The sequence below is a fragment of the Bidens hawaiensis genome, unplaced genomic scaffold (assembly GCF_021521415.1).
Source record: "Bidens hawaiensis isolate Kalapana, Puna unplaced genomic scaffold, B.hawaiensis_p1.1 tig00066618_1, whole genome shotgun sequence".
NCBI classification, from domain to species: Eukaryota; Viridiplantae; Streptophyta; class Magnoliopsida; order Asterales; family Asteraceae; genus Bidens; species Bidens hawaiensis.
In genome coordinates, this window is record NW_027506600.1 from 1 (window position 1) to 62,220 (window position 62,220).

The following is a 62,220-nucleotide window of genomic DNA, read 5'->3' on the forward strand; positions in this document are numbered from 1 at the left end:
CTGTTAATAAGTAAAGGATAGAAGCTTAAAGTCAGATTGTCACTTCTTGTGAATATCAAGGGGTTAAGAGTGTAAAATTGGAAAATAGTTTGTTATCGAATATGATGTTTTGTTATAACTAGAAGTTAGGGTTCCATTCAAGTTGGTTCTGAGATTCAATACTCTTTCAATAGTCTACCATTTTCATTGATTGTTAGTTTGTAAGGCCCGATCCCGGTGCCCTACTTTGGTGTTGGACTTACTCATGTACACAGTTCTAAATATCAGAGTTAATTAAAACTTTTGGGGAATATAAAGCTTTCAATAAACATTTCATAAACATGTCTTAAACAAACATATTTTGTCTTTCGTAGTCAAAACATAATTCATAAATACATCATAGGCCTTCGGACGCCAGCCTCTTTATTCTTCTGCCATGTGTCCACCTCAAACTAGCTGCCTCATTCTACTCACCCGCGTGCATACTAAAAGTCAGCTACGCTGAGTGAGTTCTAGTTAATCAGGTAACATACAATACTTGTATATATTACGTACTCAACCTGCTTTGCTTTCTTTAAAACATACATATTTATTCATACCTTTATTAGGGCCCGGTTCCCTCTTGCCTTGAGTATTATTAGGTTCCGGTTCCCTCTTTCCTCGAATATTATTAGGGTTCGGTTCCCTCTTGCCTCTAGTATTATTAGGGTCCGGTTCCCTCTTGTCTCAAATATTATTAGGGTTCGGTTCCCTCTTGCCTCGAGTATTATTAGGACCCCCGGTTCCCTTTTTCTACCATACAACCATACCTTACCTTTATTTGTCATTATCATTATAACATTCATACATACTTTCAATAATATCATACATACATTGCTCATACATACTTTCCTTCACATACTCATTTCATACTTGCTACACAATACCTTCCTTAACAATACATGTAATATCTAAAGATCGTTCACGTACTGTCAAGCATGCATTCATAACATAAACATAACTATCATATCTATCATTATGACATACACTTAACACATAAGGTAAGTGTATTTACATTCACAATGAGTATGCACACAGCCCCGAAAACATATCAAGGAAGTGGGGCTAGAATCTCACCCGAATCCTGTTACGTTCACCATTAACGGTTATTCCTTTCTTAAACTAAGCTCGGCTAACTGTACATTAATTACGTATATCAATACTTGTCTTAATCACATTATTTATGTTTCAGAAAAAATGGCTAAGTCTGATATATTCTAATGGCCTTGTAAGGCATTGTATCCCTATGCATAGTTTTGTATTCGAATACCTTGGTATTCGAATACTCTTGTATTCTATTACAATTGTATTCGAATACAATTGGATTCGAATGTAATAGTATTCTCTTTTTCTTCCCTTTTTCTTTCTTTTCTTCCTTTCATTCGAATCATACTCCTCATTCGTATTCTCTTTTATTCGAATACACTGTATTCAAATTGAGCTTATGTTCGAACACATATAGTATTCGAATAGACAACACTTGTTAAGTCTTTCCCCCTTTCTTTCTGTATTCGAATACATTGTATTCGAATGTACTCAACTGGTCCACCTTGTATTCGTATAGAGAGAGCAAAGATCAGTTCGTTCCCACATGTGCTTCTGTATTCGAATGGTAGCCCATTCGAATACTTTCATTGGGCTATCGCACAATCCTTTATTATCCTTATTATTATTATCGTTACATAAATTAACATTCATTCTCCCATTATAGCATCGTTTCATCCTCTCATCATTTCCATATCATTCTTTTCCTAAGATCTAGTTCGGGTATCATAAAATTTGAACCTTTATTTGTTTTAAATGCATTTAAGCTAGATCTAGGGTTTCTAATTGAACCATACATATCAACAGGTTCATTAAATTCATATTAATCATCAAGTTTACATTTTTATGATACATCTATACCCGATTTTCTCTAGGGTTAAGTCTTAGGGAAACCGTTCATCACGAACCAAACCTTTATGAGTAAAGAACATACCTTTATACGTTTCTAGGCTACGGTTAGCTTTGATGTGTAACAATAGGCTTGTATCTTACTCGTATAGTCAAGATCTATCAAAATCAAAGCTCGATTTGGTCTTGAATCCCCCTCTCGGTCACGGCCGATTATCAAGGGATGTTTGTGTGTGTGTGTTTTAGAGTGTGTAGGGAGGCTAGGATATAAGAAATGATGGTTTTAAGGTTTTAGGGAGGTTTAAGGAGTATTCATACTCTCTTAAGCCCATGGACCTAAGGCCCATCACCATCCCTTATTCCATCTTTCACCAACCAAGTCCATACTCTTTGATTTTATTTAACTTAATTAAATATTAACACCTCGTTACACAAACATAATTTCCTTATTTATTATTATCAAAAGTAGGATGTTACAAGTCTTCCCTCCTTAAAGAGGTTTCGTCCCCGTAACCTAACTATTACTTAAACAATTCCGGATAGAACTTGCGCATTTCTTCTTCAACTTCCCAAGTGGCATATGATCCTTTACGATACTTCCATATCACTTTTACCAACGGGATAACTTTATGACGAAGTTGCTTTTCCTTGCGGTCAACTATATTTATAGGTTGCTCAATGCAGTTCAGCTGTTCATCAACCTCGATGTCTACCAATGGCACATGAGACGTGTCATCAGCTAGACATTTCCTTAGGTGAGAAACGTAAAAGGTTGAATGAATTCTTTCTAACTCTTTGGGCAAATCTAACTTGTAGGCCACTTCGCCCACACTATTCACAATCTTAAACGGCCCAATGTACCTCGTACTCAGCTTTCCCCTCTTTCTAAAACAAATAATTCCCTTCCAAGGCGAGACCTTGAGCATCACATTGTCACCAACGTTAAACTCAATTGGCCGTCGCCGCTTATCAACATATGACTTCTGACGGTCTTGAGCAGCTTTCATCCTTGCCTTGATTTGATCAAACTTTGAAGAGGTTTCTTGCACAACTTCTAGGCTTCCGATCTCTTTCTGACCAATCTCTCCCCAACATACAGTAGTTCTACATCGTCTTCCATACAACATCTCAAACGGCGGCATACCAATACTTGAATGGTAGCTGTTGTTATAGGAGAACTCTGCCAGATGCAGATAATCATCCCGACTTTCTCCAAAGTCTAGGACACAAGCACGTAGCATATCCTCAAGGGATTGGATTGTCCTTTCAGACTTTCCATTTGTTTGAGGATGGTACGCCGTACTAATGTTCAATCTTGTTCCCATGGCTTCATGGAACTTCTTCCAGAATCTTGAAGTAACGCGAGATTCTCTATCAGACACAATTGACAGTGGCACTCCATGCTTAGTCACAACTTCCTTTATAAACACATTTGCTAACGTTTCTAACAAGATGGCTTCTCGTATAGGCAGAAAGTGAGCACTCTTTGTCAAAACGGTTCACAATCACCCAAATGGTATCATGATGTTTAGCTATACGAGGTATCTTAGTTATGAAATCCATGGTGATGTGTTCCCATTTCCATTCGGGTATCTCCAATGGCTGCATCTTACCATAAGGCTTCTAGTGTTCAGTTTTGACTTGTAAACAAGTTAAGCACTTACTAACATAATCTACTACATCATTTTTCATACCCGCCCACCAGTAGTCTCTCTTAAGATCCTGATACAACTTGGTGGATCCCGCATGAATCGAGTATCTTGACTTATGAACTTTGTCTAGGATTCGACCTCTAAGATTTCCATGGCGTGGAATCCACATGCGGTCAAAGCTAGTCTTCACACCATGAGTGTTATCTATCAGCTCGTCTTGATGTCCGAAATTTCTCTCTTTCTTCATTTGCCATTCATCTTCAAATACGTCAGACTATACTTCGATGATCCCTTCAAACAAATCTGAGTTAATCATTAACTTATACGACTTCACTGCTGCAATGACTTCTTCATTCTCACGGATCAGCGCGCCGGCAATCACATTAGCCTTACCAGGATAGTACTTGATATCGCAGTCGTAGTCCTTTATTAACTCTAACCATCTTCTCTGTCTCATGTTCAACTCTTTTTGCTCGAAGAAGTATTTCAAACTCTTATGATCTGTATAAATAGTACACTTAGTACCATACAGATAATGTCTCCATATCTTAAGAGCATGCACTACAGCTGCTAGCTATAAGTCATGCGTCGGATAAGTACACTCGTGGACTTTCAACTGTCTAGACGCGTAAGCTATCACTTTACCCTCGTTGCATCAATACGCAACCTAACCCACGATACGAAGCATCAGTAAAAACGACCAAATCCTCGTCACCATCGGTAAAAGTAAGGATTGGAGCTTGCGTGAGCCTTTTCTTTAATTCCTCGAAAGCTTTTTATTGGAACTTACCTCAACTGAACACTACAGACTTTCGGGTCACACCGGTCAACAGTGAGGCTATCTTGGAGAAGCCTTCGATAAATCTCCTATAATAGCCATCCAACCCTAAGAAGCTTCGTATATCAGTTGGGTTATGCGGAGTCTTCCAATTCGTTATTGCCTCGATCTTAGCTGGGTTCACAGTAATTCCTTCGGGATTGATTACGTGACCTAGAAACTGCACTTCACGTAACCAGAATGTACATTTCGAAAACTTAGCATACAATTTCTCTTTCTTCAGAATCTCCAATACTTCTCTTAGATGGTCTGCAAGGTCAGAATCGCTCTTTGAATAAATAAATATATCGTCGATGAAAACGATAACCGACTTATCCAACATAGGCCGACATACCATATTCATCATGTCCATAAATGTTGCAGGAGCATTCGTTAGACCGAATGACATTACGAGGAACTCGTAGTGTCCATACCGCTCTCGAAACGTTGTTTTAAGGATGTCTGCCTCTTTCACTTTTAGTTGATGATAACCCGATCTAAGATCTATATGTGAGAACCAACTCGAACCTTGCAATTGGTCAAACAAATCATCAATCCATGGAAACGTTTATCTATTCTTCACCGTAAGTTTGTTCAACTCATGATAATCTATGCACATTCTCATTCTCCCATCCTTCTTCTTAACAAACAACACCGGTGCGCCCCACGGGGACACACTTGGTCTTATGAATCCCTTATTGAGGAGTTCTTGTAGTTGGGACATCAATTATTTTATCTCGGACGGCGCTAGACGGTAAGCTGCTTTCGCGACGGGCTGTGCTCCTGGTATTAAATTTATCTGAAATTCTATCTCGCTCCGGTGGCAACCCCAGAAGATCCTCAGGGAATACTTCTGGGTGGTCACACACTATAGGAACATCTTTCACTTCCTTTGTCTCGGACGTAGCTTTGACAACATACGCCAAGTAGGCACCGCACCGTCGCCTTAACAAACCTTCGGCTTTTATCATCGAAATGACATTAAGCCCTGAACTTTCCTTATCACCATAAACCGTCACCATACCACCATCCAAGGACTTTAACCTTATTAACCTACTCTTACACACTATCTGAGCATCAAACTCAGATAGCCAATCCATTCCCAAAACCACATCGAATCCTTCTAAGGTCATAACATACAGCGTAACAGGGAACTCACGTCCCTCTAACTCTATCTTACAATCCTTAACCATTCTCATTATTCTAACCGTAGTTTCACTAGCCGTTTCAACCGTAAAGGTTTCAGGCACTTGGCAACATTTCATTTTAGTTAATTTACTAAATGGTGTAGCTACGAAACTTCTATTTGAACCTAAATCAAACAACACAGAAGCAGTAATACCATTTATTAGGAACATACCTGTGATAACATCTAGGACCTGCTTGGCTTGCTCCTGAGTCAGAATGTAGGCCCTGGTCTTTGGCCTAGAATGCTAAGCATCCTTCTTTCCGCTTCCTCCGGCTCCACCATCGGTGCATTCCCTAGCAAAATGACACGTTTTTCTGCACTTGTAACATGCGGGCTTTGCACTACACTCATGTGCATAATGTCCCACCTTTCCACAGTTGTAACAGACATTTGGCCCCACTCTGCATTCTCTGGCATGGATTTTCCCGCACTTATGACATGTATCAGAACCAATACCCCACCTACACTCACCACCGTGCATCTTGCTGCAAACCTTGCACGTCTTTTTCTCCCACACCTTCTGTTTCTTGTCTTTGGAGTTCCACAACTGAGTACCGGGTCGTTTAGCATGATTGACCCACTTCTTATCCTTCCTTTCTTCCACCACTGCAACATTATCCACAGCCAAGTCATCATAAACCATCTTAGCGAGTTCCACCGCTGAGTCAAACGTAGTAGGTTTATTTGCTCTGATTAACGTGCGGACGTTCTGCGGCAATCCTCTTATATAACACTTGATCCTCTTAGCTTCAGTGTTAACCATATCAGTTACCAACCTAGACATGCGGTTGAATTCAGTAGTGTATTCGCGGTGTGTCATTTTACTCGCCTTCAAGTTCAGAAACTTCATCTCAGACCTTTCAACCTCAGCATCAGCACAAAAACGTTTCATGACCATCTTCTTCAAATCTTCCCATATTAAGGCCTTAATCTCTTCCAGTCTCTTCCTCTGTTCTACCGACTCCCACCAATACATGGATTCGTATCCGAATGATTGGATGGCATAACCCACTGCTTGGTCAGGACGGCATTCGCTAATTCGGATAACCTTGTCCATGGTGGTTGTCCATTGGAGAGTAGCGATTGCATCCCCCAGAACAGTCTTTAGCGGGTCGCAACCGTTGAACGACATATAGTTGCAACGACCTCGGCCTCTCTTTCTATCGTCAACTTTTACAGATCGAACTTCACTTGAGTCACCTTTCTCTCTTTCATCATCTTTCTTACCATTCTCCCCTATCCTCTCAGCAGTTCTTACGTAGCTTCTAGCAGACTTTTCAGGATTCAAGTTCTTCAAGGCAGCGGCTACGGCTTGAGCAATGGCTGCCTGACTGGCAGGGTCAAGTTGATATCCTTCATTGTTGTTCAGATTTCATCCAGCTGCACTACCTTCTTCCCTCGAGTTATTAGCTGATTCCACATAAGGTTCTTGGATAATACGTGGCATGCCACGACATCTAGTGTGACCTCCTAGTCCAGCGACTTTCCTAGCTCCAGCCACTCGTATTCTAAAAAGGGAAATTACAAACGTCATCACTCAAGAAACTATTTAGTACAAGATAGTAAGGCTAACAGGTAATAACATTGACCAGCTGTGATTAGCTGATCACGTTACTCTTCGTGTCCTATACACTTCCCTTTTTTAGTCTATTTGTGATGGATTCTACTTTTAATAGTTAGACAATCAAACATTTCACATAATCAATTACTCATATCTCTATCAATGAAGCTAACTCCTTACACTTTCTTACGTTACACATGAATTTTAATTATGTACTTCACCTTTACTTAGCTTGCTTGAGCGACACATGTCTTTCTTGAACTGGCATCTTCTTTCTTTTCTTACTTAAATCCCATTCTCTGTTCAAGTCTAAGCATGTAGGATGCTTAATTCTCTCGAACTTATGCTCTAATACCAACTTGTAAAGCCCCGATAACGGATCCCTACTTTGGTGTTGGATTTACTCATGTACACAGTTCTAAATATCAGAGTTAATTAAAAGTTTCGCGAAATATAAAGCTTTCAATAAACATTTCATAAACTTTTCATAAACATGTCTTAAACAAGCATCTTTTGTCTTTCGTAGTCAAAACATAATTCATAAATGCATCATAGGTCTTCGGACGCCAGCCTCTTTATTCTACTGCCATGTGTCCACCTCAAGCTAGATGTCTCATTCTACTCACATACTTGCATACCAAAAGTCAGCTACGCTGAGTGAGTTCAAGTTAATCAGGTAACATACAACACTTTTATATATTATGTACTCAACCTGCTTTACTTTCTTTAATACATGCATATGTATTCATACCTTTATTCTTACTTTCTTACCTTCTTACCTTCATTATTTCATATTTTATCTTTCTTTATATACTTTCCCCGAGTATTATTAGGGCCCGATTCCCTCTTGCCTCGAGTATTATTAGGGCCCAGTTCCCTCTTACCTCGAGTATTATTAGGGTTCGGTTCCCTCTTGCCTCGAGTATTTTTAGGGCCCGGTTCCTTCTTGCCTCGAATATTATTAGGGTTCGGTTCCCTCTTGCCTCGAGTTTTATTAGGGCCGGTTCCGTTTTTCTACCATACAACCATACCTTACCTTTCTTTGTCATTATCATTATAACATTCATACGTACTTTCATAATATCATACATACATTGCCCATACATACTTTCCTTCACATAATCATTTCATACTTGCTACACAATACCTTCCTCAACAATACATGCAATATCCGAAGATCGTTCACGTACTGTCAACCATGCATTCATAACATAAACATAACTATCATATCTATCATTATGACAAACACTTACCACTTAAGGTATGTGTATTAACATTCACGTTGAGTATGCACACAACCCTGAAAACATAACAAGTAAGTGGGGCTAGAAACTAACCTGAATCCAGTTACGTTGGTCGTTAACGGTTATTCCTTTCTTTAACTGAGCTTGGCTAACTGTACATTAATTAAGTGTATCAATACTTGTCCTAATCACATTATTTATGTTTCAGCAAAAATGGCTAAGCCTGATATATTCTAATGGCCTTGTAAGGCATTGTATCCCTATGCATAGTTTTGTATTCGAATACATTGTACTTGAATACATTGTATTCGAATACATTCGAATACATTGTATTCGATACATTCGAATACTCGAATACAATGTATTCGAATACACTTGTATTCGATTACAATTGTATTCGAATATAATAGTATTCTCTTATTCTTCCCTTTTTCTTTCATTTCTTCCTTTCATTCGAATCGTCCTCCTCATTCGTATTCTCTTTTATTCAAATACATTGTATTCGAATTGAGCTTATGTTCGAACACATATAGTATTCGAATAGACAATACTTTTTAAGTCTTTCCCCCCCTTTCATTCTGTATTTGAATACATTGTATTCAAATGTACTCAACTGGTCCACCTTGTATTCGTATAGAGAGAGCAAAGATTAGTTTGTTCCCACTTGCGCTTCTGTATTTGAATGGTAACCCATTCGAATAATTTCATTGGGCTATCGCACTGTCCTTTATTATCCTTATTATTATTTTCGTTACATACATTAATATTCATTCTCCCATTATAGTACCATTTCATCCTCTCATCATTTCCATATCATTCTTTTCCTAAGATCTAGTTCGGGTATCATAAAGTTTGAACCTTTATTAGTTTTAAATACATTTAAGCTAGATCTAGGGTTTCTAAATGAACCATACATATCAACGGGTTCATTAAATTCATATTAATCATCAAGTTTACATTTTTATGATACATCTATACCCGATTTTCTTCAGGGTTAAGTCTTAGGGAAAACCATTCATACGAACCAAACCTTTATGAGTAAAGAACATACCTTTATACGTTTCTTGGCTATTGTTAGCTTTGATGTGTAACAATAGTCTGGTATCTTACTCGTATAGTCAAGATCTATCAAAATACAAGCTCGGTTTGGTCTTGAATCCTCCTCTCGGTCACGACTGATTATCAAGGGTGTTTGTGTGTGTGTTTTAGAGTGTGTAGGGAGGCTCTGATAAGAAATGAGGGTTTTAGGGTTTTAGGGAGGTTTAAGGAGTATTTATACTCTCTTAAGCCCATAGACCTAAGGCCCATCACCATCCCTTATTCCATCTTTCACCAACCAAGTCAATACTCTTTTATTTTATTTAACTTAATTAAATATTAACACCTCGTTACAAACAAATATAATTTCCTTTATTTATTATTATCAAAAGTAGGATGTTACATAGTTCTTTAGATTTGTTTCTTTTTGTATTCAGAAAGCCCTAATCTTTGATTAGTTGTGCTCTTGTATATTTTTTAGTAATTCTGTGAATAATAATAGAAGTTGTTCGTAATTGTTCTTGATCTGATTAAAGGGATTGAAAGATGGTAAACATGAAGTTTGATTTAGAGAAATTTGACAGCAAAAATGATTTCAGTTTTTGGAGGGTTAAGATGAGGGCAATACTGGTTCATCAGGGCATCTCTGATGCCTTGTTGGGAGAACCGAATATGCCAGACACACTCACAGAAAAGGCTCATAATGCTATTATCTTGAACCTCGGTGTTAGGGTTCTTTGTGAGGTGTCTAAAGAATTCACTGCTGCTGGTGTTTGGGCACAGCTTAAAGCTCTGTACATGACAAAGTCTCTAGCTAATCGGTTATATCTCAAGAAATGGTTATACACTTTTCAAATGTCATCCGGTAAGTCCTCGAAGATCATACGGATCAATTTAATAAATTGGTTTTGGATTTAGAGCATATAGAGGTTGAGTTAGAATAAGAGGATCAAGCTATTATCTTCTTGACTTCTCTACCAACATCATATGAACACTTTGTTGATACATTGATGTATGGTAGAGAAACTTTGTCAATGGAAGAAGTCTTGGATGCCTTGAATTCGAAGGAATTTAAAAAAAGAGAGGTGAAGTTAGTGATGATGGTAGTGATGAGTTATTTGTCAAAGGAAGGCCCGAACACAGATCTGTAAAAACAAAGAATCATTCAGGGTTAAAATCTAAGTTCAAGAAAAGATGATATATATATATATATATATATATATATATATATATCTAACTCAGATCAACACTTCAAGAAAGAGTGTCCAGAAAAAAAGAAGAAAAAGGATAAGGGGGTACATCAAAAGGTAATAATAATCATTTTGGTGATGATTTTCTAGATGGTTATGAGATTGGTGGTGATGCATACATGGTAGTGTCAAACTCAGAATCTTATTCTGAATGGATAATCTATGCGGTCGATATCGACGATACATCACCGATATATATCAGTGATATATCGGTTATCGGTCCCTTGCCGATATATAAATCAGAATATCGGTTTGGAATATCGGTATCGATAATATCAACGATATTGACCGATATTTGACCGATATTGGACTAATATTTGACCAATATCAGTGTTTTAAGACTTAATTATCAACTTTCTGTGTTCAATGTTAGTGTTTTAAGTATTAATCAATTCTTGCTTTCTACGATTGTTAGTGTTTTGCAATTTGCAAAAGGTTAATTTGTTAATGGTAGGAGACTAGACTGAATTATTAGTGTTAAATTGCTATATATATGAATTTTACATGATATTAAAATTATCGATATCCCACCGATATCTCATTGCGATAACCAATATCTCAGATATCGGTCAATATTTTTCCGAATTAACTACTCAGTGGATAATGGATTCTGGGTGCTCCTATCATATGTAGGGCTGTCACTTTTACCCGAAAACCAACCCGAAAAAACATGTACCTGAACCCGAACCGAACCGAAAACCCGAACCCGGGAAAAGACTAACCCGAACCCGAACCGAAGTAATTCGGGTTGGTCTTCGGGTTTGATTTATAAGTTTCGGATCAACTCGAATAACCCGAATAAACTTTTAGTTACGAAAATAAATATATTTTTAGGTATAATATGCTTAGTGTTAGCCATTAATGTTATCAGTTTATGACCCTAATCAATTGTTGTCATTCCAACTATTATGAATTGATTGTTTATTATTAATTATGTTTTTCGTTTATTACTATAGCAATCGTAATCGAACAACCGAATCACGTCCTTGAAGAAGATTATGGTTTGAGTTAGTTACTTAGTTTTATACTTCTTTTGAACTGTATTATAAAGTTATGTTGATTTATTATTTGATTATTTGCGTTATGAGTAAAGAAGAATATTTTGTTAATTTTAGAATTGAAGTTTTTTAAACATTTTTTGTTTTTTGTTTAGTTTTCTAGGATACTCGAAACCCGATTAACCCATCCCGAAAAAACCCGGACCCGAATTACCCGAACCCGAAAAATCCATGAGAGATTTGGGTCGGGTTTCGGGTTAAGATTTAAAACTTTGAAACCCGAAGAACCCGACTTGAAAAATCCGAAACCCGAAAAACGAACCCGAAGAACAACCCTAATCATATGACTCCTAACAAAGATCATTTCAAGGACATAGAGATGAAAGATTTTGGTGTGGTGCAGTTAGGTGATAATAGGCCATGCAAAATTTTAGGTGTTGGAACTGTGTCTCTCATATTAGAAAATGGAACTAAGTTTGATCTAAAGAAAGTAAGGTACATTCCTGATCTTAAAAGAAACTTAGTGTCATTAGGTACTTTTGAAAGTGAAGGGTATACTCTAAATCTGAGAAATGGTAAAGCTAAGGTGATAAATGGGTCTTTAGTGTTGTTATCTGGTTCTAAAAGAGGAAACAACATTTATGATTTAGATGGAGATGTAGTGCAGGGTTCTGAATCTGTAGTTGAGGGAAAACTGAAAAGATAACTGAATTATGGCATAATAGGTTGGGCCATATAAGTAACCAATGTTTGGCTGAATTAAAGAAACAGAAGGTCATAGATAATTTGGGTAGTTGTGATCTAAAACAATGTGAACATTGTGTTCTTGGGAAGGCAAGAAGGGTTAGTTTCACAAAAGGCATTCATGGTACTAAGGGCATATTATACTATGTACATGCTGATCTATGGGCCCTGCTAAGTATGCATCTTTAGGTGGAGCCAGATATTTCTTAAGTATAATTGATGATTACTCAAGAAGGGTATGGTTGTATGTGCTTAAGAGTAAGGATCAAGCTTTTAAGAAGTTTAAAGAGTGGAACTACTTGTAGAAAATCAGTGTGAAAGAAAGATTAAGAAGCTTAGAACTGATAATGACTTGGAATTTTGTAGTGGGTGGTTTAATAAATTCTGAAAAGATCAAGGTATAGCAAGACACCATACAGTTCCTCGTACCCTACAACAAAATTCCATTGTAGAAAGAATGAACAGAACCCTATTAGACAAGGTGAGGTGTATGTTGTCTAAATCTGGCTTGCATAAGGCATTTTGGGCAGAAGCAGTGTCTACTTCTGCTTATTTTATCAATAGATCACCATCATTAACTCTTGATATGGTGACTCCTATGGAGAAATGGTATGAGCAAACTATAACAATCTTGGAGTGTTTGGCTCTTTAGCATATGCACATGTGAATCAGGGGAAATTAGAACCCAGGGCAATTAAATGTGTTGGGTTATTCGGATGGTGTGAAGGCATATAGCTTGTGGAGAATTGATGAGGTCAGTCCAAGGTTCATAGTAAGTAGAGATGTTGTGTTTAATGAAGAGTTTATGTATAGAGACATAATGAAGAAAGGAAAAGGTAATTCTGATCAGGGGCAGAATGGTCAAATTGAGGTGGAGTTTACAACTGATGAAGATAAGGGTGAAGAAAATGGTAATACAAAAACATTTGAAGATGGTGAGTCTAGCAATTACAATTTGGCTAGAGATAGAACTAGAAGACAAATAGTGAAACCATTGAGGTTTAGAGGAGAGCCAGATGTGTCTGCTTTTATGACAACAGAAACTGAAGCAGTTAATGAACCTTTTACTTATCATGAAGCTATCCAATCTAAAGATAGAAGATTGTGGATAAAAGCTATGGAAGAAGAAATTGAGTCTTTACAAAAGAATTAGACTTGGGAATCGGTAGAGAAACCCGAGAATAAGAAGCTTGTAGATTGTAAATGGATCTTCAAGGTGAAAGAAGGCATCTCAGGAGTCGAACCACCTAGGTATAAGGCTAGGTTGGTGGCCAAGGGATTTACGCAGAAAGCAGGTATTGATTATAATGAAATCTTTAGTTCTTTAGTAAAGCATACTTCCATAAGGGTAGTTTTGTCATTTCTTGCTAGCCAAGACTATGAGTTGCAACAACTTGATGTTAAAATTGCTTTCCTGCATGGAAATTTGAATGAGCAAATCTATATGAAACAACCTTTAGGTTTTATAGAGAAGTGGCAGGAAGAAAAGGCGTGTTTGCTTAACAGGTCTTTATATGAACTTAAGTAATCACCTAGGCAGTGGTATCTTAGGTTTGACGAATACATGCTTTCACAGGGTTTTTCTAGAAGTAGGTATAACACTTGTGTTTATTATAAAAAATTTGAAATTGGTGATATGGTAAATCTTCTACTGTATGTAGATGATATGCTAGTGGCTTGTAAGAATAGTGACGAAATTAAGGCTACCAAGGATCTCTTGATGGAAGATTTAGGTGAAGCTATGAAAATCTTAGGGATTTAGATTAAAAGAGATGGGGAGAAAAGAGTCTTAAAGTTGTCACAAAGTTCTTACACAAAGAAGGTGTTACGTAATTTCTTTATGAATCAAAGTACACCGGTGTTGACTCCAATGGGTCAACAATTCAAATGATCAAATAGAGATTATCCTACAACTGATGAGGAGAAGTTGAAATTAGATGGTGTTCCTTATGCAAATGCAGTGGGCGGTCTAATGTATTTGATGGTGTGCACAAGACCTGATCTTGATCTTGCTTATGTTATCAGTCTAGTAAGCAAATTCTTATCTAATCCTGTCTCAACATTGGGAAGCTGTGAAATGGATATTTAGGTACTTAAATGGTACAACAAATTTTGGGTTAATATTTGGTGAAAGTACAGATTTCAAAGCTATGGTACAAGGTTATGTTGATGCAGATTTTGCCAAGGATCTAGATAAGGGTAGATTAGTCACACGATATATTTTCAAGGTACTTGGAAGTGTGGTTAGTTGGAAATATACTTTGCAACAGGTAGTAGCTTTGTCAACTACTGAAAGTGAATATATTGCATTAACTGAAGCTGTCAAAGAGGCAATTTGGTTAAAAGGTTTTGTCTCCGAACTTGATTATAAGGTTGATAGAGGATTGGTATTGTGTGATAATCAAGGTGCGTTGCAATTATCTAAAAATCCAATGTTTAATGAAAGGACAAAACATATATATGTCAAGTTGCATTTTATCCGGGAAATAATCAGTGCCAAAGAGGTTGAGGTGGAACATGTAAGTACTGATTGGAATGCATCTGATATGTTGACCAAAGTGGTTTCAAGTGCAAAGTTTGATCTGTGTTTGAAGCTACTGAATATTGGTGATTAAAATGATAGTTGTGTCGATCATAACATACAGGTGGAGATTGTTGGAGGTGTTATGTGATGGTCAACTCTGGTTAAACTGTTAGTTAATATTGTTACATCAAGTTCAGGGGTGTATATTGTCAATAAGCAAAAGATAGAAGCTTAAAGTCAGATTGTCACTTCTTGTGAATATCAAGGGGTTAGAGTCTAAAATTGGAAAATAGTTTGTTAACGGATATGATGTTTTGTTATAACTAGAAGTTAGGGTTCCATTCAAGTTGGTTCTCAGATTCAATACTCTTTCAATAGTCTACCATTTTCATTGATTGTTAGTTCTTTAGATTTGTTTCTTTTTGTATTCAGAAAGCCCTAATCTTTGATTATCGGTGCTCTTGTATTCTTTCTAATTCTGTGAATAATAATAAAAGTTGTTCGTAATTGTTCTTATCAGTTTTGTTCCAAATCCGCTTAAAATTGATAACACTCAGCTTCTTGATTATGACATAAAAGACTAATTTCAACCAGTGTAATTAACTAAATTTATCTATTACCTAATAGTCTCTATCAGTTTGTGCTTTCATTAGTCTTCTCAATGCCTCATTTGTGTGAAGACCCGATCATGGCCATTGTAAAAAAAATATTTTTTTTATTATTTTTCAAAATTTGATTTATCTATAACTGATCACTGGCTGACACTTCTCTCAACTAAAGTGGGGAATTTTTTGTTAGTGATAATAATCATTTGCCACAATAATATTTTGTTTTTTTAATAATAATGTTACTACTACTCTACTTTACAATAATAATTCTAAACTATACATTTACCCAAGTTTAAATTTCGAATCTCTTTGTGTTCTCGAGTTTATTTAGCAAAAGAAATGAAAGGAAACAAATCATTTCCTTTCTCTTCCCTTTCTTTTCATTCTATTTCATTCCCTTGTATTCCCTTTCTTTTCTTTCCAATTCCTTCCAAATTGGAAGGAAGCACAACCATCCAAATTTACTCTCTAAAACGCAACACATTCAATGTATTTTATTTTCGCTTGACTTAAATGAAACTTGGGAAAACATCATTTTTATCTTTTATTAGTGGAAATTGGGAACACAACGATTAGAGCATATATGCCTCTATCAAGTACGTTAGCCCTACATTGACAACATAAATATTTTATTGTAATAGATTTATGATGGCAGTAATTTAAGTTAATACTTTTAAACTTTATGATAAAAACTCATCCGCAGGGCCGTCTCACTACCATGCATGTGCGGGGCTCGCTAACCCCGGAGCTCATAATTTTTTTAATTTTTTTTATATATGTTATATGCTTGATTGTTAGCTTTACTATTTTAGTATTTTGTATGTTTATTACACTTATCGTTCTACTGCCAACTAGTTTACAAGAGGCCCATTTATAAGTTTATATCTATGTGCCTATTCTATTTTGCGTACAGAGGTCCATCACAAATTTGATGATAGAATCAAGTCTATTGTAAATTTTAACGACATAATCCGGAATTGCGACTGATTATTTATTAACTTTCAGTGGTTTAACAAAACCACCGAACAAAATAAATCCGAAAAAGGGAATTACATTCTACTTAATTTGTTCACTACAAAATTCGAATTTCGTATTTCAATTCCTTTTCCTTGAGGGAAAAATGATAACATTTGCAACTAATAATTTCCTGAAAGGAAAAACAGGTCTTCTTGCTGATTGAAACTATCCCATAACATCAATGAATCTACACCATCAGCCCATTGCTGAAAAGAATAATCTCCTTTAACTAAAGAGGATTCATCTCCAAGGCAAGAATTCGGGATTTCTGAATTTGAAGTCATCGTCGATGTCTCTTGGTTTGTGTTTGTGAATGCATGGATATCTGCATCAAAGTTCATGCACGCCATGTTGTAATCAATCCTTGAGTTCATGTCATTTTTAACTCTCAGTTCATCTATCTTGGCACAATCCAAATGGATGTTTGTGTTAGTTGACACAATGTTGCAGGACTGTTCATTTTTCACTCCCAAATCGTGTTTCTTCTCTTCGTCAATATGTTTGTATGTGTTTGGGTCTACTCCAAGAAGTTTGAGCTTTTTCTTGATTCGAGTGTTCCAATGATTCTTGATTTCGTTATCTGTTCGTCCAGGAAAATGTGATGCTATCTTAGACCACCTAAAATAGTATTCCAAATATTAGTCGTTAAATATTTGATTACAATTTACAGTTACATATATGCAAACTTTACTTGATATAACATCAGAGAAACAAAGATGAAGAAGCGATACCTATTACCAAGACGAGCATGAAGTTCAATAATCTGATCTTCTTCGGCTTCTGATAATGTACCTCGTTTGAGATCAGGCCTCAAATAGTTAATCCATCTTAATCTACAACTTTTCCCACATCTTAGCAAACCTTCATGAAACCGAAAAATTAATAATATTAGGATCGAAAGTTCATGACAATATTAGCATCGCAACTAAAGAGAAAATATGAATTAGAACCTGCAAGTTTTGGAACCATTCGCCAACATTGGATGCCATTGTTGATGATAAAATTCATAAGCTTTCGATCTTCTTCCATAGTCCATGGACCTCTCTTCAATCCTGCTCTTTCACAACAAGGCTGTCTCCCCATGACCACAAAAAAAAAAAAGTTTCCCGAACCTTGCGCGTATATGTTCTTGATCTTTTTGTAGTTAGTCTTGTCTTTCCAACCCACAGAAAACCAAACAAAGCCTTTTATAAACTGAGCCAAGATTCCTCCGACAAAGTTTGTTGAATATTTAAAACATGTACAGTTAGTTTTGGTTGACGTTGATGAATGTATATTACAATAAACCCTAAAAATGGTCACCCACTCTTTGTTTATATTAATCATTGTAGATGACTAGACGTGGGTTCTTTATCTTGACAAATTATGAAATCATCAAGTTTGTAGCCATAGTGTAAAAGTCTTGTTTTTAAAAGTTTTAAAGTTTTGGAGTAAAAATCCTGGAGAATATTAAATAATAAGATTTTGGCCCCTTGAAGAGCTGGCCAGCTTTGTCTTTGTAGGGAAGTTATTCATACATCTTAGATGCCAATTTGCATTTCCCTATTCGTGTATCATGTTTAATTAATTAGTAATTATTAGTTGTTTTATGTCTATTAGCATGTTTCTTCTAATTTATTTTGATGGAGTTCACACACGAATGGAATGATGCCATTCATGAAATAAATAAAATATAATGTGAATAATGGTAAAAGTAGATTTGTTGAGGACCGAGCCCCGATGCCTGAAAAGCTTCATTGTAAATGCTTTGAATTTCCATGATGATTAAAAGTTGCATGAAAACTTAGATTAGTTACGAATTAAAACAGGGGCTACTAAACATCAGTAGCACATTACATTTAGCGGTAATATGTATGTTAGTGGTAAAATGATTATAAGTGGTTTGTACATTCAAACATAGATGCTTAGCGGGTCACTATGAATCACCATATTCCAATTTAAATGGAAATTTTCAACTAAGGTAGTGATATACGGAGTACTTGAATAGAATGCTTGTACGTAGCTCTAATAAACCAAGAAAAATCAATGAGTGGACATAAATTTAAGACTTAAGTCGGTATTGACATGTAGAAGGGTATTCTTCTCGAATTCATCGGTAATTCAAAAGATCTGTAAGATTATGTGTTAATGCTAACTAAGTTACCACTGATGGATCTTTCAACTTAAGGTTGTCCACTACAGGTTAAGTGTTCTATTGCCGACTGTTATAACCATCAACTGAAACGTGTTGTGATGGTTCAACCCTATATAAAGAGTATCCTCTTATATGTTTTACACAATAAATTCAAACTTCATTTTCACATCAAAGGAGTATCTTGCTCTTTGTTAAAATAAACATAATATATAAAAATATAAAAATAAACCTTTATTTTTTTTTGGATTATTGATTTTGTATACCCACGAAATATTTTAATCTGAAAGTGCAAAAACCATACGAATCAGAAAACTATATTTGTCATATTGAAATGTGAGATCTACGAAACGCGTATAAATGGTAAGCCCATGCATTCAACGGAGACCGCGATTTCGACAAGACATGCCTTAAAATTGAAAACATATCCTCTTTATTTCCAAACTCAATTCAACTTTGTCCCAAGCAAAGTTTAACCTACTCATTGATGCCCCCATTGACATAGCATATATGCAAAAGAAACCATCTCCAATTATCAACATAGGCATTTAAGCAAACAATTAGTGTGCATAATTGTATTGCCACTTATAAACTACTTTTGATCAACTCATTGCGCACCCCTCATATTACAATTGATATATGAGAATAAATTGATAGAGATGATTTTCCGTTTGAGCAACAATTGATAAACATAAACTTGTGGTTGGTTTCGAATCCCGATTTGAAAGGGTGATGATTTCTGGTTTTACCAAATGCTTTGGTATATTTTGGTTCTAGTTGTATACCCTAATAGCATCCAAACCTAATTGAGTCCAAACTCTGAAAACTGAAATGCACAAATAAGTTTGGTTATGTATTCCATGTATAGGTCAGCCTCAACCCAGGTTGAATTCTACCTGGTTTGGGCTGATCTATGTTGTTCACCTCTATTCTGAGTAGGAGTGCATCATAATTCAAGTAATAAGTTTTATTTAGCTTTTGAGTTAATTAATGCTGAGTAGAAACATAACTTTTGTACTACAAAGTCAATTAAAAAAATATATATATTTGTTACAACTACTCTATTGTGACATTTGTGGTCTAAAAAGTGAAAACTACCTAAGGCAAACAATATATTAGTCTATTTTTTTGACCGATTGTAAGATAAGATTAACAAAACAAAATGATGATAAATGAAATTATACAAAGACTAGGGATATTTAATTTAATTTAAGATCAACAAAAATGCCTTGGGTCAATATCAAAGTTGTAGTATAATATGTATGCTGCTATGCTCTTTATGTCCCGTACCATGACAATGATATCTCGATATTCACATATACAATATACATTTTTAAATAATTAAAATAAATAAACAAATATTTATTGTGATATACCATTTTAATAAAAACCTAACAACCAGCTTGATCTAGTGATAAAGTGTTGTGTCTTCAACTAAAATTGTTATGGGTTCGTTCGAAAAATAATAATAATAAAAACTATGATCCAAAAGTCCAAAACAAAATAATAATTAATTAAAAGATGAAGTGTTAGCGTGACGTGGTAGGTTCAAATCATTATGGGTGTAAGGTTTGAAGGATTAAAATGAAAAAATATGTTGTTAAAACAAAATTAAAGGATGACGTAAAAGTTATCTATCGAGAAGCTAGAGACCCGAAAAGGCAACGAAATAATTACAATTCTAAGTCTTATCCAAGACATGTATTATTTAATGTTGTCATGTGAATTGCTAGAAACACGTGAAGTGTATGGCTAACCCAATAACAAAAGTTTGCGTAAGGGGATTGGAGAAGGCTATCAAGAGAAAAAATCTTTTTTCTAAAGTGATTCGATTCGGAACTATTATATGTCTAAGGTTCAATATTGAAAAATTTTCAAAGGTTTTCCCATACTTTTTCGGTGTCAAAAACATTCGAAATACCTCGACTTTTTAGAACAGGTCTGAGTCAAATATCATGATCTGAAGCACTTCTTTTTACACTATTTTGTATACCCAAGGACTCAATCGTATGGTATGTAAATATATGACAGGGTTACCCGATGTTGTAATTATCGTTGACCAGCACGAAGAATATACGGCCTTTTAAGAATGTATCCCATTGGGAATTCCAAACTTTGTTTAACTGATACAAATTGTGACCTTGATCTCGCAGATATTTCGATTCCAGCGAATGATGACACTATATCTTTAACCCAATTAATTCTTAACAAATTCGTGTTTTCAATTTGTGAAGGTTGTTCTTGCTATATAAGAAATACATGATTGATAATAAGATAAATAACTTATTTCATTTTGAAAGGTTTATAAATTTATCGAATCGGTTAGTATTTCTAAATCTCAAAAAAGAGATAAAAACAAGTGATAGAATTTAATTAGTTGGTATTCAAAATATGTGATTCAAGTAGTCAAATCGAGAAAGAGATGGTTGAATCAAAATAATTTTGTATAAAGTTTTATTCTTTTAATAGGACAATATGAATGTTCTATAATGTTCCATCAACACACTAAATGGGTTATATGATCTATCCGGTGTGGAAGTAGGCCAACATTTTTATTGGAAACTCGGGGGTTTTCAAGTCCACGTCCAAGTGCTTATTGCTTCTTGGGTTGTAATTGCTACCTTATCAAGTTCAGCCACTTTAGCCGTTCGAAACCCATAAACCATTCCGACCGGCGATCAGAATTTCTTTGAATATGTCCTTGAATTTCTTCGAGTATGTCCTTGAATTTATTCAAGATGTTAGTAAAACTCAAATTGGAGAATAATATGGTCCTTGGGTTCCTTTTATTGAAACTATGTTTCTATTTATTTTTTATTCTAATTGGTTAGACGGCCTTTTACCGTACCTTCAGTAGTTCCTATCATGTTTCTTGGATTATTTATAAGTGGTATTCAAGCTCTTATTTTTGCAACTTTAGCCGCAGCTTAGATTGGTGAATCATGGGGAGGGCCACCATTAACAAGAAAATCTTTATTTTAACCTAAGGCAATGTGTGTGGTTAAAAAAATTGACTTAGGAAATGAAAAGATACAACTACACTATATATGATTAGAGTAATTGAAAAAAAGATTACAACATTGATATTGGAGTAGAGAATTGGAAAAAAGGGGGAAATAGATCTCAAAGATATATTTCCTAAAATTCATGTTTGGTCCATTTATATCATAATAATACCTTCCCCTCAATGAATATCCGGTTTACATTGGTCATCGAATCTGAATAGTCATTATTCGGAGTCGTAATTTGAAGAAGAAGTCTTGTGGTATTACTACCAGTGGCGAAGCCACACTGTCACCACCGGGTTCAGCCGAACCCGGTCCTTTTTTGGTTTTATATATAACCTATAGTGCCGAATTAACGAGCGAACCCGTTATCGTTTTAAAAAGGTATATTCGAACCCATTGATTATAAAAAATTAGTTAATAAACAAATAAAAACATCGGCTATGGCTCAGCAATCGATCAACTTTTTCCTTCGTCGTCCGCCTCAAGGTTTCAACCATCGCCAACGACCAATACATGTTGGTCTATCGTTTGAGAAGTGTTTTTCTTCAATGAAGCATGTGAAATCGGATTTGCATAATCATTTGGGTGACGATTATATTTTTTATGCTTGTATTTGTTGTATTGAGAATAAGTTCTTTTTCAAAGTCGTGATTGAAGATAATTTGCAAAACATGAAAACACGTAAGGAAAAATTATAATATGCAATATCTTTATATTTAATGACTTTGTATTTTATTGAGTGTTAACGATATATTTTTGTTATGATAGTGGTATTGCATTTTATTTATCTAACCGAATGATCAACCCGACCCGACTCATCCAGGCGCAAAATCTTTGACACCGGAAAAAAAATATCAAGCATTGAAAATTCCGAACCCATAGGAAAAAGTTTCTAGCTCTGCCACTGATTACTACGTATTATCAAATGATATTACAAACAAGGATGTTATATAGAATGATTCCCCCTTTTCAGTTCATTTTATTCATCGATTGACCAAACTTATTAATAAATAATAAATTGTATTAACTTAGATCAATCAAATCAATTTCTATGAAACGATTTGGCCCAATCAATTTATCCATTGATTATATTATGAATTTAGGTTGCAGGGTAATGATAAAAATGATAAATGAAGGGGGAAAGGAAAGAATAGTTGATAAAAAAAAAAGCGGGGTTCATAAAAAGTTCGTAGAGTGTAAGGATATTTTTGTTTCTAGCCATCCAAATACATCAACATGAAATCACCAAAATAGCCTCTATCGGTTTTCTCCTCTCTACCAATACCGATAGATCCAAAGTTGTAGAGATGAACTCCATCGGTAAGCAAAATAATATCGATGGAATTTTACACCAAAGGACAATTTGTGGCCAAGCGCGTCTAGCAAGAGAACATATGGCTAGTGGTTTTCAAATGACGGCCATAGATGTGCTCATACTTGATGAAACCAAGACGCCCCGCTTTAATAAACCGTCTACAGTTAGATTTTCTTTGTTGAAGCCCTCCAAGCAAGAAAGTTCACATTTTTGGGTAACCACTTAAACAATTCTTAAACTTTGTTTGTTGAATTATTTATTATTTAGAGAGAGTTTACTATATGAATGATGTGTGTTCTGTTCATGTATCGAATAAGTTTGAAATTTTGAAACATTAGTTGAACATTATGGTTGGTGGGGAGATGAGACCCAAATGTTTGATTCCCTAATTATTATCTCAATTATTGTCTTATTCGTATTATTTTTCAGGTAACATAATTGAGCAAACTTATCATATAACATACTACAAATAGTTTATTCTAATGTTTATGTACTAAAAAGTATAACTATTTTTCTTTATTTATATAAATTTTGTAAAAAATAGCTTTTGAACTTTAGAGTGCAACTGTTAAAAATTGTATTAAACAAAAAAATATATACATTTACCTTTCCTTAAAATAAACTGAAATATCTATCTATAATATATATAAACGAAACCATAAAAGTCTTGCGTGTCGCGATGTGGTTGCTCCCCCATTTTTTGGAGTCACCAGATTTGCTTGATTTTTAAATGGAGGCTTCTCATGCATTTGACCCGAATTCACGAGTATGTGTCTCATCAAACCCATATATTTCTTAAACGGGTTATAACATCTCATTAAATTAAAAACTAATTTCACAAAATATTTGATTTAAATATCCTATAAAGTAGGGATATACTAAAAATTAATATCAGATTTATTTAAAAAAGTATTTATAATTAAAAAACCAATTTTATAGTAAAAAAAAAACCAACGGCTCTTTAGTCACATCAAACTCATATAACTTTTAAACCGGGTTATAACATCTCATTTAAAAACAATTTATTATCAAACCATAAGTATATTATTAACTTTCGTAGTAGTTAATATATTATTGTACTAAACTAAGTTACGTTAAATCTTGGTTGATTTTGGAGAATACAATCTTCTTGGTGGATAGAATAGTATGTGGTGTAACTATGGCAATGGTTATTCATACACCCTTTTTGGTTATTCATAATTTTATATTCTTGATTTTAGAGAGGCTGGACCCCCGGCTCGATAGTAGTTTTGCATCAAGCCTTGGACATAAGGCACATAGCACTCAATCATCGGGACACCGTCTGATTATCCCTGTAGCTATTCATCAGCAACTATTGGATGTTTTAGTCCGTTTCCTAATTATGTAGAATAATATATATTCTTGATACTTTACTTTTTTCCTTCAAAACTGTATTTCATATCAATATTCAACATACTAAACTTTAAGGTGAGGGGATGGATTCGGGATGGTTATGGGCAGGTTTTAACAACACTGAGATGGGTTGAGGTGGATGGTGAGAGATTGTGAATTGGGAAAAGAAACAAAGAAGGAAGAAAATAAGTAGGATGCTATATGGCATGGTTGTAGAAGAAGGAACACCACACTCCTTTTTTCAGTGCCGTATCACACTTGGAGGTGGTTATGGTATCACTCTGTTCATCCAAGGTTATTTGATTCGGATTCTAAGTTTCGAGTCAAATTAAATATTGAATAAACATAGAGAGAAAGACAGTGAAGTAAATAATTATATAAATTTTACAGTTTCAATAAGAAAATAGAAATGTGTTTATGATTATCATAATTTTATATTTCAGGTATATAATTTATTAAAATTTCTCTTACTCATCATACCTTATTGTTTTTATGTTTTATCGAGTTACTATTTTGCTTGCTGGTTTGTACCATAATTCACTATTTGACTTTTAGTTCCTTACACTTTAATGAGTATTATTTTTCTTTCCTTGAGTATTAATAATATTATAAAACACTTATGGTTTTATTTGAATTTTAATTAAAAAAAACTTCTACTTTATAATTATTCATTATTCATTATTATTATATTTTTATTGTTATTATATACTATACTAACTCCAAACCGATCTTTACCGTTTCGACTTAATGATTTTTTTATATGTTTAATGTTCTTTATTGATTCGACTTATTTATTCTTTTCTATGCTTTAAGTTTCAATCTAATTATTGCGAGTTAATGTGCTTGCATGATTCAACATATTTACATCTAAATTGAATTTCTTTTAACAATTTCATTGCAACAACACATATCTTAAAAAATAAAGAATTAATTTCATATATACCCTTATAAAAATTACAAATATCATATATACCCAAGCAAAATTTGAAATATCATATATACCCTTACAAAGTAAATAAAATCTCATATATGCTCTTATAAACACAATTAAAGTATCATATATACCCCTATTAATTAATAAACAACTATTTTACCGTTATTTTTCAAAATATTTATCTTTTATATATGCCCATTTTAACGAATATACCATTCTACCCCTTTCTATTACATAATGTGTTTATACATTATATTATTATTTTAATTTTAATTGACGTTTCTCACCTTTAACGACAACCAAATCGTTTCACGTCACTTCTTTAAAATTGCAAACCATTCGAAGATTTGTCGCATTGAATGGTCAATTTTCTAAATTTTTTGATGAATTGGGTATATATGATATATTAATAACTTTGTAAGGACGTACACGATATTTTTAGTTTTGTATGGTTATATATGATATTTTCAATATTTGTAAAGGTATATATGAAATTGAAAAAAAAAACTAGCTTATTATTAATCATGTCCGGACAGCCCAAATTACCATGCCCTCACATTGTTTATATTTTGTGAAAACAAAACAATAACAATAACATAACATACTCTAAAGTAGCCGTTAAATAAAAATGGAAGAAACAAATTTAAAAACTCAGTTGACGATCATCATCAAAGCTTGAAAAATGGTGGATGAAGAGCATAATCGGAAGTGTTTATTGAGCCCTGGGTTTAGATCTGTAGCAGCCATGGCCGGTTGGGACGAAGAAACTCTGTTAATGGCTTCTAATGGCACTCCACCTGATCGTAATTCCAAACCCAAGAGACGGTCCGACCCGTTGTTCAAATCTCCACCTAGTTTTTCCAGAAGGTATGACTACCAAACCCTGATTTTGTATCCGTCAAATTGGATTTTAATAATCTCGATAATAATCAAACTGAGTTTATTCCCAAATTTTGTAAAATCTACTCTCATTGGTCCTGTGGTAAAAAAAAAAAAAAAAAAGAAAAAAAGTTAACGCCGTTTGATGTTTTAGGGCTTTTGATCAGATAGGAGGATATGAGTTGATTGATGTAAAACTTAGCTCGGAACGAAACAACGAAATAGTGTTTCAATTTGGGTGTTTGAACTTCCATTAAGACAAAATCAAGCCATTTGATCACCGTTTTACATCAATTGACTTGTATCATGTTGTCGGTTTGAAATTCGGAAATAACTTAACGGCGTTAAGGGTTTCTTTTTTTAACGGAGGATGAATGAGAGTAGATTTGTTAAAATTTGGGACCATAAACTCAGTTGGGATTATTATTGGCCAATGGCATTTAGTTGGGATTATTAAAATCCTATTTTTGTCTAAATTATTATAATTGGTGTATGTGATGTGATATTCAGAAAACGTAGAGATCAGCGGCCGAGTCCTGTTTCAAAATTTGTAGTAGCTCTTGAAGGTTTGTTGGGTTAAATTATTAGAGCTTTGATTTGTTTTTTTATCTATTTAATAATTGAGCCTTAATTTTGGTGTGATGTGTTAATAGAAACTTTAGATGAGAAGAAAGAACGGAAGGTTGATGTGGGTGCTAATGGGAAAAGTTTGGAGAAATCTAATGAATCGAGCTCTGGAAACGCTTTGATTTCATGCATTGATCGACTTCGTGAAGAACTCTTGTGTGCGGTAAGTGTTATTAGGTTATATCTTTTTTTTTTAGTAAATTGATAGGGTAAAACTTGATTCCGTGTTTGTTATATTTACAGATTTGTTTAGATATATGTTTTGAACCAAGCACCACTCCTTGTGGACACAGGTAATTCCTTCATTAATTAACGAAAACCCCCAAATTAAGTTAGGGTTTTGGTTTCTGATTTTGATTTTGATTTTGAAATTTTGTAGTTTTTGTAAGAAATGCCTGCAATCTGCTGCTGATAAATGTGGTAAGCGTTGCCCGAAGTGCAGACAACTAATAAGGTATTACAGTAAACCTTTTTTATGAAACAGATGATCATTTTTTTAGTAAAGCATTTATGATTGAAACCTTGAGTGTGTTGCAGTAATGGAAGATCTTGCATCATTAATACAGTTCTATGGAACACGATACAGCTCTTGTTTCCAGAAGAAATAGAGGCAAGAAAGTTGGTGACGAGAAGTTCAAAGATGGTTGAATCCGGTAGTGTAATTCAAGCCATAAATAATAATTATAATTTGGGGAATCAGAGTTTTTTTCGGCCTGCTTCTGTGGTGTTACTGACTGCAGAGAATTTCATGGGGATGCTGCTTTAGCTCTGAGATTGCAGCGAGAGGAGTTATTGAGAAGGTCTGTAGCAGAAGCTTCTGGTAATCAGAGGACAATGGTATCAAGAATTTGTAGCCTTCGTTGGCTCTAGATTTATACTTGTGTTAAGGGTAAAGCGCCGCGATTGCTGTGATAAAACTGGTATATGTTGCTGGAATATTCTCTGTTTTGGGGTTTCTGATATGTTTGAACTGATGTTTTATTCAATTTTAAATTGCATTAAAACGGTTTTTTTTATGTTGATAACAAACCAATCTGTACTGCAGCAGTCTAGACCCGTTTTATCTGTATTTTAAGTTCAACCTGTTATATCAGTGTTGACCAACTCGGCGTGTAACTCATTGTAACTCAATGTTGACCAACCTGTTAAAAATGCATGTTTATGTTATAAATAAATAAGTATATGTTTAAATTCTTTGAGTTAAGTGTTTTATCTGATTCAGTTTGAAGAGTTTATGTGTTAACATACAACTCATTTATGATTTTTATTTGCTGTTCAAAAAAAATTCATGATATTTTATTTGCAATGTCTTAATTCATTATTTCAAAAGAAGCACTTTTGTAAGAAAATAAATTTACCAAGATAAAATTGTGTTAGGAAACTTTGGCCATGTTGGTTTCTTGATACACTTTTTTTTGTAAACCCCAATTATATCTTGTATATAGACAATGTTTTTTTTATCATTTTAGTCCATATAATCTTTTAGACATTGTATTATTTTTCTCTGAACTTAACAAATAAAGTACAAACTACATCAATTAAAAGTTAAAACAGCCTCCTAACCACTTCACCCAAAACTAACATACATGATTAAACATTTAAACCCCAACACAAGTTGGCAGAATCATTCAATATCATCCATCACTACAAATGTTACAATATTGTTACATGAGAAGACCAAACATGTCCCACTATCAATCAACAAATATAGCCTAACATAACCTGTGTATCACAAAAAAAAACTCATCATAGTAAAGCCGACAACTTATGTATATATCCATCTGTATACTAATACGAGAACTCGTGACCTCTAAGTGAAATATACTTCTTAACCCAAATAGCAATATCTTCTGCACACGCTTGCGCTTCAGGTGTTCTAAGAAGCATATCAAGAGTAGCAAACTCATGAACACAATCCTTATAATCCAAAACCGGTGCATCAACATTAACCTTCTTCAGTTCCTGTGCATATGCAATAGCACGGTCCCTCATCCAATCATGTTCTGCCACAACCGTTAATGTAGGCGGCCTTCGTTTCAAAGGGGGGCCATCTCTGTTAGGAATAAGAGGATTGGCTGCAGGGTGATCTAGGTCAAACTGGTCTTCTGGGAGGAAAAGTTTCCATGCAAGTATGCTCATCGACTTGTCAAAGAAGTAAGAGTTTGATAGTTTTATCTCTGAATGCGTGGGAGTGTTTCCAATGAAGAAAGGGTACATTAAAACCTGAGCCACTACTTTAACCGGGTCCAGTAGGGTTCCAGATTCAACTGCTTTGCGAGCCACATAATCAGCAATGTTTGCACCACAACTCGCCCCAAGAAGAACACATCTATATGCAATATTAATTAGTACGTGAACTAAGCTTTATATTCCATTATAATAACATGTTCATCTTCAAAATTTCAAATTAGCACGTGATACCTAGATTTTTAATCAACACGCCACCTCTACACTTCCTAATAACAAGGCTAACACTCGTAACATTGCATAATTTATGACATACATTGATTTATGAGGTCATTAAACTCACTCGTCAACGTAATTCAGTATTGATAGCTGGAGTGGTAAACTTGTAACATGACCAAAATAGGCGCATTACAGGTTACTTATTTCATTTCTTATAAGTTATAACTAAAGATTATATTATGAACAATGAAGAAATAATAATAATAATAATAATAATAATAATAATAATAATAATAATAATAATAATAGTAATAGTAATGGTAAACTACCTGGATGGATCTCCATGTGCAGCAAGCCAAGGCTCCACTAAAGAAGCCCCAAACGCATCTGCAATATGCCCTTGAACATCCGCCTTTCTCGAATCCACCTTCTTCCCCAACGACTTCCCACACTCAGCCAAATTCGCCTGCTTCGCAAGCCAATGCATCACCTTCATCCCATCCTCAAACGCAGCCGGATACCGATCCTCGGGCACCAGCCTGTACCCAACAGCTATCACAATCACATCACACACCTTCGCAATCCTCCTACAAAAAAAGTCATTCGCCGCCGAATCACAGCTTCCCGCAACAAATCCCCCGCCGTGAAACTGCACCATCAGAGGCAGCTTCCGGCATTTACGATTAAACGGCGAATATCCTCTATACGCACCAACCTCATTACTCACACCGGCATCATCCGTACTAAAACCGATACTATAACTACTCCTACGATTACTCGAAACAGCTGACACATTATGCGTCTCGGCCGGAGCGTAACTGTTCCGCCGAGAAGCAACGCCGTTTCCGGAATTGGTACGGAGGAATCTGGAATCAAGTTCAGATCCGTTACTATTACTGTTGCTGTTACCTCTAACCCTAGCAGTGTCGGAATGGAGACACGTGTCAGGTAGGAATATTCGAACAGAGAGACAGGACGACGGATCGATGTGGATGTCTTTGGTGGCAACGCCGTCGGTGAAGGAGGGATTAGCGGCGGAGATGGTTTCCTCAGGACGAGATGTGACGCCGAAAGAAGTGTTGTTGTCGGTGGTTAAATGGATTCGGTTGTGTAAGCGTCGTTTAAGTATTAATTTGAATAAGAGGCTGTATAATTTAACAGCGACGCTAGGCATTGCTTCTTCTTCGCAAACCCTAGATTAGAACGATAGTTGTAATTGCAGAATTAGAGTTAACACACAATGTGGGAAGAGTTACCAGATCGAATTGAATTGAATTGAGATTGATGGATTCCAATTGTTGAGTGATGAATCTGAAGGTTACTTCAACGAAGGATGATGATGATGGTGCCAGGAACATTTGGGCTGTGTTGGATTTTGGTATTTTATGGGATTTGTTTTTGTTTTTAATTTATTTTAGTTTATTTTTGTTAACTTAAATTAGCAAATGAGAGAACCCTTTTTCGGAATGGTACTCTTATTTTCGTACTTTGCAGGATTTGAACTCTTTGTCTGTGAGACGTCTTCTCATCATACGATGTCTCTTGAGGACGAGTGAGATAACATAACCTGCATAATGTCAAAAGCTTCTTGTCCGGCAAGAGTGCAAGAACAACTTGCATAAAGATCACCGTCGTCTAGAAAACAAATGATTAAATAATGTTTTAAAATGATAATGGTAATTAAAAGAGACTAGCTATTAGCGTATTGGTTGGATCAATTAAACTTGACTAAAAAACTTTAAAGGTAAATTAAATAACACAAGTCCATTTCTTTGTCATGGTTATTATTCCTTGCCTAAATGTGCAGCAATGAACTATAGCCCCTCCGAAATGTCTGTATTTTTCTTTGAAAGATTGGATTTATTGAAAATCCGAATTTGATCAACACCTAGAAAGTCGCTAGCTCTAACAAATAAAAACATTCAATTACAACACCAACAACACAACTTATCTTCAAACATTATTAAAGTCCGAATTAGATCAACACCATGGTTGTATCCATCAAATAAAAATCGTTTTCAATATATTATTTATTATTATTATTATTATTATTATTATTATTATTATTATTATTATTATTATACGAGGACTACCACTATTATGGGGGTCTACTAACTTACTTTCGGGTTTAGTGCCGGTAACATAACGAACTTAATCGATATCGACCAAATTTGTGTCATTTTGATCATAAGTTGTACATTGCCGTTACCATTTTAGACGTTTACAGATTTATCCGATTGATTTAGTCTTGGTGTCGTAACAAACTTAACCAATACCGATCGAGTTTACGTCGTTGCGGCGCGCGTACGCCTAGTTATAGTTGTTATTAGTATTATTATTATTATATTATATCCAAATGTCGGTGCCACATTGACCTTTTTACTTTTTAGAAAACAAGAGTTTGATCATTTATAGAGTTAATTTTAGTTAATAAACCAAATTAGTGCTTTGGCTTGATGGCTTGATCTACCTTTGCTAACTACTCTTATAATCCTTGGTACTGAGTTTGACTCCTCTTGGTAACGTCAGCTTCTAATTTTTTTAGTTTAGAGAGTTATCTTTCAAGTATTCTTTTGTTGTTATATTAATGTTTTTTTTCTCTTTCTTTTTTCCCCTTAATCGAGTCCCTTGGCAACAAGTTTTTTTAATTATTCTTGTTATGTGTTGTTTGATTGTGCATTATCGTCTAAGTGTTGCTTAATTGTTATATTAATGCTTCTTTCTCTTAATCGAGTCCCTTGACTACAAGTTTTTTTTAGTTATTTTTTATGTTTTTATGTGTTGTTTGATTATCTATTTATGTATAAAATTATGTTTTTTTTGTTTAAAATTTGATAATTATTTTTTGGTTTAGTTCCATATCAGTAACGAACCTAACTGATATCGAAAGAATTCATGCCAATTCGTCGTCGCAACGCCCGTGCTTTCTAAATATGATAACTTGACGAAATTAGGTTTTCGGTTTAGTTTTGACACCGTACAAACGTAGCCGATACGACCCGAATTTTGGGGTCTACTCGCCACTACAATGATCGTCTCTTATTGACCGAATAAATGTCATTTCAAATATGTTGTTTTTTGTATCGAATGTTATACGAGTTTCGTCGAAGCATGAAATGAATCTGACCTGATCCATGACGATGTTTCCACGGATTTTCGAGATGAACGAACCACGTCTTGATCTTCTTCATCAGCTGCGCCTGAGACCTGCAATGTTGAGACCTGCGATGGCTTTTTGGGGGAGTGGAGGTGACTGCTAAGATATCCTGAGGATTTCTTGTTTACAGACACAAAAAGTGGTGGTGGCTCTTATTGAGCATGACCTCTAATAAGGAGGTGGAGACCTCCCTATATAGAGAGTCTCATGGCCACCATCATGATACCCTAATGGGCCTAGCCCAGTTAGGGTTACCTCCACAAAACCCCTTCGGCCCAATAACATTGTATTAGTCCATGTAATAAAATAAGCCAAACATAATAGATTTAGGGTCGTAGAACCGGGTTTTAGTACCATACCCCTACAAGCCCCCCCAAGTCCAGTGTTGCTCCTGGACGCGCAAGCGTCTAGGTGGAGCGCTGGACTTTATGAGGTGTGTTAGGCTATGAGGCGGTTTTTTCCCTGTTCTTTGGCCTTGTCTTTATTGTCTTTGAGTTTTGGGAGATTTTCTTCATGATGGTGACGAGCTGTAAAAATAATGAAGCCTGCGCGTGAGGCGGCTTACGAGCTATAAGAATAAAGCCTGCGCGAGTTGAGGCTTACGAGCTGTAATAATAATGAAGCTTGCGCGTGAGGCGACTTGCGAGTTATGAGAATAATAATGCCTGCGCGCGAGAGGCGACTTACGAGCTAAGAATAATAAAGCCTGCGCGCGAGAGGCGTCTTACGAGCTGAGAATGATATAGCCTGCGCATGAGGCGCCTTACGAGCTATGAGAATAGTAAAGCCTGCGCGTGAGAGGCGTCTTATGAGCTTTGAGAATAATAATTAAGCTGGCACGCGGGGCGACTTACGAGCTGAGAATAATAAAGCCTGCGCGCGAGGGGCGTCTTACGAGCTGTAGCATAATAAAGCCTGCGCATGAGGCGTCTTACGAGCTAAGAATAATAAAGCCTGCGCGCGAGAGGCGACTTACGAGCTAAGAATAATAAAGCTTGCGCGCGAGAGGCGTCTTATGAGCTTTGAGAATAATAATTGAGCTGGCGCGTGAGGCGGCTTACGAGCTGTGAGAGTAATAAAGCTTGCGCGCGAGAGGCGTCTTATGAGCTTTGAGAATAATAATTGAGCTGGCGCGTGAGGCGACTTACGAGCTAAGAATAATAAAGCTTGCGCGCGAGAGGCGTCTTATGAGCTTTAAGAATAATAATTGAGCTGGCGCGTGAGGCGACTTACGAGCTAAGAATAATAAAGCTTGCGCGCGAGAGGCGTCTTACGAGCTGTGAGTAATAAAGCTTGCGCGCGAGAGGCGTCTTATGAGCTTTGAGAATAATAATTGAGCTGGCACGTGAGGCGGCTTACGAGCTGAGAATAATAAAGCTTGCGCGCGAGAGGCGTCTTACGAGCTGTGAGTAATAAAGCTTGCGCGCGAGAGGCGTCTTATGAGCTTTGAGAATAATAATTGAGCTGGCACGTGAGACGGCTTACGAGCTAAGAATAATAAAGCTTGCGCGCGAGAGGCGTCTTACGAGCTATGAGTAATAAAGCTTGCGCGCGAGAGGCGTCTTATGAGCTTTGAGAATAATAATTGAGCTGGCGCGTGAGGCGGCTTACGAGCTGAGAATAATAAAGCTTGCGCGCGAGAGGCGTCTTACGAGCTGTGAGAATAATAATTGAGCTGGCGCGTGAGGCGACTTACGAGCTAAGAATAATAAAGCTTGCGCGCGAGAGGCGTCTTACGAGCTGTGAGTAATAAAGCTTGCGCGCGAGAGGCGTCTTATGAGCTTTGAGAATAATAATTGAGCTGGCGCGTGAGGCGGCTTACGAGCTGAGAATAATAAAGCTTGGGCGCGAGAGGCGTCTTACGAGCTGTGAGTAATAAAGCTTGCGCGCGAGAGGCGTCTTATGAGCTTTGAGAATAATAATTGAGCTGGCGCGTGAGGCGGCTTACGAGCTGAGAATAATAAAGCTTGCGCGCGAGAGGCGTCTTACGAGCTGTGAGTAATAAAGCTTGCGCGCGAGGCGTCTTATGAGCTCTATGAATAATAAAGCCTGCGCGCGAGGCGACTTACGAGCTACTTTATGTCCCGCGCCATGCGCAGATGTTGCATGCGCGTGCGCGTAGACTTTGGTTTTGTGTTATGCGCCACGCGCAGATATCGCATGCGCGTGCGCGTAGACTGTGATATGTGTGAGCATGTGATGCGTAAGCATGAGTAATATGCGTGAGCGTATGTGATGCACGAGCATGTGGTATGAGGATTCCCAACCTTTAAGTTTGGCGCGTAGCCATATGGGATATTATGAGGATTCCCAACCTTGAAGTTTGGCGCGTAGCCATTTGGGATATTATGAGGATTCCCAACCTTGAAGTTTGGCGCGTAGTCATATGGGATATTATGAGGATTCCCAACCTTGAAGTTTGGCGCGTAGGCATATGGGATATTATGAGGATTCCCAACCTTGAAGTTTGGCGCGTAGCCATACGGGATATTATGAGGATTCCAAGTTTGGCGCGTAGCCATACGGGATATTATGAGGATTCCAAGTTTGGCGCGTAGCCATACGGGATATTATGAGGATTCCCAACCTTGAAGTTTGGCGCGTAGCCATACGGGATATTATGAGGATTCCCAACCTTGAAGTTTGGCGCGTAGCCATACGGGATATTATGAGGATTCCCAACCTTGAAGTTTGGCGCGTAGCCATACGGGATATTATGAGGATTCCAAACCTTGAAGTTTGGCTCGTAGCCATATGGGATATTATGAGGATTCCCAACCTTGAATTTTGGCGCGTAGCCATATGGGATGTTATGAGGATTCCCAACCTTGAAGTTTGGCGCGTATCATGAGGATTTCTTGTTTACAGACACAAAAAGTGGTGGTGGCTCTTATTGAGCATGACCTCTAATAAGGAGGTGGAGACCTCCTTATATAGAGAGTCTCATGGCCACCATCATGATATCCTAATGGGCCTAGCTCAGTTAGGTTACCTCCACAAAACCCCCTCGGCCCAATAACATTGTATTAGTCCATGTAATAAAATAAGCCAAACATAATAGATTTAGGGTCGTAGAACCGGGTTTTAGTACCATACCCCTACAAGTTTCAATACTATTTTGAGTGTCTATTAGCTTATTTTTAGTGCATAATACATTTACCGACACGAACCTAATCGATGGAAACCAAATCCGTGTCACTTTGATTATAAGTTATATGTGTTCTTATACTTTTTTTGAGCGTTTAGAAACTTAATTTTTATTTAGTCTTGATATTGTAACGTACTTAACAAATACCAACTGAATTTGTGTCACGGCGCCGCAATGCGGCAGATTTATTACCTAGTTATTATTATTATCGAGAAGTAAAAATAAGTAATTAACTGTCGATATATTTTGGGTGGGGCTCATAGGTGTATGCACATGTTTTGATATTACTCTAGGTGGGCGCAAGATTATATTTGGAGTTGCTTCAGTGCTAAGAAAGTAATGGAATGGTCCAAGGTATCCAATCATCCAATAGGTAAATATATGGCTTGAAAATAACTAGTAACCAAGATGCCTTAGACTTGGATTAGGTTAATAGAAAGTGGAGTTTTTTTTAACTAAAGTGTAGTTAGAAATTTTAATTATTAAAATGATGTGGATTGAAATTAATACATCAAAATATGTAAATTTATTAATTTTGTAATTCAGAAATAAAAAAAATAAAATTTTAACGGTCAACAAACATAGAATGTCTAAGTACTTCGTACGGGGTGACCCAATGGCAATATGTCACCGCCAGCTGGCTTAACCAAGTCGTATGGAGCCCTTAAACGCCTCTAAGTTATCTTCAATTACGAGGAAAACCTGCTCGCTCAAAGACTCACTGATGGTAAAATTCGGTCACCCTCAAAATCGATCTGAATATCACAAAAATCTGAATCTTTTTCATTAAACCACCATGTCCTCAAAATGTTGTAAGGAGGATATGAACTTGAATCTAATCCATTATGCAATTAAATATTTTGATCGGATATACACGGATTTAAAAAACTTTAGAAAAGAAAATACGGCTAGAATAGAATACAGGAAACAAGACCAAATACATTTTACTCTTAACATGAAAACGGTGAGAACCATTTTGTTGTTATTATTAGGCTTATTTTTATAGGTGTTTGTTATTATTTTTTGTTCGTATTTGCTAATTTTCGATTATGAGACGTTATAAGTATTTGCTGATTTTATATTTTGTTGTTATTATTAGATGTTTTCTTTTGCTGTTATAAGTATTTGTTGGTATTTGTTATTATTATTTTGTTCTTGATTTTGATTCTTTTATTGTAATTTTTAGGTTCTTTTCTATGTTATTATAAATCATTAAGTTGGTATTGTTTCTTACGTTCTCATTTTTTTAATAAATTTGTATTATTTCCTAAAATGTACATGAACGTTCCTAGAATATAGAGGCGTTATTATATGAAGTAAACCATCAGGCTGAGGGGTGTGGGGGGCGCGAGTGGGGGCTACAGCCAATAATATTGTGACGTGTGGCAGAGAGAGAAACTTGATAAGATGGGTGTTGGTTGTGGTGCTCGCGCCCCGGGCCCTGGTGTGGAGGGGCGCGAGAGGGGGCGCGAGCGGTTTTTTTTTATTTTTTTATAAATGTATTAAAAAAAAGTATTATTAAAAAAACTCATAAATTATTTAAAAAAACACACATTAATTAAAAAAACACATTAATATCTAAAAAAAAAATTAAAGAACTAAAAAAAACATTATTCTTATTCTTCGGCTTGGTCTTCTTCGATCAACCTCTTCCGGATACGTTCCTTTTGTTTTTCCATCAGCATTTGGTCGACCGGATTTAGGTTACTGAAGTCTCTTGTAAGGAAGTCCAAATCTCTCATTCTTTTTTTTTCCTTTTTGTCATTAGAGACCACCTCCATGGTTTTGTTAAATTTATTGAGGGATTCAACAAGATCGGTGATGTTTACGGCTTCCCCCTCAGCCGGTTTTTTCCCCCTGGCGTCCCTTCCCAATGGCCGCCTCCTCGGCGGTGAAGACGTTTCCTCCCCCGCAACGTTTAGGTCGAATCCAACCCGGCAATCCGAGCCGGCGGAAGTGCTATACGCTCCAGACGAACTAGTTTTAGTCCGTTTCGGCCCTACTTCCGCATCAAGGTCCGGCGCCACCAGCTCAACCCACTTAGAACACCTTCTCAACCTCTCCCACACCTTTACATCGTCCCACGTCTTCACCGTCCCATACCTCCGCAGGCACTCCTGCTTCCACTCTTCGACAGTGAAATTGGGTTGATATTGGTTTATATAGAGAATTTTTTTTTTTAATAAACTTAAAGAGCCAACGGCTCTATTTCTAAGCCCCAACGGCTCTGCACGCATTCCCAAGCCAACTTTACGCCCATTTTCAGCCGTGACTGGCCTTGCGCCCGCCTTGGTCTGCGTGCTCGCGCCCCTTTCGCGCCCCTCTCGCGCCTCGGTGGTGTGGCGCTCGCGCCCCGGGGCGCGAGCGGATGGGCTCACGCGCCCCCTCTCGCGCTCCACACCCCTCAGCCTTTTGGGGCGCGGATGGGCTCACGCGCCCCCTCTCGCGCTCCACACCGCTCCACACCTCTCGCGCGAGCGGATTGCCGGGTTGGATTCGACCTAAAAATAAGTAATTAACTGTCGATATATTTTGGGTGGGGCTCATAGGTGTATGCACATGTTTTGATATTACTCTAGGTGGGCGCAAGATTATATTTGGAGTTGCTTCAGTGCTAAGAAAGTAATGGAATGGTCCAAGGTATCCAATCATCCAATAGGTAAATATATGGCTTGAAAATAACTAGTAACCAAGACGCCTTAGACTTGGATTAGGTTAATAGAAAGTGGAGTTTTTTTTAACTAAAGTGTAGTTAGAAATTTTAATTATTAAAATGATGTGGTTTGAAATTAATACATCAAAATATGTAAATTTATTAATTTTGTAATTCAGAAATAAAAAAAATAAAATTTTAACGGTCAACAAACATAGAATATCTAAGTACTTCGTACGGGGTGACCCAATAGCAATATGTCACCGCCAGCTGGCTTAACCAAGTCGTATGGAGCCCTTAAACGCCTCTAAGTTATCTTCAATTACGAGGAAAACCTGCTCGCTCAAAGACTCACTGATGGTAAAATTCGGTCACCCTCAAAATCGATCTGAATATCACAAAAATCTGAATCTTTTTCATTAAACCACCATGTCCTCAAAATGTTGTAAGGAGGATATGAACTTGAATCTAATCCATTATGCAATTAAATATTTTGATCGGATATACACGGATTTAAAAAACTTTAGAAAAGAAAATACAGCTAGAATAGAATACAGGAAACAAGACCAAATACATTTTACTCTTAACATGAAAACGGTGAGAACCATTTTGTTGTTATTATTAGGCTTATTTTTATAGGTGTTTGTTATTATTTTTTGTTCGTATTTGCTAATTTTCGATTATGAGACGTTATAAGTATTTGCTGATTTTATATTTTGTTGTTATTATTAGATGTTTTCTTTTGCTGTTATAAGTATTTGTTGGTATTTGTTATTATTATTTTGTTCTTGATTTTGATTCTTTTATTGTAATTTTTAGGTTCTTTCTTATGTTATTATAATCATTAAGTTGGTATTGTTTCTTACGTTCTCATTTTTTTAATAAATTTGTATTATTTCCTAAAATGTACATGAACGTTCCTAGAATATAGAGGCGTTATTATATGAAGTAAACCATCATGGTGAAATCCGTAGCCTTAGGCAAAGGATAGACGTGACGCAAAAGACAACTAATCTAATCGGATCTCCGCCGATGCTAGCCGAATCTCCACCTGCTGCCATCAAACGACGGAGATTCACCACCATGGATGCTACTGCTCACTTTTCCACGGTCTTTTACTGCCACTTCATCGTAAATCGTTTGGATGTTTCTATGAAATATAAAAGGAAACAAAATTATATAAAAAAAATAAATTTCGAAATTGTTCTTTTTCTTCTGTAAATTGTCTGCCGATTCATCACAATTGTTGATTAGGTTATTCGCTCGATCCGTTATTTCAACTGCTTCATGTATTTATTCGAGTTATTGACTCTTAAACTGTCAATTAGGGTTTAGGACTTATATCCGATCGAATTGAATTGTGTACCTTTCACATTAGATTGAATGAAAACGATATTAAATAAGTTATATTCGTGTTCTGATGATGATATACCTACCATTTGTTTGATTTTGGGAACTTAGGAGAAACTTGCTGCTGCAAAGGAAAACTACGGTCGTGAAATCTCTGTGTTCGATACGACACAAGCAACAATTTCTCAAGCATCAAATAATAATGCCTCGGAAGCTGGTATGAAATTAACTAAAAAGTAAATTAGTATGCGCATTGTTCTAAGTCTGGTTTATTGCGTTTTACAGAGGAACCAGATGACTTAGAATTCACCGCAGAAGATTATTACCACATATTGGCTACTAAAAAGGAAGATAAGTATCTGAAGACAAAGAAGATCCGAGATGCAGAAGCCGCAGCTAGGAGGTCAACAATCACCAAGGTATTTTCTAACTTGTTATAAGCATGTATGTTGTAACTTGTATATAATACAATTTTTTCATATTTATATAGGCTGTGGTTCGTGTAAGGTTCCCGGATAACCACACATTAGAAGCGACATTTCATCCATCCGAGACGATGCAAAGCCTAATTGATCTTCTTGTGAAAGTCGTGGCTCGACCTGACCTTCCTTTTTACATATGTGAGCATACAATAACAATTGCTTACGTATACAATATATATATATATATATATTTTAGTCTAAGTCTTGGTAATTTTTCAGATACCACTCCTCCAAAGAAGCAAATTAAAGACTTCTCTCAAGACTTGTATTCTGCTGGTTTTGCTCCTGGTGCAATTGTATATTTTTCGTATGATCTACCGAAAGGTATGATAATATTGTTAATATGATTTTATTGAGGATAATATATTATTTGATGGTGTGTTTCTATGTTCAGGTGTTGAGGCCCCGCAAGGCCCGTTTCTTAAAGAGGACGTGTTGTCTTTGAAAGGTTTAGAGCATGTGCCCGTGCAGCAGGTTGATCAGGTACCTGCGCAACCTGCTTCGGAACCTGTTGCGGCTGCTTCCACGTCATCGCAAAAGCCTGCTGTCGAGAAGAAAAAAATGGTGAAGCCAAAGTGGTTGAAAATGTGACATTTCAAGAGAAATTACAGATACGTTATCGGTTTCATGATGTCAATTTGTTTCTGTGTAGATATTGTGACGTCTTTGATCTTTGAATACTCATTTCATTAAATCACTTGTGATTTGCTCTTAAAATTGAACACTTCATCAAAGCATATCTTGTGGGTTGTGAATTCTTTCTCAAATTGATTTGCGAATGCTTAGATTTTCACATGTTTTTATGAACTAGCTATATAATTCTTTACTATAAAATTGCAGTTCCACCGCGGGTGAGTTAAACACGTCTCGTTTATTAGAGTGCATTTTATATCCATGTAAAATCTTTCCCTTCATATGAAATCTTTTCGAGACCTATATGATATAAATTAAGTCGTGAAGACGTTTAATTCGTAAGGAGAAAACTTAATTTGTACAATCTAGTCTAGGACAGAAAGCAAGTCCTCTTCCATCAGAAACAGATTATGCAACATGTATCTTGAAAGCTAAAATTTTAAACCTCACTAACCATGGATCCTTAAGGGCGCCTAGGGCTGTAAACAAACAAACTTTACGGCAAACGGTTCATGAATTGTTCGCGATGCGTTTGATTCCTTTACAACTCTAAGGGTGGCTGGTGGTTTTTCTAGTAGCATTCCAAAATAACTTCCTTTTAGGTTCAAATCCCTTTTTGAATATGCTGGTGGCATTGCTGATGTTGCTACCACTACTCATATTAAGAAATGTCTATACAACATAATCTGAGGGGAGTGAAAGAATTATCATCATTCATGTCACTGTATGTAGGACAATTCTAACCTTTGTGAGGTTGCTGGTGATTGGCTTGTAAAAACATCTCAAATTATTATATTTCTTTTTTACCTTTTTCATTTAAATATATTGTTTAGTTTTTAGTAATATGCTATATTTGACATTTAATGTTTTTCTGTGTACATTTTGATAATATATATACCAGAAGGAAATTGATATATTTATTAAAAAATAAAGTATATCCGGATATTATAAGATTAAAGTAATACTTTATTTTAAATGTATCTCATTTTCAATAAAATTATATTAATAAAAAATAATTAAATAAAAACATTATGTATTTAACTTTTTTAAAACGTTAAAATTGCATATCATCACAGAAAAACTAAATCACATGTGACAAAAAAAGAGAAAAAAATAATGAAAAATGAATTGTTTGAGATGATTTTGTTTCTTATTGATTGGGCCAACAAACTTACATTTGTCATTGGATTTGTTCATAACAAAAGTTTCACAAAGCTAGCCTTTCCACTCCCTTTAATATTTTTAAAAATAAAAAAAAAAATACCTAAAAACAAAACTTCACATTTTTTTAGTGAATTAGTGGTATTTAAAAACCAACAATTCTAAATCTTCATGCACATTAGTGGAGGTAAAAAAGAAGACTTGACATTCTAACATTTAAAAAGGTGATCTTATAGAACAAATGGCTCATATAGCAAAGTGTCACATTCTTGTATCTAAAATGCTACATTCGAAAGCTAGTATTTCATATCCTCATCTCTCATGTGTTCATTTGGCGCCATTGAGTAAACACACGTCATTAAAACCCACTGTTACCACATTTGCTCATACTACATATTCATGGCTTTAACAACGTCGTTCAACCTAACAACAACAATCATTGTTATCAACTATTGTATTTGTGTTTAAACACACAAATAAATGGACATTATAGTTTGACATGTCTATGGGTTCAATTAATTTTGTATAGATATCTTACAACAATTGACATATTCGATCACTCAAGCATTTGGATGTTTTTATACTTTATCAACCATAAAGTTTTGTATAATAAACATGATGGTTACATGGTTTATTTGAAATATACAAAAAAAAAAAAAGACCCATCATAAGAAATTTAGTTGAAGGACCAGACAGTGGTATTAATGAATTATATAGTTGAGGGTTTAAAATGGCATTTGTCGTTAAAAGTAGTTATATGTTAAGCGTGGAGGCTTGAGATCTCAAATCCGTTAAACCTATATATCTCTCCGATCAACATTATCATTGATCCAAATTCTCAACATCTTCATTACACATCGTGCATGTTGTGACTAGGTAATTAATTAGTAATTATATAACAAAATATTGTTGTTACATTTGAACATATTTTTATTGGATATAAATAATTGTTTGTTCACAGGAAGAAACCTGGTATACATAATTATCAATAGTGATATATATATACATGAGTTGCAACTAGCTAGTTGATCTTCTAAGATTTATCGATGGGTGATTATCAACCGGAAACCGGTTGTCTTTCGATTATTGTGCTCGGTGCTTCTGGTGATCTTGCCAAAAAGAAGACCTTTCCTGCCCTCTTTCATCTCCATCGTCAAGGATTCATCGAGTCACATGATGTCCATATTCTTGGCTATGCCAGGACCAAAATGTCAGATGACGATTTGAGAGACCGCCTTCGTGGGTATGCATGCTTTTTCATTACTCGCCTACCATTATCTTATGGGCCGGCCTATAGCTCCCCTGTGTGGCTAGTCCAAGTATGAGTACTCGGCTAACTCTTGGATCAACTCCTTAGGCAAATCGGATAATAATTTGTACCATAAGATAATCGTCTAACTCATTATCTTATGGACCGTTTTTTTTTATGATTGATCGGATCCTTAAAATCCAATTTACCTATTTTTTAAACATTGGAAAAGTTACTTTCTCCATATATTAAACATTGCTTTTGGCTGGCAGGTATTGTTTTGTGTCCTTAATCCAATAGTCAAGTTTTAAATGTTACTTACATGTTTGGATCACAATGTGTGTTAGGTTTCGTCTTATTGCCATGAGGTTTGAGTCTCATTACATCGCATTTGGATCTTTATGATCCATTATCAATATAATCATATTTTGCAAGAAAAAAAAAACTCAAAACAGATGTATATAGTAGTGCATGTTAAGTACACATTTTAGTTAACTTATGTCAAATGATGTGTAAGGTATAACATTATTCACTTCTCAAGTCACTGGATGCAGATACTTGACACCATGTAAAGGCGGTGAAGAAACACATGAGGAAGATGTATCCAAGTTCCTTCCGCTGGTAAGCACAGGACTTGCCTTACTTTGAAATAGCCACAATCTCTATCTTTAATCGCAGTTGTTTGTGTAGATCAAATATGTAAGTGGCCCGTATGATGCTGATGAGGGATTTCTGTCATTGGATGAGGCAATATCCGCGCATGAAAAGTCAAAAGGCGATAAAGGAGGATCATCCAGGAGACTCTTCTACTTTGCTCTTCCTCCTTCTGTGTATCCACCCGTTTGCAAAATGATTAAGAAGTTTTGTATGAACAAATGTATGCACATACCCTACTCGAATTTTGTGTTTCTAATAAACGCATTAGTTGTGGTATTAATTGCCATTAGAACTTTTAGGTAGACTCAAAAGTGGACTTGTTAAGAGTTTAAGTACCGATTTAAATAATTTAAGCACCATATTATTTCTCCAGCTAAGGGCGGTTGGACATGAATTGTGGTTGAGAAGCCTTTCGGCAAGGACCTGGATTCATCTGAAGCACTGAGTCAACAGGTAGGAGAGTTGTTTGATGAATCACAGATCTACCGAATCGATCACTACTTGGGAAAAGAGCTGGTGCAGAACTTGGTAATAAAGATAACAACAACTATCTAATTTTCTATTTTTGTAACTTTCGTTAGTTTCATATAAATGTTTTAACATTTAACAAAATTTGTTCTAATTTCAGGTAAACAAGTTTTCTTACTCTAGAACAAAGCTTCAAACATTATTTTTTTATAAAAAGAAACCATGTTGCCTTTTTAATATGGACCAAAATTGTTATCTTTACATACAAGTAATCCTCTTAGCTTTGTACAAGTTAGTTTTTATTTTGTTTGGAAATGCAGCTGGTGCTTCGTTTTGCGAATCGATTATTCATGCCACTGTGGAACCATGATAACATTTCAAATGTACAGGTGAGGGTTCTTCTTGAACTAGATTACTTCCATATACTTTATTAATAGTGCAGACTGTAACATACTAGAAAATCAATCTCAATATAGCATCTATTTTACCTTCACAGTTTTTTAATAAAAAATGAACTTAACTTTGTTGGATTAATTTCTATTCCGGGTCACAAGTCGGTGAACCGGGCCTAAGAGGTTTTAACAAGTCGGTTAAAGTCTAAGGGGTATTATGAAACATTCCATATGCTTGGTGGCCAAGTTCACCTTGTTGGCCAAGTTGACCTTGTTGCCCAAGTTCACCTTGGTGGCCAAGTTGAGTGGTGACCACATATTATGCTTGGTGACCAAGTTGGGTTACTAGTATAAATACATGTACAAAGTTAGTGTTAGATACAACAACACAACAACATCAACAACAAACACAACAATCACCACCATCACTACCAAAGTTATTGTAATCAGTTTTTTGAGTTATATTTTCTGGTTATAATATAAGTCGGTTATTTATAAGTTGTGCGTTAATTATCGTTTATCATTCTTGAAACTTCATATGCTTATTTCTCTTATATGTGTTCTTGCAGATTGTATTTAAAGAGGATTTTGGAACTGAAGGTCGTGGTGGCTATTTTGACGAATACGGGTAGTTTCTTTTACTTCTCAAAACTTTCATACTTAAATATCTACAACTGTTTGGCACAACTGATTCAGAACATAGTATCTGCAATTTTCATTAGCATTTACCACATATGATTTTTACCCTTGCAGTTACTGATTTACATTTTGGTTTGTTTGTCAGAATTATTAGGGACATCCTTCAGAATCATTTACTGCAGGTAAAAAGAAAAGAACTTATTATTATGATTAAATGAAATTATATTTTCATATTTGCACTTATTAAACGAACAAAACTTGGCATTTGAATATAGTTTATGATATAATAGTTACAAGTTTGTTTGGAGTGAAGGTGCTTTGCCTGGTTGCAATGGAGAAGCCTGTTTCGTTAAAGCCTGAGCATATTCGAGATGAGAAACTGAAGGTGTTTGATTTTAATTTCTTTAAACGGGCCGGGTTATGTGGGAAACTGTGGTTCGGGTCATAATAAATAAATATATAATAGTACTTCTTTTCAAAAATAGTTTCAGTAATATAAGCATAATTTTTGTGAACCTGATTTCAGGTTCTCCAGTCGATTCTCCCGATTAAGGATGATGAAGTGGTAATTGGACAATATGAAGGATATAGAGATGATCCCACCGTTCATAATAATTCAAACACTCCCACTTTTGTAACTATGGTTATAAGAATTCACAATGAAAGATGGGAAGGTGTTATAAGATGTTACTTTAATTTTTATTTGTGCTAAAGTTAGTGCCATCATAAAGTGGTACAATTAACATCTTATAATTCATTTTGAAGGTGTTCCATTTATACTGAAGGCTGAAAAATCAATGAAATCAAAAAAGGCTGAAATTAGAGTACAATTTAAGGATGTTCCTGCTGATATATTCAAGCGTATGCTAATCTTTGTTTGGATTTGGTCGAATAAAATCAAGAACAATTAGTTTGTGAAACAGTTGTCAGAGTTTGATTCTGACATGTTAGTTGAACGCGTTTCTGAATTAGAACTTGTTTATTTCAGCAAAGAGCAAAGGGAGGAACGAGTTTGTTATTAGACTGCAACCTTCAGAAGCCATTTACATGAAGCTAACAGTAAGCATTTGTGTTTGTTTTTTAGCTTTGCGGTATGCTTGTTTCACATTTGCAAAAATATTTCAAATATTTTCTATTGGTGAAACGCTTTTAAAAAATGGGTTCTTTTGAAAACACCGGTAAATTGGTGGTTTTAAAAAACGACGTTATCTATGATAACGACAACAAAGAAATTCACTTTGCAAGATTTGTCATTTTGCTGCTGAAGTCGCTATCTCAGATGAGACTAATTGACAAAAGGTCGTCATCTGATAGCGATTTCACTGAATCCGTATATTTGTTGTTAAAGTTGCTATCTCAGATCGACTTCACTTTTGCAAATGGACAAAAGGTTGTCATCCGATAGCCACTTTAACAACAAAAAGACATTGGTCTAATCTAGTTAGATTTGCATACTCCAAGAATCTAAAGTTATGAGTTTTCTTCTCTCCTTTTGACATGGTTAGAAATTCGCTAAATGCTTACTAAACACTTAATATGATCTCAAATGAAGGTGAAGGAACCTGGGCTAGAGATGAAAACTGCTCAGAGCGAACTAGACTTATCATATCGACAAAGATATCATGACGTCATCATTCCAGAGGCATATGAGCGCCTGATTCTTGACACGTATGTATAATTGTGCATGCCTAATATCTTACCGGCTATGAAAATATGCATGATTTTACATTTTTTTGCAGAATACGAGGTGATCAACAACATTTTGTTCGTCGAGATGAGCTGAAGGTATATCTAGTAATTATGTTATCAGTACACATGCATTGCTGAATGCAAGTATTAATACTAATTAATATTAAATGAGATCAGGCTGCTTGGGAAATCTTTACTCTGCTGTTGCACAAAATAGACAAGAATGAAATTCATTCACTTCCATACAAGCCGGGGAGCAGAGGCCCGGACCAAGCAGATAAGTTATCTGAAAAGGTTGGATACATTCAAACCCATGGCTACATTTGGATCCCACCAACGTTGAGTAAGTCTTAGATTATGTCTCCAGCACCACCATGTGGTTCCTTCGGAATAAGATCATTGGCTTGATCTAGTTAAATAAGATCATAATCTAGTTACTTTCTACGCATCACGAGCGAAACCAGCTCTTGTTTCATATCCTGATCGATAGAAGTGTTAAATTTCAACATGAATAAAGAGAGACATTTATCAAACTTATGATCATGATATTGTTTGAATCAATATTGTGGACAGAAAATGTGGATTATTTTGGTAGAACTTTTGAAAATAAGTTATTTGATACATTGATGAGGTTGAGATATTTGGTTTTCTCGCTTTAATTCAAATATGCATCATCATCATCATCATCATCATCATCATCATCATCATCATCATCATCATCATCATCATCATATCCCACCAATAGCAAAGCTATGGTGGGGGTCTGAGGAGGGTAAGATGTAGACAACATTACCTCTACCCCATAGGGATAGAGAGGTTGCTTCCGGTGAGACCCCCGGCTCGATAGTAGTTTTGCATCAAGCTTTGGACATAAGGCACATAGCACTCAATCATCGGGACACCGGCTGACTGGTGCATGTACCCTTGTCTTTCGGCTATCAACACCACCACATGATGCCTGATTAACCTTCAGCTACTTTTAACGTTATTTTCAAGAGATTAGTAAAATAACGTCAAAATTAGTGTCATTTCACTTTTGCCCACCCGAGGGTTCACACATATATTCATTATATACATTAATTCAAATATGTATGAGGTAAGAATTTGTTTAATATGACATTCTATGATGCTAATGTGCCCTGTGTATACACTCTTATGTACTTTAAATGCATCTCACGATGGTCGAAAAAATGTAATATCCAATCAATGAAAAATAAGCCCTAACCAAAAGCAAATGCAAAAAGTCTTCAACAAAAAGAGGTTTTTAACACTTTAAAATAATTTTAAAGAAAATAAGACATACAAACATTTGATTCAATAAACGTTCATCAAATGAGTTATAAAATCATGTATTATTTACAATAATAACTATAAAGAAAACAAATCATTCATAGATTTCTAAAGATGATGAAGAAAGCGTCGCAGCTGGTTAAATAAGTAGAATGTTGATTTGAGTAACTTCTTCTCTCAATGTCCATGCTAAAACCCGTTAACTTTTAATCATTAACTTGACATGATTTTTAGCCAACTTGATTCTGCCACTTGCCCAAATTAATCTCGTTGAACGCCAAAAAAAGGTTTTTTTTGGACACCAAAATAATCTTGTTGGATGGTTTGAGGACAAGTAGCAGAATTTTGTTGGCTAAAAGTTCCATAAAGTTAATGATTAAATCATTTGGTCGGCATGATTTAGTATGGACATTTTAGAAAAAAACTGGTCAAATGAACATTCTCTTAACATTGACTAGTCAAATGAACATTTTGATCATTATCCATACCTCTATCCATGTTATAAACTAGGGGTGGCAAACTTGACCCAACCCATTCCAAATGGGTCAATTTGGGTTGTTTTAAAATTCAAATGGGTTGACTTGGGTCATAGGTTTTAATTAAATGGGTCAAAATGGGTCACTTGAAATTCCACATTCTTATTTTTGGGTCAAAATGGGTTGACAAATTTAACTACATGGGTCGATGTGTGTTAGTGTATTAAGGAAAAGTGACATGTTTGGGTTGAAATGGGTTTTAGATTGGAACGATATCGGTTTAGGTTTCGGCTCGGATCAGCTTTCGTGCCGACACGAGTTTTAGCACTGGACGGGTTGGGTTTCGGTTTCTTTCGAGTTTTCGCACTAGACGGGTCGATTAAGGTTTTTGATTCGTTTTCGTCGACATTTCGGTTTCGGTTAATTTGTCGGTTTTTTTTTTGATGAACGAGGTTAACGGTGAAAATATTTTGGTTTTTTTACTTTTTTCGTTATTCGTTTTTATTTTGAGTTATGATTTTTTATTTGTTTTTTTTGAATTTTTTTTTAGGGATTCTGATCTTAATAGAAATCATCAAAAACTATTCAAAAAAATTAATAAAAAAATCATAACTCAAAAAATAAAACAAAAACAAAAAATGTAAAAAAACTAAAACGTTTCGTCCGTTGTCCTCGTTCAAAAAAAAATCGACAAATTAACCGAAACTGAAATGTCGACAACAACGAAACAAAAACATGCTGAAACAAGCTGTTAAGTGATGAAAGGAACTGAAAAATCGCTAAAGCAAGCTGTTAAGTGCTGAAACGAGCTGAAAAATCGCTTAAACAAGCTATTAGATGCTAAAACGAACTGAAAAATCGCTTAAACGAGCTATTACGTGCTCAAATGAACTGAAAAATCGCTTAAACAAGCTGTTACGTGCTAAAATGAACTGAAAAATTGCTTAAACGAGCTGTTACGTGCTGAAAGGAACTGAAAAATTGCTTAAACAAGCTGTTTTGCAATGAAACGAACTAAAAAATCGCTAAAACGAGCTGTTACGCGCTGAAAAGAACTGAAAAATCGCTAAAACGAGCTGTTACGCGATGAAACAAACTGAAAAATCGCTAAAACGAGCTGTTACGCGCTGAAACGAACTGAAAAATCGCTAAAACGAGCTGTTACGCGCTGAAACGAACTGAAAAATCGCTAAAACGAGCTGTTACGCGATGAAACGAACTGAAAAATCGCTTAAACGAGCTGTTACGCGATGAAACGAACTGAAAAATCGCTTAAACTAGCTGTTACGCGCTGAAACAAACTGAAAGTCGCTTAAACGAGCTGTTACGCGCTGAAACGAACTGAAAAATCGCTTAAACGAGTTTTGACCCAAACCTGTTTTGACCCGTTCCAACCTTGACCCGTTATAACCCGAACCTGTTGACCCTAACCCGTTCCGACCCGAACCAAAACAACCCATTTTTAAGTGACCCGTTTCAAACCCTAACCCGTTTTAACCCAACCCAACCCATTTGTCACCTCTATCCATGTTATAAACACATAAAGAAAACTAGTAAAGGAAAAACCATATTAATCGAAAGATCACTTAAAGAAAAATCTATAATAATAGCCAAAATACATCATATACTAAAATATTAAATGCTTTGCTTCTAATGAGTTATCCGTTTTATTATCACCCGACAAATTACTTATCCAAACAAAACACAACCCACCTTGCAAGGAAGACATCGTTCTCCTAATCAATCAACCGACAAAGGAGTGTTACAAAACTAGAGTAACTCAAAAGTCCATGTTTCAAATGTACTTAAAAAAAAAAATAATACTTGACTAATTTGCTAGTACAAAATTAAGCAAAGTAGCCTCCTTTTGATTTCATCACTATATTATTAATATTAATCCCGCAAAATCCATCGTCCACCGCCTCCATGGACTCAGATCTCTCCCACTCCACGGCGGCTTCCACCGCCACACCACCAATTCCCTACTAATTACCCTTTTTACTAATAATAATAATAATAATGTATCTCTCCTCCTCCTCCTCCTCCTCCTCCTCCGATAAATCAATCAATTTCTACAAACACACCAACGCCGATCACAACATGTTACTCCAACAACAACAACTCGTAATCATGCCCGACAACAATAATAATAATAACACCACCACCAGCAGCGGTGACGATCACGAACTCAGGGCCCCAAAGAAACGGGCTGAAACATGGGTCCAAGAAGAAACCCGGATCCTCATCAGCCTCCGCCGTGAAGTTGACCGCCAATTCAACACTTCAAAGTCAAACAAACACTTGTGGGAACAGATCTCCTCCAAGATGATCGTTCCCCGATGATGTGTACCGACAAATGGAGGAACCTCTTGAAGGAGTTCAAGCATAAAAATGGTAAAGGGAGTAATAAGATGCTGTATTATAAGGATCTCCAGGACTTGATTCGAGACCGGGGGTGTGCGTCTCCCGCTTCGTCCAAGCTCGATTCCTTTATTCACTTCTCCGATAAAGGTTGATATGTCCTTGTTGTCTGATGTTTTTTATATGTTGGTTTTGTTTAGACACTGATTTTGATTGGTTGTAGGGCTAGAGGATGCGAGTAATATTCCGTTTGGACCGATTGAAGGTACATTGTTGTTAATTAATATGATTAATGTTATTGAACTTTATAAGTTATTGTAATGTTTGGTGTTTAGGTAATGGCCGATCAACGGTGAATCTTGAGACGCCTTTGGATAACGATGGTGATCCTCTTGCGATCGCTACAGCCGAAGCAGTTGCTGCAAATGCAGTCCCACCGTGGAACTGGAGAGAAACCACTGGAAATGGTATGCGTAATTTTTAAAACATTGCGTGTTGTCGTTTTTATTATGTTAATGATATGGATTTTGAAAACATGTATTGTGTAAAACTATAGGTGGTGAAGGTCAGTCTTCTTATGGGAGGATAATAACAGTAAAGTGGGGAGAATACACGAGACGGATTGGTATTGATGGATCCACAAAAGCGATAAAAGAGGCGATAAAGTCTGGTTTTGGAATAAGATCTAAACGCGCGTTTTGGTTGGAAGATGAAGATGGGATTATACGCGCTCTTGATAGGAACATGCCTGTTGGTAGTTATAATCTTCACTTAGATGAAGGTACATGAACTTAGTATATGCCTCATGTCATTTCATCCTTCGGTTTCAATGTTCGTTTATAATGGTTTGGTACATGTAGGAGTGTCGATAAAAATATGTCATTATGATGAATCTGAACGCGCACCTGTTCGACTGAAGACAAGACGTTTTATACCGAGGAGGATTTACACGAGTTTTTGACTCACCGTAGGTTGTCGGGATTAAGAGAGATAAACGGGTATAGAAATGTTAGCAATGTGGATGATTTACGCCTCGGTGCGGTTTACCAAGGGATGAGACTACTTGACTAGAATTGGTTTGGTGGGGTGCATTAAAGGGGCAAGATGATCTTTTATAGTAGGTTATTTTTTGTTAACCTTGTTAAAAGCTGTATGGTTTAGCTGTTGGAGATGTTTGGTGTGTTGTACAGATTCAGGATCTGTGAATGAATGAACTTGTTGAAGTCGTAGTTTTGTAAACTGGAATATGCTGACACATAATGAAATTACCAAAACTGTTGTGTAGACTGAATCTAAGTATACTATTAAATATACTTATTAAAGCAATAAGCTTTAAGTCCATTTTCCCTCTTCCTATTGGTTGATGATTAAACCTTTCATGTATAACAATCACTTCTCTAATTTTCATCTTATTAAAATAAATCAATAATATATTTAAATTAGATACAATAAATACAATAAATGTGTTCAATTATTCTTTTTGATATTTAATTTAATAATTTGACTTCGGCTGATTATATTTATTTATGGGAATTTCTACGCAATTAATTATATTTACGAAATTATCATTGTTAAATTATATAATATTAAAAATAGTTCAGCTATTTAATCAGAGGTCAAATATTCATTCATTTTGGCGACGTAATTAGTGTTTAACATTTCTCTGAAATTAGTTTATTACCAGAAAAAAAAAAGTCATGTGACATTAACAATTAAATTCTAATGTATTTTAGATAATAGATAATTTTGATAATTAATTTATATTTCATCCATATTATTCAGCATACATATATTATGGATTTAAGTTTATAATAATTGGTTCTAATATTAGATTTCTGAAAATTTATGAAATTCACTGATTGAGTCACACAAATATAAAATTTTGCATATATCAACAATTATACTATGTATAACTATTAAGCAAACCTTTAGAAATAAAATAATAAGAATCATTCACAAATCTCAATTTCTTCATATATACCATTCTGAAAATTAAAATTTAAAACATTTTAACAACCAAACAAAACTACATTTTTAATTATGGAATTTGTATATTCTAAATAATTATTAATTATTATTTGATTAACTATTTGACTAAGCATCCATAAGACTTACTATAAATATGGATGTTGACCCATTTACTTATTCTAAATTTAGCAGTTAATCATTTAAATATATTAGGTGGATTTTAAATTTAAATTTTGTTGACATATCTATTATAAAATTTAATTGATGTAATTGATATACGTTTTTTATATATTCATATACATTTAGCGTTTGAGAAATACAAATTTGACCCATTTGAGTATAAATGCTACCTTTATTCTGATTTATGTAAATTATGAATTAATCACCATTTTGATTAAGAAATTATTTAATTACGGAATTTGTATATTTTAATTAAAGGTGGTATGTCATTTGAATAATGATTTGAATATTTGATTAAGCATCCTTAGTTCGTCCTTTAAGTGTTACTATAAATACCGAAGTTGACCCACTAAATGCTTCTAAATTCAGCAAATACTTATTTAAATATATGATTTTGATTTTACTTTTAAATATTCAAATTATAATTCATAATATTCTAATTGATAATTACAGTTCAATTCTATTTAAAATACATTAATGTTAATAAATAAAAACCATATTAGTAAGTTATTTTTCACACCTTATATGAAGTACTTAATTATTTAAATGTTGATTATAATTATGTTATGTTCAATAATTTTATAATTTTCAATCATAGGATTCACTATATAAATATATCATAAGTTATTATAATTTTATAATTTACATATACCGTAATTTTATATTTTAAATATAACCTATTATATTTGATGAATCATTATATTTGATGCAATACATATTTTAATGAATCATTATATTTGATGATTAATTATTTTAATGTAAATACATAAATTACTACTTTATATTTCTACATTAGTAATTTAATTCCCTATTTAAATACAATCTAGATTTAAATATAGTATAGATTTAATTTAATTTATTTATGAACATTACATTTAAGGTTTTTCATCCTTATTCCCTAATTTATGAACATTACATTCAAATTTTAAAAATTCATTAATCCTAATTCCATAATTTCCGCCCTTATTTTAAGTTAAGTGAGTTTCCCTAATTCATTCTTTCTAATTACAATACGAAATTCGTGTAGAAATACTTACATTCATACGGTCCTTCTCACACTATCAAACCTTCTTTAGCAAAAAACGATTATTTTTCTTTATAAGGTTTTTAATTTAAGTTGTTTTATATCCTCCCATTGTGTGATGTATTTTTTGGCTTAAAATTATTATTGTTCAGAAATTAACTTTTTGTTTATTTTTATTTTTTAACCAGTAGGAAAATGGAGCCTAAAGACATCACCATGTTGAACCAATTGGATGTTCTTAATAGTGAGTGTATCCTCAAGGTGCGTATTTTGAGACTTTGGCGTCTCAAGGACAATTCGAAGCCTGGGCAAGATTGGTCGATCGAAATGATTGTTCAAGATGAAATAGTATTCTTAAACATTCATTAATTCTATATTATTAATACAAGTTTGTGCTAATGTTAATAATCATGTTTTAGAGTAACAGAATGCAAACTTATGTAAGGAAGGCTTGCATTCCGAAGCATGATGTGTGGCTTGGCGAAAATAGATATTTGATTTTCATTTTAAATATTCTAATTGATAATATTGTAATTGATAATTAGAGTTCAATTATATTAAAACCAAATTAGTAACTTATTGTGACATTCGTGACAAAACGTGGTATACCTTATTTACTTCGTAGCGAGTAAAAGATAAATCGGTTAATTCGTAGTGCTTAAACGAGTAACCGACCGATACTGATTATGACCCGTATATATACTGAGGGGTCATATATGAGTTATATATATATATTATAGAGGCTAACATATTGACATTTAGGGCCTAGTACACTTAAAACCATTTAAACGAAAAAGGTTTAGTTTATTGATACACTATGAGTTTAAACGCAATCGTTAACATCAAAACGAGCATTGTAACATCCGTTAAGCCGAAAAAGATTTACGAATCACTTATATCATATGTTCTAAGCAACCCGTGAAAATATTTTGGATTTTTACATCGAGTCAGTATGTTTTTCTGATTTTACAAAAATGGGCTGAAAAACACTCGTTTTCGCGCCGTTTTTCGCACTCGAACTAGTTTTCTTGCGAAAACCAAACCCGAATTAATTTTTGGACCGAGATTTACGATTGACACACGGAAATCAATGCGTTATTGGCCCCCTTTACGGGCCCGCCACAAGTAAGGGGGGACCCTTTAGTTATTATTTTGTTTTAAAAGCTTCCAAGACTTGGTCATTTCTCAACCAAACATCAAACCAACTCAATACCCTACTGTTCTTCCTCCTTGCTCCCAAAACCCTAGAGGTAACACTAATTTTTCCATGGATTCCTTACTTGTTTAACATGATTTAAACCTAGAAAATTAAGTTTTGATTAGTAATAAACATGTTTAAACATCCAAAAACCATAAAAATCAACTAAAATCATGTTTTGATGTTAAACATGTTTACAAAGCATAACTATTTAGAATTTTGACCAAAAACATGGGTGGCCATGGGCAAGGGTGGCCATGCGTGCGAGTTGTCTTGGTTTCACTTGTGGCTTAGTATAATACATCATACACATACTTATATATATACATACTATGAACTTTACGAACTCGTATACTGACTTTGTTCGTACTCGAGAAACTTGAAACACACCAACTAGACGTAGTTGACTCGTTTTAACATGCTTTTCTGGTAAGCCGAAGTTGGAATGAATTGCTTAGGTGCTTGGTGCTAGAAGCAAAGTTAAATAGCTGTGAATAGATGCAAATACGTAGTAATGAATAAGAAGCCCGTGAACTGGTTATGTGATTTTTATCTAGTTTGTAAACTTAGTACCAAAACATGTAATATGATGTAAATTAGTTTCTTGAATTTATTTATAAACAATGTGGTTGATACCAGTGTTATCTGTTACATTCCCGTATTACGCTTCCGCAACTACCTAGTCGGGGTGTGACAGAAGTTGGTATCAGAGCCATTGGTTATAAAAAATTAGGATGTCCCTTAGGATACCCTAACATAACCATAGGCTCGATTAGCTCTGGGAATAAAATAATATTAAATAATATTTACCGATGATTCTCAGGATGAACTCGAATGGGCAAGTGGGTTATTATGGTCCGGAACGTAATAACGGACTTGCTTGTGCGTGGGAATTTAAGAAGAAGTCGTTGAACAATCTAATAGGTAAAATCAGCAACATATGTGTATAAAATATAATAATATATATATATATATATATATATAAACGATTAATTGTGCTTATGTGTATAAATGCCTGCATATATTTTATTATGATTAATACTATTGAGAAATATTATTATTGTTACTAACCCTTGTGTAGAACTATGTCAAGAACTACAATATCGTCTGTCCAACAAAATACAAGTACTGCATGATGACTAAGAGGACCCAGAAGAGGACCCCGAAGAGAAATCAGATGAGGAAACGAGTGAAAGCTTAGGGGATGTTGTGGTCCTGCTCGAGGTACCTACTGACCAGCCCGATCTATCAGGCTATCTTTGTGACACCTATTCCCGAGGGAATCCCCTAGAAATGACTTAGGAGAAAGAGCCACTAGTACTTATCATTCACTGATTAGAAATCCTAGATCCCCTATTCCATTTGTGTATCATACACCAATACCCCCCTCCCACTATGAGGAACCATCAGACTGCCCGCATGAGCGTGCACCTACTTGAGAAAACCTCTTTCCCACCTCGTACTACATACCATAGGGGAGAAACATCACGTGTCCATGTCACTGAGATACCTGTTCCCACCTGGAGTCTACCCACACCGATACCGGAGTCACCTCTTCTATCCGATTCAACGTAGTTGGGTTTAGTGGTTGATCACATATTAGGACAATCACACTCGATAAACAACCTTAACCAGCACAGACACGACATGCAAGATCATATGTGGTACATGCAGCGAGAAGTGAGAGACGTACATAGGTCAAATGCTCACAACCGTTGGCGTCTGAATCGGGCGATGACCCTGTTGGGAGTTCCGATGGAGATTATAACAGCCCTAGTGAATGTTGTTGTGTGATTTTTGTACCATGTACTTATGAGTGGGTAGAACACTAGTAGTATAGCTTGGTAGTATATAGTCTTTTGGCATCCCATGCAACAATTTGTAGCAGCATGTTGGGCTAACTTGGGAATTGTTTACGTTTTAGCATTATTACAAGCACTGGGCCTTATCGGATTATGCGTTTAAGCAATTCTCATCGTGCAACCCGACTGAATTTAGAGGTACTAAAGGACTTAGCGGATTAGTGAAATGGATTGAAAAGACCGAGTCCGTAATTAACATTAGTGAATGTCCACTAGACCATATAGTCAAATTTGTTACCAGTATGTTTCTGGATCATGCTTTGATGTGGTGGAATATGATTGTACAAACTCAGGGACGAGAAACGATTAACAATATGACATGGCCTAAACTTAAAACCCTTGTAGTAGAACATTTTTGCCCAAGAAATGAGATCCAGAAATTAGAATACGAACTTTGGAATTTGGAAATTAGAGGCGCTGATCAATTAATTTACACAAATCGTTTCAATGAATTGATTCATTTAATACCATGGTCAATTATTCTGGAATCCAAGCGTATTGAGCGCTACATTTGGGGACTGACCCCAACCGTAAGAAATTTAGTCAATTCCATAGCCTATCCAACTTTAGAAAGTGTTATGTCACACCCTAACGTCGTTACTTTTGATCTTACAAGAAACGGTGTATTAAGAGTACCAGGGGAATCGTCTGGTTTGAAACGAACTGGCTATACCTCTAGGACACAAGTGAAATTTCAGAATAAACGAATCTGCCCTACAACTCCAAACTATGCTATGACCAATTCTGACATGAAACAAGATGCGTACAAAGGGTCATTTCCGAAGTGTGGAAAGTGTAATTTTCATTATACTGGAGAATGTCGAACGACCATATGTCAAAGAGGCGGAAATATTGGGCATTATGCCCCAAGTGGTAGATCTATAATGAATACTTCAAACCGACAGTTTCAAATAACCCAACCTCGTCGTTCACAAACATCTAGTCCCCAACCAATTCGACAACAATCTAATCAGCAAACTCCATCTACAATGAACCCCTATACATGTTATAAATGCGGTAGTAGGAAACACTTTAGGAGACACTGCCCCAAATTGAATCCCGATGTAGTAAAAGGACAAAACCAAGGGCAAACATCAACTTCCAATCCAGCTAGGGGACGCACCTTCGTAAATGGATCGGACGAAGCGCGACAAGACCCACATGTAGTAACAGGTACATGCTTAGTTTCTAATCATTGAGCTTCAGTCTTAATTGTTACGGACGCCGATAAAAGTTTTGTAGCTACTAACTTCTTACCATTGAGGAAAATTTCGGTTACTGAATTAACAAATCCTTATAATATAGAACTCGCTAACAATAAGTCTATGATTGTTAACCAAATAGTTCGAAACTGTCCTTTTATCCAAAACGACATGTCATTCTTTATAGACGTATTCCCAGTAGAATTAGGAAGTTTCGATGTTATAGTCGGTATGGACTGGCTATCTAAGTTTAAAGAAGAAATTGTTTGTAATGATAAGACTATTAGGATACCTCTTTCGAATGATGAGGCAATGATTGTTCAAGGTGAGAAATCTGGTACCGTATTACCTCTCGTATCCCAACTTAAGGCACTAAAGTATTTGCGCCAAGGTTGTACATTATACTTAGCGAGTGTAATAGTTAAGGAACCCGATGAAAACCGAATAGAAGACATCCCAGTGGTACGAGAATATGAAAATGTGTTTCCTGACGAGTTACATGGTTTACCACCGACCCGACAAGTCGAATTCCGTATAGACCTAATACCAGGAGCAGCTCCAAATGCTAAGGCACCCTACCGGCTTGCACCTTATGAAATGCAAGAATTGTCCAACCAATTGCAAGAGTTACTAGATAGAGGTTTTATACGACTTAGTTATTCACTATCAGGAGCACCGGTTTTATTTGTAAAAAGAAAAACAGAAGTTTTGGGATATGTGTATTGATTACCGGGAGTTAAATAAAGTGACTATCAAGAACAGATACCCCTTACCTTGAATTGATGACTTGTTTGATCAACTCCGGGGTGCGAAGTATTTTTCGAAAATTGATCTCGGATCAGGTTTTCATCAAGTAAGAATTCTGGAAGAAGATATCCCAAAAACAGCCTCTCGAACTCGGTAGGGTCACAATGAATTTTTGGTTATGCCGTTTGGGTTGACAAATGCACCTGCAGCATTTATGGATCTTATGAACCGAGCTTGCAAACCCTACCTTGACAAATTCTTAATAGTAATTATCGATGACAACTTGATATAATCGAAAAGTAACAAGGGACACGAGCAACATCTGCGGGTATTCTTAGAATTGTTGTGGCAAGAAAAGTTATACGCCAAGTTGTCCAAATGTGAATTCCGGCTGTAGGAAGTACAATTTTTAGGACACATTGTGAATCAACAAGGAATCCAAGTAGACCGATGAAGTATTTTATTACAAAAACCGGGTCTGAATTCCCACAATTCATAATCTTCGTGAACTGATTCTTGATGAAGCACACAAATCCAAGTATTATATTCACCCAAGTACTGATAAGATATATAAAAATGATAAGGAATTTTTCCGGTGGCTTGGTATAAAGAAGGATATAGCCTTGTATGTAAGTAAATGCACGAATTGTGCACGAGTTAAGACTGAATACCAAAGGCCTTCGAGAATGTTGCAACAACCCAAAATCCCATAATGGAAATGGAAATAAATTGCCATGGACTTCGTAACACACCTTCACAAAACCTCCCGAAGACACAATGCAATTTGGGTAATTGTAAACCGATTAACCAAATCTGAACACTTCATTCCAATCTACAACAACTACACTACCAAGAAACTCGCTCGAATTTGCATTGATGAAATTTTATCCCGACATGAAGTACCACTTTCAGTTATTTCAGACCGAGACAATCACTTTTCTTCACGTTTTTGGCAAGCGATTCAAGAAGCTTTGGGAACCCGAATGGATCTGAGTACCTCTTACCATCCCCAAACAGATGGCCAATTTGAACGAACCATCCAAATCTTAGAAGACCTATTTCGTACTTGGGTATTGGATTTCAAACGAAATTGGGATCAACATCTCTTGTTCAGTGAATTCTCTTACAGTAACAGTTACCACAGTAGTATACAAGCATTACATTATGAAGAATTGTACGGACGAAAATATAGATCGCCTCTGTGTTGGACCGAAGTGAGTGATACTCAAGTTACAAGATACGAATTGATTCATGTAACAACTGATAAGACTCATAAGTTTACACGAAAGCTGAAAGCCGCCCGTAACCGACAAAAGAGCTATGATGATATTCGTAGAAGACCGTTATCGTTTGAAATAGGCGACAAGGTATTTTTAAAGGTATCGCCATGGAAACGTGTTATAAGGTTTGGAAAGACTGGTAAGTTAGCCCCGTAATACATTGGACCTTTCGAGATTATTACAAAACTTGGTCCCGTAGTTTACCGACTAAAACTACCCTTAGAACTGAGCACCATTCACGATGTGTTTCATGTATCGAATCTGGAAAAAAAAATATCTGACTGATGAAATGGCAATAGTACCATTGGAAGATGTTCAGATCAAGGAAAAGCTCAAATTCGTAGAGGAACCAGTAGAAATTGTGGACGGGAAAACTAAACAGTTATAACACAATAAAATCTTATTGGCAAAAGTTCAGTGGAATTCAAAACAAGGACCCAAATTTACTTGGGAACGAAAGGGTGAATTTTCGAAAGAAATACCCACACCTGTTCCCTAAAAAGAAAACCGTTGACACATCAAATTTCGAGGACGAAGTTTCTTAACGGGGTGGGGGGGGGGGGGGGGGGGGGGCATGTGACATTCGTGACAAAACGTGGTATACCTTATTTACTACGTAGCGAGTAAACGATAAATCGGTTAATTCGTAGTGCTTAAACGAGTAACCGACCGATACTTATTATGACCCGTATATATACTGAGGGGTCATATATGAGTTATATATATATATTATAGAGGCTAACATATTGACATTTAGGGCCTAGTACGCTTAAAACCATTTAAACGAAAAAGGTTTAGTTTATTGATACACTATGAGTTTAAACGCAATCGTTAACATCAAAACGAGCATTGTAACATCCGTTAAGCCGAAAAGATTTACGAATCACTTATATGACATGTTCTAAGCAACCCGTGAAAATATTTTGGATTTTTACAACGAGTCAGTATGTTTTTCTGATTTTACAAAAATGGGCTAAAAAACACACGTTTTCGCGCCGTTTTTCGCACTCGAACTAGTTTTCTTGCGAAAATCATACCCGAATTAATTTTTGGACCGAGATCTACGATTGAAACGGAAATCAATGGGTTATTGGGCCAAAAGGAGGCCCAAATGGCCCCCTTTACGGGCCCGCCACAAGTAAGGGGGGGACCCTTTAGTTATTATTTTGTTTTAAAAGCTTCCAAGACTTGGTCATTTCTCAACCAAACATCAAACCAACTCAATACCCTGCTGTTCTTCCTCCTTGCTCCCAAAACCCTAGAGGTAACACTAATTTTTCCACGGATTCCTTACTTGTTTAACATGATTTAAACCTAGAAAATTAAGTTTTGATTAGTAATAAACATGTTTAAACATCCAAAAACCATAAAAATCAACTAAAATCATGTTTTGATGTTAAACATGTTTACAAAGCATAACTATTTAGAATTTTGACCAAAAACACGGATTAGAAAATGAATATGACGTTTTTACGGTTTGAAACCAAAACCGAAACCCTAATTAAAAAGGCTGGTCTATGGATGTTTTATGCTTGGTTTTGTGTTATATGACATGTAGAGACACTGACTTTGTGACCCGAGACCTGGAGAGTCGCTAAAACCATCAAAATCTACCGAAAACCGACAAGGTATTACCGGTTTACTCGTTTAGGGGCTGTTTGTGCTTAGATTGTGACGTGCTTGCTTTTAGGTTATGAAACTATGCAGGGACATTAGGGATCATTTAC

The 62,220-nt window shown here is 35.6% G+C and overlaps 4 protein-coding genes and 2 pseudogenes across 6 annotated transcripts; 4 read left to right on the forward strand and 2 right to left on the reverse strand.

The window, feature by feature from the left end:
* Positions 1-16,379: 16,379 nt before the first annotated feature.
* LOC143618259 (myb-related protein 315-like) lies at positions 16,380-17,693 on the reverse strand. Its single transcript, XM_077090543.1, has 3 exons — positions 17,504-17,693; positions 17,285-17,414; positions 16,380-17,171 (listed from the first exon to the last, which is right to left on the reverse strand). The coding sequence occupies exons 1-3, from the start codon at positions 17,634-17,636 to the stop codon at positions 16,673-16,675; spliced, it is 762 nt and encodes a 253-aa protein (XP_076946658.1). The 5' UTR covers positions 17,637-17,693; the 3' UTR covers positions 16,380-16,672.
* Positions 17,694-25,929: 8,236 nt separating this feature from the next.
* On the forward strand, positions 25,930-27,645 carry LOC143618254 (uncharacterized). Its single transcript, XM_077090540.1, has 7 exons — positions 25,930-26,182; positions 26,705-26,760; positions 26,848-26,984; positions 27,065-27,114; positions 27,201-27,275; positions 27,359-27,479; positions 27,562-27,645. The coding sequence occupies exons 1-7, from the start codon at positions 25,998-26,000 to the stop codon at positions 27,643-27,645; spliced, it is 708 nt and encodes a 235-aa protein (XP_076946655.1). The 5' UTR covers positions 25,930-25,997.
* Positions 27,646-28,582: 937 nt separating this feature from the next.
* LOC143618257 (putative carboxylesterase 16) lies at positions 28,583-30,627 on the reverse strand. The gene is made up of 2 exons (XM_077090541.1): positions 29,557-30,627; positions 28,583-29,150 (listed from the first exon to the last, which is right to left on the reverse strand). Exons 1-2 carry the CDS (start codon positions 30,399-30,401, stop codon positions 28,610-28,612), a joined length of 1,386 nt encoding a protein of 461 aa, XP_076946656.1. The 5' UTR covers positions 30,402-30,627; the 3' UTR covers positions 28,583-28,609.
* Positions 30,628-39,145: 8,518 nt separating this feature from the next.
* Positions 39,146-40,754, forward strand: LOC143618258 (plant UBX domain-containing protein 1-like). The gene is made up of 6 exons (XM_077090542.1): positions 39,146-39,295; positions 39,647-39,752; positions 39,821-39,954; positions 40,026-40,155; positions 40,237-40,341; positions 40,412-40,754. Exons 1-6 carry the CDS (start codon positions 39,218-39,220, stop codon positions 40,606-40,608), a joined length of 750 nt encoding a protein of 249 aa, XP_076946657.1. The 5' UTR covers positions 39,146-39,217; the 3' UTR covers positions 40,609-40,754.
* A 2,057-nt stretch (positions 40,755-42,811) lies between these two features.
* LOC143618256 (glucose-6-phosphate 1-dehydrogenase, cytoplasmic isoform-like) lies at positions 42,812-47,259 on the forward strand (annotated as a pseudogene). The gene is made up of 14 exons (XR_013150977.1): positions 42,812-43,054; positions 43,615-43,681; positions 43,751-43,937; positions 44,091-44,245; positions 44,506-44,574; positions 45,147-45,205; positions 45,362-45,398; positions 45,530-45,601; positions 45,743-45,890; positions 45,982-46,077; positions 46,205-46,275; positions 46,769-46,884; positions 46,956-47,001; positions 47,083-47,259. The product of XR_013150977.1 is annotated as a glucose-6-phosphate 1-dehydrogenase, cytoplasmic isoform-like (transcript).
* A 3,457-nt stretch (positions 47,260-50,716) lies between these two features.
* Positions 50,717-52,147, forward strand: LOC143618253 (trihelix transcription factor GT-1-like; annotated as a pseudogene). The gene is made up of 5 exons (XR_013150976.1): positions 50,717-51,182; positions 51,256-51,297; positions 51,368-51,499; positions 51,589-51,813; positions 51,893-52,147. The product of XR_013150976.1 is annotated as a trihelix transcription factor GT-1-like (transcript).
* The last annotated feature ends 10,073 nt before the right edge of the window (positions 52,148-62,220 follow it).

Bases quoted from the DNA above. Each gene is read 5' to 3' on its own strand.
- LOC143618258 (XM_077090542.1), top strand. From the start codon at position 39,218: ATGCTAGCCGAATCTCCACCTGCTGCCATCAAACGACGGAGATTCACC. The intron at 39,955-40,025 runs GTATTTTCTAAC...ATATTTATATAG, and splicing joins GGAGGTCAACAATCACCAAG to GCTGTGGTTCGTGTAAGGTT. The intron at 40,342-40,411 runs GTATGATAATAT...TTCTATGTTCAG, and splicing joins TTCGTATGATCTACCGAAAG to GTGTTGAGGCCCCGCAAGGC.
- LOC143618254 (XM_077090540.1), top strand. From the start codon at position 25,998: ATGGTGGATGAAGAGCATAATCGGAAGTGTTTATTGAGCCCTGGGTTT. The intron at 26,761-26,847 runs GTTTGTTGGGTT...ATGTGTTAATAG, and splicing joins ATTTGTAGTAGCTCTTGAAG to AAACTTTAGATGAGAAGAAA. The intron at 27,480-27,561 runs GTAATTCAAGCC...TACTGACTGCAG, and splicing joins AGATGGTTGAATCCGGTAGT to AGAATTTCATGGGGATGCTG.
- LOC143618259 (XM_077090543.1), bottom strand. From the start codon at position 17,636: ATGGGGAGACAGCCTTGTTGTGAAAGAGCAGGATTGAAGAGAGGTCCA. The intron at 17,415-17,503 runs GTTCTAATTCAT...GGTTTCATGAAG, and splicing joins AATGGTTCCAAAACTTGCAG to GTTTGCTAAGATGTGGGAAA. The intron at 17,172-17,284 runs GTATCGCTTCTT...ATACTATTTTAG, and splicing joins CATGCTCGTCTTGGTAATAG to GTGGTCTAAGATAGCATCAC.
- LOC143618257 (XM_077090541.1), bottom strand. From the start codon at position 30,401: ATGCCTAGCGTCGCTGTTAAATTATACAGCCTCTTATTCAAATTAATA. The intron at 29,151-29,556 runs GTAGTTTACCAT...TATTGCATATAG, and splicing joins GCACATGGAGATCCATCCAG to ATGTGTTCTTCTTGGGGCGA.